Source organism: Taudactylus pleione, unplaced genomic scaffold, assembly GCF_031769625.1.
Source record: "Taudactylus pleione unplaced genomic scaffold, aTauple2 ptg000494l, whole genome shotgun sequence".
Classification (NCBI taxonomy): domain Eukaryota; kingdom Metazoa; phylum Chordata; class Amphibia; order Anura; family Myobatrachidae; genus Taudactylus; species Taudactylus pleione.
In genome coordinates, this window is record NW_028284896.1 from 1787156 (window position 1) to 1859244 (window position 72089).

The window sequence follows — 72089 nt, forward strand, 5'->3', positions numbered from 1 at the left end:
GTGTGGGCTGTAGCCGCACCTGCATCCTTAAAGCAGCAGCGACAAGTGTGCGTCTGTCTGTTAAAGGGTGGTGACACCCTCAAAGTGTGCTCCACAAACAATAAAAAAATTCTTTTTTTTTCTGTCTTTGTGAAATGTGTGGGCTGTAGCCACACCTGCATCCTTAAAGCAGCAGCGACAAGCATGTGTCTGTCTGTTAAAGGGTGGTGACACCCTCAAAGTGTGCTCCACAAACAATAAAAAAATTCTTTTTTTTCTGTCTTTGTGAAATGTGTGGGCTGTAGCCGCACCTGCATCCTTAAAGCAGCAGCGACAAGCGTGCGTCTGTCTGTTAAAGGGTGGTGACACCCTCAAAGTGTGCTCCACAAACAATAAAAAAATTCTTTTTTTTTCTGTCTTTGTGAAATGTGTGGGCTGTAGCCGCACCTGCATCCTTAAAGCAGCAGCGACAAGCGTGCGTCTGTCTGTTAAAGGGTGATGTAACCCTCAAAGTGCGCTCCACAAACAATAAAAAAATTCTTCTTTTTTTTTCTCTTTGTGAAATGTGTGGGCTGTAGCCGCACCTGCATCCTTAAAGCAGCAGCGACAAGCGTGCGTCTGTCTGTTAAAGGGTGGTGTAACCCTCAAAGTGCGCTCCACAAACAATAAAAAAATTCTTCTTTTTTTTTCTCTTTGTGAAATGTGTGGGCTGTAGCCGCACCTGCATCCTTAAAGCAGCAGCGACAAGCGTGCATCTGTTAAAGGGTGGTGTAACCCTCAAAGTGCGCTCCACAAACAATAAAAAAAAATATTTTTTTCTGTCTTTGTGAAATGTGTAGGCTGTAGCCGCACTTGCATCCTCAAAGCAGCAGCGACAAGCGTGCGTCTGTCTGTTAAAGGGTGGTGTAACCCTCAAAGTGCTCCAAAAAATAAAAAACTATTTTTTTTATGTGTTTGTGACTTGAGTGCGATGTAGACGCATGTGCATCAACACAGTAGCAGCGCCAAGCGTGCGCCTGTGTCATAAGTCAAGGGCCGGTTTGGACATCTGGTCCGGACTGAAGGACGTGCCAACAATTTCTGACAAGTCTACTGTCACTGCATATGATACTGTCCTCAAAGCAGCAGCGACAAGCGTGCGTCTGTCTGTTAAAGGGTGGTGTAACCCTCAAAGTGCGCTCCACAAACAATAAAAAAAAATTTTTTTTCTGTCTTTGTGAAATGTGTGGGCTGTAGCCGCACCTGCATCCTTAAAGCAGCAGCGACAAGTGTGCGTCTGTCTGTTAAAGGGTGGTGACACCCTCAAAGTGTGCTCCACAAACAATAAAAAAATTCTTTTTTTTTCTGTCTTTGTGAAATGTGTGGGCTGTAGCCGCACCTGCATCCTTAAAGCAGCAGCGACAAGCGTGCGTCTGTCTGTTAAAGGGTGATGTAACCCTCAAAGTGCGCTCCACAAACAATAAAAATTTTTTTTTTTTTTTTCCTCTTTGTGAAATGTGTGGGCTGTAGCCGCACCTGCATCCTTAAAGCAGCAGCGACAAGCGTGCGTCTGTCTGTTAAAGGGTGGTGTAACCCTCAAAGTGCGCTCCACAAACAATAAAAAAATTCTTCTTTTTTTTTCTGTCTTTGTGAAATGTGTGGGCTGTAGCCACACCTGCATCCTTAAAGCAGCAGCGACAAGCATGCGTCTGTCTGTTAAAGGGTGGTGACACCCTCAAAGTGTGCTCCACAAACAATAAAAAAATTCTTTTTTTTTCTGTCTTTGTGAAATGTGTGGGCTGTAGCTGCACCTGCATCCTTAAAGCAGCAGCGACAAGCGTGCATCTGTTAAAGGGTGGTGTAACCCTCAAAGTGCGCTCCACAAACAATAAAAAAATATATTTTTTTCTGTCTTTGTGAATTGTGTGGACTGTAGCCGCACTTGCATCCTCAAAGCAGCAGCGACAAGCGTGCGTCTGTCTGTTAAAGGGTGGTGTAACCCTCAAAGTGCTCCAAAAAATAAAAAACTATTTTTTTTATGTGTTTGTGACTTGTGTGCGATGTAGACGCATGTGCATCAACACAGTAGCAGCGCCAAGCGTGCGCCTGTGTCATAAGTCAAGGGCCGGTTTGGACATCTGGTCCGGACTGAAGGACGTGCCAACAATTTCTGACAAGTCTACTGTCACTGCATATGATACTGTCCTCAAAGCAGCAGCGACAAGCGTGCGTCTGTCTGTTAAAGGGTGATGTAACCCTCAAAGTGCGCTCCACAAACAATAAAAAAAATATTTTTTTTTCTCTTTGTGAAATGTGTGGGCTGTAGCCGCACCTGCATCCTTAAAGTGGTAGCGACAAGCGTGCGTCTGTCTGTTAAAGGGTGGTGTAACCCTCAAAGTGCGCTCCACAAACAATAAAAAAATTCTTTTTTTTTCTGTCTTTGTGAAATGTGTGGGCTGTAGCCGCACCTGCATCCTTAAAGCAGCAGCGACAAGCGTGCTTCTGTCTGTTAAAGGGTGGTGACACCCTCAAAGTGTGCTCCACAAGCAATAAAAAGAAAATTTTTTTTCTGTCTTTGTGAAATGTGTGGGCTGTAGCTGCACCTGCATCCTTAAAGCAGCAGCAACAAGCGTGCGTCTGTCTGTTAAAGGTTGGTGTAACCCTCAAAGTGCGCTCCACAAACAATAAAAAAATTCTTCTTTTTTTTCCTGTCTTTGTGAATTGTGTGGGCTGTAGCCGCACCTGCATCCTCAAAGCAGCAGCGACAAGCGTGCGTCTGTCTGTTAAAGGATTACATCGGTGACAGCATCCAAGTAGGCATGTCAGACAGTCCGTACATGTACTGGCAGGAAAAAGAGGCAATTTGGAGGCCCCTGTACAAACTGGCTCTATTTTACCTGAGTTGCCCCCCCTCCAGTGTGCACTCCGAAAGCATGTTTAGTGCAGCCGGGAACCTTGTCAGCAAAAGGCGTAGGAGGTTGCTTCCACAAAATGTGGAGAAGATGATGTTCATAAAAATGAATTATCAACTTTTCCAGGGAGACCAGCCTCCAGACCGTACAGAGGGACCTGTGGTGGTGGATTCCAGCGGGGACGAATTAATACTCTGTGAGGATGAGGATGTACACAACACTGAAGAGGGTGAGGAATCGGTGAATGAGGAGGATGAGGACGACATCTTGCCTCCGTAGAGCCAGTTTGTGCAGGGCCAGATTAATTGCCAGCTTGTTTTGTGGGGGCCCAAACGAACCAATCATTTCAGCCACAGTCGTGTGGCAGACCCTGGCACTGAAATGATTGGTTTGTTAAAGTGTGCATGTCCTGTTTATACAACATAAGGGTGGGTGGCTGGGCCCAAGGACAATTCCATCTTGCACCTCTTTTTTTTCTTTGCATTATGTACAGTTTGGGGCCTAGTTTTTCAATGCCATCCTGTCTGCCACTGCAGTTTCACGCCTAGATGGGTCACGTGTTTGTGCCGCCCACTTGTGTCGCTTAGCATAGTCATCCAGCTACCTCGGTGCAACCTTTTGGACATAAAAACACTATTGTGAGGTGTGAGGTATTCAGAATAGACTGGAAATGAGTGGAAATTAAGGTTATTGAGGTTAATAATAGCATAGGAGCAGAAAAACCTACAAATTCTGTGATTTTAGCTGTTTTTATGCTTTTTTAAAAAAAAATACAGATCGAAAACACAAAACCCAGAACCCAAAACACCGAAGGGTGGTTTTGGCAAAACCAATCCAGAGCCAAAACACGAAGAAAGTTCCAGATCCAAAACCAAAACACGAAAAGTGGCCGGTGCACACCCTTAGTTTTCACAAAGTTTGCTGCTTCAGTGTTTTTAGACCATTTTGTCAGATGTTACTATGGTATACTGAAGTAAAATTACAGCATTTCATAAGTGTCAAAGGCTTTTATCGACAATTACTTTAAGTTTATGCAGAGAGTTAATATTTGCAGTGTTGACCCTTCTTTTTCAAGACCTCTGCAATTCGCCCTGGCATGCTGTCAGTCAACGTCTAGGCCACATACTGACTGATGGCCGCCCATTCTTGCCTAATCAATGCTTGGAGTTTGTCAGAATTTGTGGGTTTTTGTTTGTCCACCCGCCTCTTGAGGATTGACCACAAATTCTCAATGGGATTAAGGTCTGGGGAGTTTCCTGGCCATGGACTCAAAATTTTGATGTTTTGTTCCCCGAGCCACTTAGTTATCACTTTTGCCTTATGGCAAGGTGCTCCATCATGCTGGAAAAGGCATTGTTCCTCACCAATCTGTTCTTGGATGGTTGGGAGAAGTTGCTCTTGGAGGATATTTTGGTACCATTCTTTATTCATGGCAAAATTGTGAGTGAGCCCACTCCCTTCAGTGGCAAACGCAGGACTGTGAAAGGGGGGTTTCCAATTTCCGAATACAGAACCAATTAAAAAAATCCACAATTTTTATATATATATATATATATATATATATATATATACACATATACCAATAGCCCGGCACTCCCACGATCTTTCTAATGTCCAACGGTGCCGATTTGATATAAAACCAGATGAAAACAAGCAGCAGCACTCGTTGTTTCTAAAATATATATATATATATATATATATATATATATACAGTCAGGTGCATAAATATTGGGACATTGACAGAATTTTCATATTTTGGCCCTTATTCACCACCACAATGGCTTTGAAATGAAACAAACAAGATGTGCTTTAACTGCAGACTTTCAGATTTAATTTGAGGGTAATTACATCCAAATCAGGTGAACGGTGTAAGAATTACAACAGTTTCAGATGCCCCAAACAATCTGAAAGGGTTTTCATCAGAGAAAATAACTTTACCCCAGTCCTCAGCAGTCCAATCCCTGTACCTTTTGCAGAATATCAGTCTGTCCCTGATGTTTTTCCTGGAGAGAAGTGGCTTCTTTGCTGCCTTTCTTGACACCAGGCCATCCTCCAAAAGACTTTGGGGCCCATTTATCAAAGTGCATTTGAGGTAAATTCCCCGAAAACACCTGTTTTCGGGGGTTTACCTCAAATACTAAGTATCCCTCGAATGTATGAAGTATCCCCCTCCATTGCCGCCGGCAGCCGCCTCCCCCATAGGTTTCTATGGGGGATGCGATGCTGCCAAATGTATCAATATCGGGAATGCGAAGCTTTCCCGATATTGACCCCAGCAACTAACGCTATCTTCAGCCGCTGTGTCCTATGGGCACTTACCGCATTTCAGCCGGCGGAGGGATCTTCCAGATCCCTCCGCCGGCAATGGGCGCCGCTCATGTGCAGTCCTCGGGACTGCGCAGTAGCCCGGAATGCGCTCCGGCCACATCGCAGGGACGGGCTCTTTTCGGAGCCCGTCTCCCTGCATGTGCCGGGTCATACATTCGGCCGGTATGATCGCATTTTGCAATGCGATCATGGGCGGTACTGCATGCCCTGATCGCATTGCAAAATGCGATCCTTAGTAAATGGGCCCCTTTGCCTCACTGTGCGTGAAGATGCACTCACACCTGCCTGCTGCCATTCCTAAGCAAGCTCTGCAATGGTGGTGCCCCGATCCCGTAGCTGAATCAACTTTAGGAGACGTCCTGGCACTTGCTGGACGTTCTTGGGCGCCCTGAAGCCTTCTTCACAACTATTCTCTCCTTGAAGTTCTTGATGATCCGATAAATGGTTGATTTAGGTGCAATCTTACTAGCAGCAATATCCTTTGCCTGTGAAGCCCTCTTTGTTCTAAGCAATGATGACTGCACATGTTTCCTTGCAGGTAACCATGGTTAATAGAGGAAGAACAATGATTTCAAACTCCACCCTCCTTTTTAAGCTTCCAGTCTGTTATTCTAACTCAGGGATGGGGAACCTCAGGCCCGGGGGCCCTATAAGGCCTGCAGAATCATTTGGTCTGGCCCTCAGAGCTTTTTTCTGTTAGCCTCATCTGGCTGGCAGGGTGCCTGAAATGGCACCCTGCAGCCAGAATCTATGCAGCAGTGTCGCCTGGAGAGTGCTTAGGACGCTTCAGGTGGACACATCACTGCCCTTAAAGCTCTTTGGAGCATCCTCAGGATGCTCCGTGCATTGCTGTAATCACCTGCGATTGTGGCCCTGCCTCTGGTGACGTCACATGTAGGGGGCGTGGCCTGCATCGGGCCCGCGCATAATGTTATATATATCAAAATGGCCCTCGGCAGAAAAAAGATTCCCCACCCTTTCTAACTCAATCAATATGACAGAGTGATCTCCAGCTTTGTCCTCGTCAACACTCATCTGTGTTAACGAGAGAATCACTGACATGTCAGCTGGTCCATTTGTGGCGGGGCTGAAATGCAGTGGAAATGCTGTTTTTGGGATTGTGGGCCTGATTCAGACCCGTTCGCTAGGCTGCTTTCGCACGTAGCCTGCCGATGTTTGCAATGCGCGCATGCCTATAAGATGCAGTGCACGTGCGCAAACTAGTCCAAGCGATCGGGAGGCGTTCCCTCGCAGCGCATAGCCACCTCGCTAGAATGATTGACAGGTGCCATTTGTGGGTGGTAACAGGGGATGGTCAATGGAAATGGGGGGGTGGTTGTGCGAACGCAGGCGTGCCTGAGCTTCCTAACGCCGTTTCAGAGGTGTGCATAATTAAGACGCAGCGTCATAATACACGTCACATGGCTGTATTAAACACTGAAGTACTCGCGGTGCATGCGGTAGGATATGGTCAGCCACAAGTGCTGCGTATGGATCGATGTTACCGATTGTTGCATACACTTCCTGAAGATGACGTGAATCGCTAAGGCAGGGGTCAGGGAACTTTTTTACCTTTTACCCCAAAATATATTTAGATACGCCTATGTTACCCCCTTGATTTGAAAGGAAGGAAATTATATAGTAGTGCCCCCATGTATTGCCCCTATATAATGCCCCTGTAGTGCCCCCATGTATTGCCCCTGTAGTAGTGCCCCCATATAATGCCCCTGTAGTAGTGCCCCCATATAATACCCCTGTAGTGCCGCTTGTACAAAAAAATCCACTTACCTTAATCCCCGCTCCTGCATCCGCCGCCGTCCTGTCCGCCCGGCTGCTCCTCGGAACTATGGGAGAAACGTCATGACGTCTCTCCCATAGTGCACATGGAGAGAGGCGGAAGCTGGAGTTCAGAAGAGAACTCCAGCCTCCGGCTAACGCGGCGCTGCAGGGAAGGAGCGGGCATCCAGCTTGGAGCCTCCCTGCGGCACAGCCGGGCATGCATATGAATCATTCTATATTATACAATGATTCATATGCATGTCCCACTGTCCGTCCATTACCCCCAAGAATTTCATTTTTACCCCATGTGGGGTAATTTACCCCTGTTCCCCGACCACTGCGCTAAGGGAAGGTGGAGGACTTAAGACAGGATGGTGGGTGTCTAAATACACTGCGAGATCACACTCCAAGACATAGTGGGCGTGGTAATGCCTTGTCGTGCGATTGTTGAATTTGCATACTTTGGCGTGTGAACATATCTAGTGAGCGGTTCTGAATCGGGCCCTAAGTTCATTGTCATGGCAAAGAAGGACTTTGCAATTAATTGCAATTCATCTGATCTCTCTTCATGACATTCTGGAGTATATGCAAACTGCCATCATAAAAACTTAAGCAGCAGAATCTGTGAATACCAAAACTTATGTCATTCTCAAAACTTTTGGCCATGGCTGTAAAATTATTTTTTTTAGCATTTCATCTCCCTGGAACTAGAAACAGTTACAAATGAGTGTTACGTCCATAAGCACAAATTAATAAATATGACATTATGAATTCCTGAGTACGACTCTAGCCATGACATTCTCAGAATAGCAGCATTAGTACATTATACGCGTAGAGAGTGATTAATGAGGAGAACGTGCAGAATAACTGAGGGCAATTGGCAACGTTATTCTGCGAAAATGCCACATCCAAGATGTCCTCCTAGTCGGGACAGTCATGTGACCTAGCCGCGAGCCTCCTTCTTCTTTGCTGGCCGCCGACGTCATTACTCCGCCCACAAACTGCGCATCCGTCTGAGTGACTTGGTTGTGATGGAAACGGCGTTGTGGCCCTGACCTCCAACCCTTTGGCTGTCCGGAGAGAAACGATGTGAGGAGCGGGATCACGTGACAGGGGGTCGGCCTGTCAGACTGCGCGAGTGACGTCACTTCACATTAGGGTGAGCAGGACGGGGAGGGGGATATGTACACAGATATATGGTATGTAGTTAGATTACCATTGAACCCCGCTGCCCTAATTCACGTGAGACATTGAGGATCTATAGTCTTCTGTCTGTCCTCTGTCATATGGTATCTGTATAGGAGAGTATACACCTTCCATGGCAGTGACTTTCCATAGGATGCCATATTACAGTTCATGGCAAAGTTTATCTTCCTGTATTATGCCCGAGACTCCCACCTTTACATTACATAACACCAGCTCCTATATGGCGTCTGGGGTTAGATGGTGATACCCTATCCATTACATGACACCAGCTCCTATATGATGTATGGGGTTAGATGGTTATACCCTATCCATTACATGGCACCAGCTCCTATATGATGTATGGGGTTAGATGGTGATACCCTATCCATTACATGGCACCACCTCCTATATGATGATTAGGGATTAGATGGTGATACCCTATCCATTACATAGCACCACCTCCTAGATGATGTATGGGGTTAGATGGTGATACCCTATCCATTACATGACACCAGCTCCTATATGATGTATGGGGTTAGATGGTGATATCCCATCCATTACATGGCACCGCCTCCTATATAATGTCTGGGGTTAGATGGTGATATCCCATCCATTACATAGCACCAGCTCCTATATGATGTATGGGGTTAGATAGTGATACCCTATCCATTACATAGCACCAGCTCCTATATGATGTATAGGGTTGGATGGTGATACCCCATCCATTACATGACACCAGCTCCTATATGATGCATGGGGTTAGATGGTGATACCCTATCCATTACATGACACCAGCTCCTATATGATGTATGGGGTTAGATGGTTATACCCTATCCATTACATGGCACCAGCTCCTATATGATATCTGGGGTTAGATGGTGGTACCCTATCCATTACATAGCACCACCTCCTAGATGATGTATGGGGTTAGATGGTGATACCCTATCCATTACATGGCACCACCTCCTATATGATGATTAGGGATTAGATGGTGATACCCTATCCATTACATAGCACCACCTCCTAGATGATGTATGGGGTTAGATGGTGATACCCTATCCATTACATGACACCAGCTCCTATATGATGTATGGGGTTAGATGGTGATATCCCATCCATTACATGGCACCGCCTCCTATATAATGTCTGGGGTTAGATGGTGATATCCCATCCATTACATAGCACCAGCTCCTATATGATGTATGGGGTTAGATGGTGATATCCCATCCATTACATGGCACCGCCTCCTATATAATGTCTGGGGTTTAGATGATGATATCCCATCCATTACATAGCACCAGCTCCTATATGATGTATGGGGTTAGATGGTGGTACCCTATCCATTACATGGCACCACCTCCTATATGATGTATGGGGTTAGATGGTGATACCCTATCCATTACATGACACCAGCTCCTATATGATGTATGGGGTTAGATGGTGATATCCCATCCATTACATGGCACCGCCTCCTATATAATGTCTGGGGTTAGATGGTGATAATACCCTATCCATTACATGACACCAGCTCCTATATGATGTATGGGGTTAGATGGTGATACCCTATTCATTACATGACACCAGCTCCTAGATGATGTATGGGGTTAGATGGTGATACCCTATCCATTACATGGCACCAGCTCCTATATGATGTATGGGGTTAGATGGTGATACCCTATCCATTACATAGCACCAGCTCCTATATGATGTATGGGGTTAGATGGTGGTACCCTATCCATTACATAGCACCAGCTCCTATATGATGTATGGGGTTAGATGGTGGTACCCTATCCATTACATGGCACCACCTCCTATATGATGTATGGGGTTAGATGGTGATACCCTATCCATTACATGACACCAGCTCCTATATGATGTATGGGGTTAGATGGTGATACCCTATCCATTACATGACACCAGCTCCTAGATGATGTATGGGGTTAGATGGTGATACCCTATCCATTACATGGCACCAGCTCCTATATGATGTATGGGGTTAGATGGTGATACCCTATCCATTACATAGCACCACCTCCTATATGATGCCTGGGGTTAGATGGTGATAATACCCTATCCATTACGTGACACCAGCTCCTATATGATGTATGGGGTTAGATGGTGATACCCTATCCATTACATGACACCAGCTCCTATATGATGTATGGGGTTAGATGGTGATACCCTATCCATTACATGGCACCAGCTCCTATATGATGTATGGGGTTAGATGGTGATACCCTATCCATTACATGACACCAGCTCCTATATGATGTATGGGGTTAGATGGTGATACCCTATCCATTACATGACACCAGCTCCTATATGATGTATAGGGTTAGATGGTTATAACCTATCCATTACATGGCACCAGCTCCTATATGATGTATAGGGTTAGATGGTGATATCCCATCCATTACATGACACCAGCTCCTATATGATGTATGGGGTTAGATGGTGATACCCTATCCATTACATAGCACCACCTCCTAGATGATGTATGGGGTTAGATGGTGATACACTATCCATTACATAGCACCAGCTCCTATATGATGTGTAGGGTTTTTAGATGGTGATACCCTATCCATTACATGACACCAGCTCCTATATGATGTATGGGGTTAGATGGTGATATCCTATCCATTACATGGTACCACCTCCTAGATGATGTATGGGGTTAGATGGTGATACACTATCCATTACATAGCACCAGCTCCTATATGATGTATGGGGTTTTTAGATGGTGATACCCTATCCATTACATGACACCAGCTCCTATATGATGTATGGGGTTAGATGGTGATACCCTATCCATTACATGACACCAGCTCCTATATGATGTATGGGGTTAGATGGTGATACCCTATCCATTACATGACACCAGCTCCTATATGATGTATGGGGTTAGATGGTGATACCCTATCCATTACATAGCACCAGCTCCTATATGATGTATAGGGTTGGATGGTGATACCCCATCCATTACATGACACCAGCTCCTATATGATGCATGGGGTTAGATGGTGATACCCTAGCCATTACATGACACCAGCTCCTATATGATATCTGGGGTTAGATGGTGATACCCTATCCATTACATGACACCAGCTCCTATATGATATCTGGGGTTAGATGGTGATACCCTATCCATTACATGACACCAGCTCCTATATGATATCTGGGGTTAGATGGTGATACCCTATCCATTACATGGCACCAGCTCCTATATGATATCTGCAGTGCCAGATTAATGTCCACATGGGCCTGGAGCTGAAATTTATGAAGGGCCTAATGCGTGTCGCTGCAGGGGGTGTGACAGTCGCTGCAGTGGTGTAACTAGTGAATGACCTGTGTGGTGTGGGTGTGGTCTGCACAGGGGGTGTTGCCTGTGTCATGGGTGTGGCTATAGTGGCGCAATTACAAGAAAAAGTTGCTTTCTGTCGGAAATGGTATGAACTCTGGGCCTGATTCAGAGCCGCTCGTAAGCGGCCGCTCGTTCGCTCTGAGCGGTGTTCGCACAACTGCGCATGCATATGGGTCGTAATGCGCATGCGCAATCGAGTCATTGGGGTCGGAAATCATGCGCTTGCAAAACAGCGAGGGGCTGCTAATTTGATTGACAGAATGTACCGTTTGTGGGTGGTAACAGGGGAAGGTGCTTGAAAACGGGGGAGTGGAGATCCGAACGCAGGCGTGCCTAATGGTCAAAAGGGCGTTTAATGGGAGAGCATAATTAGTAAAGGAGTGTCATCGACCACGTCACTTGGTTGTCTTTTAGCCTGAACTGCTCGCAGTGAAAGCGGTAGGAAAATCCTACCGCAAGAATTGCGAGCAGTTCAGATGCCTTTCGATGTACCCGATTAATCAAATAAATACCGGAGATGACGTGTGATGCGAACGGCCAGGGGGCGTCTTTACAAAATAGCGAGCGCATTTTCCGTTCGCTCGCTCAGACATAGAGGCGTCATCAAACCGCTAAGAGCGAGAGCTCAATTTAAATAGCCGGCCCCTTTTTTGGAACGGCCGGCCGCAAATAGCGTCCGGCTCTGAATCAGGGCCTCTATTCTCTGTCTTTCATTAAGTGTTAAGGTGCGTAAACACAGGTCGATTTTTTGGATGACTGAACTAAAACAATTTCGTTACCGTTCAGTCGTCCAAAAAAATCGACCAGTTTCATCCCCAAAACGATAAACGGCAACTACCAATGCGCACTCCCGTTTGTAGTTGGTAGTTGCCGTTCATCGCCCGAACCTCCTGTCCAAGCTGACAATATTGTCAGGTTGAACATATACAGGGATGAGGGAGGGAGCCCGGCACTGAACAAAATCGTTCTTGATTTCGTTCAGTGTTTGTGCTCAGTGTCGATAACGAAAATTCATTTTTTTTGGGTTCTACCGCATTCCCTATATGTACAAAGCTCGATGGGTAATGCCATCTTTAGGTAGCATTACCCAATAGAAGCCTATGGGCTTCTTATCGGTATGGTCGCCCTTGGGAAGGATCCAATCGGATACACACACATACAGCATGACCGTGCAGTACAGCTGGGACTCGGAGGAGCAGCATGTGACGGAGAACTGCACAGCACAGTGCAAACTGGACAGACAGCAGAAGGGATGGGATGGTGAGCACAATGCAGGGGGGTAATCTTAGGGGTCCTTCATAAACCAACTTTCTGGGGCCCTATATACCTTAATTCGGTGGGATGTAGTTATAATCCTGACGTGCAGCATCCCAGCTGAAGATGTCCCGGGACACCGGAATGCCACTACCTGGATACAAGACCGGCGCCGGAATACCGACAGGAGGTGACATCCCGACGCCGGAATCCCATCAGCCAATGAATGTGAGTATAGCGGGGCTGGTTAGCACTTAGCTGTGGGGGGGGAGGGGAAAGGTTAGGTTTAAGTCTCACAGGGAGGGTTACGGTTTGGCACCACTGGGGGTAGGTTAGGGTTATGCACCACTGGGGGAAGAGTTCGCGGGGGGGAGGGTTAGGGTACTTACTGGTACCTGTCGGGATTTTGAAGATCGGGATGCCGATGTCGGTCTTCTGACCGGCGGCATCCCGTCCGGTGGTATATCCTGTGTATGTAGTATATATATATATATATATATATATACACACATATTTACATACATACACATATATATTATATCCACACATACATATTTACATACATATATGTTATAAACACATAATATATAGATAGAGAGATAGATATGAGATAGATAGATATAGATAGACACACATAGACATTACACCCTCCTCTGGTTATATATACTTTCATGAGTTTTCTGACTACTAGTGTCTGGCTGCAGTGTCCCAGCTCATTTGCCAAGGAGGGGTCAATGGGCAGGGCTTTATAAGACAGGAGCAGGCACAACTTGGGCATCCCGGAGTATGCAGCATAAGGAGGCGGGGCTTAACGCAATTCGTGGGCGGAGCTTAGTGCACCTCAGAATAGACTGCCAGCCAGCCTGGGGGCAGAGTTTCAGACTATCCAGGGGCGGAGCTACGAGCAGGCTCGATGGTATGCGGGACTTCAGGGGTGGAATGGGAGATGATGATTCTGACAGCAGAATGGACGGGGAGTCGGAACGCTGTGGTGGTGACAGGAAAAACTTTTTTTTTATACTGCAGTAGGTCCTGTGGGCCTATTTTCATGGGGTGGCCTGGAGCTGTAGCTCCACCCGCCCCATTGTTAATCCGGCTCTGGATATCTGGGTTAGATGGTGATACCCTATCCTTTACATAGCACCACCTCCTATATAATGTATGGGGTTAGATGGTGATACCCTATCCATTACATGGCACCACCTCCTATATGATGTATGGGATTAGATGGTGATACCCTATCCATTACATGGCACCAGCTCCTATATGATGCCTGGGGTTAGATGGTGATACCCTATCCATTACATGGCACCAGCTCCTATATGATATCTGGGGTTAGATGGTGATACCCTATCCATTACATGGCACCGCCTCCTATATGATGTATAACAATACAGTGGCGTGAAAAAGTTTTTGCCCCTTTCCTGATTTCATCTAATTGTTGCATGTATGTCACACTTAATTGTATCAGATCTTCAAACAAAGTTGAATATAAGAGAAAGAGATTCTTAGTAATCACCAAATGCAGTTTTTAAATGATCATTTCATTTATTAGGAAAAAGTTATCCAACTCCATCTGGCCCTGTGTGAAATAGTAATTGTCCCCTTTGTTACTCACTCAACCAATGAACCAAACTGAACTGATAATTAGGCTCATTTAGACTAGACACAATCAGGTTTGATTACTGCAGGCTCTATTGAATCTAAACATCACTAAAATAGAACCTTTCCAATAATGTGAAGTTGGTGACAAGGTCTCAACAAGCAGCACAGTTTGCCACGATCACAATATATTCCATAGAGATGAGAAAGAAATATATTGAAATATATCCATCTGGAAATAGTGAGAAAGCCATTTCTAGAGCTGGGTACAACGCTTATGACAATGCGACCCAGCAATGTGGTGAGCAATGTAATGATACATCGCGCGCCACACTGCACCATCCGCAGTGCAACGGGGCAATGTATTGTTACATGTAACTATATTACGTCGTTCATTGAATCATCCCATTGGACAATTCAGTGAACGACGGGTCAGGCGCACACACCATATGATGTGTACGATATATCGTTCAACTTCCGATCCTTGTCGGAGTGATATATCGTATGCTGTGTACCCAGCTGAAGGCTCTGGAACTTCAGCAAACCACATTGACAGATAGTGTCTCCAAATGAGAAAACTTGAGTCTCCCCAGGAGTAACCGAACCACCAAAGTTACTCCAACGGAATGGGTATGTAATGCCGACTGTCAGGATGCCTCCTGTCAGAATACAGACAGCGGTATCCTAACCCCGCTATGCTTCCTAAACCTCCCTCCCCCCCCGGCTAACGCTAAGGGCGCCCCAGACTTACCTCGTTCGGCTTGGCGTTCCAGGGTCGGGATTAAGATAGGCGTCGGTATTTGGATGCCTATCTTAGCTCCCTTATCAGGATTTGGTTGTGGCTATTGAGACCGGCGGCATCGCAGCTGCCGGTCTCATAACTACATCCCCCTCCAAACGGCTCATCAGCAACTCATCCAGGAAGTCACAAAAGAACCCAGACGCATATCTAAGTAACGTCAGTTAATGTCAGTGTTCATGGTTTCCCCATAATCAATAGACCATGAATTCTGGTTGCAGCTGTTGCTGCTAAAAGTGCCGCAACTAGTTATTACGTTAAAGGAGGGGGAAGCAATTCATTTTTCACATGGGTGATATAGGTGTTAGATAACTTTTTTCCTTCAATAAATTAAACAATTATTTAAAAGGTATTTTTCAGTTACAAAGGGTGTCTTTAGCTGGATACACACACAACGATTTTTTGAACGATTATCGTTAAACGATTTCGTTTGAAAGAATCGTTCACTTTCTGAGTCAAATGATGAACGATAATCGTTCATGCACGTTCACGTTTGTTGTTTGTAGTTCAGTCAGACTTGTCAACTCAACGATTTTCATTAAGGGAATATGCAAAAATCGTTTGTAGTTCAAAAAAATCTTTCATTACACTTTAAAAAATTTGACAGATAATCTGACAGAAAATCGTTCATAAAATCGTTGTGTGTGTGTGCAGCTTTAGTCGATGTGTAAGCGATGCGATGGTCGTCCCGATTTCCCGCGAGCCCCCTGGCAAACGATATAGTGCATACACACTGTGCAATCTTCCAAACGATATATCATGCATCTTTCGGTCGTTAGATATCTTCAGATTGAGCAGCATGTACGACAGGTCTGAAGGTGTAGCGGACGGCCCGCGGGTGTGTGCTTAGTGCGTACACACTGGACGATTTGAATGATTTGTAGACAAATCGTTTATAAAATCGTCTAATGTATACCCGGCTTTCTTTTCAAATTTGTTTGAAGATCTGAAGCAGTTAAGTGTGATAAATATGCAACAATAGAAGAAATCAGGACGGGAACAAAAAAGTTTTCACGCCTCTGTATAGATTAAATGACTGGGGTTAGCTGAAAGTCACCCATGAATTTAATTAAATCTGCGCCCCAGATGATACTAGGGGTAGAGTTATCAAAGCCTCCAGAGAGATAAAGTGGAGAGAGATAAAGTACCAACCAATCAGCTCCTTACTGTCACTTTACAGGCTGTGTTTGAAGAATGACAGTCAGGAGCTGATTGGTTGGCACTTTATCTCCTTTTTACCACTCCATACTTTGATAAATTTCCCCCTAGAGCTTGTAAGGGAAAGACCTGCACATATAAGTGAGGATTGAGTTTGCGTTACTTGAACGTTTTGAGATCATCTTATAACATATGAAAGACCCTTTAAAACATATTAGTATAGTCAGATATCCTGGGGGTCCCTCTGCCTTACCGTAGGTCTGACTAAATGTCTCCTTTACTTAGATATCTGGACCAATTGTTGGGTCCTTTCAGTGTTGTACAGAAGGTTATTGAATGGACTTTGCACCTTAACAGGAGTGAAATGCATCCACTGCTCAGCCTATGGCTATAACAGCTCATACGTAAAAAGAGTTGTAGGCTATTATAGGTTATACAGCAAAAACACCGTTATAGTCTACCAGGTGTGTCCTACCCCTCAGCACCCAATATGATACCAGTGAAAGCCCACCTTATGCCACACTATTATAGAATGTCCTACTATTGTATAGGTACCTACTGGTTCCTGGCACTTACCACGTTTCAATAATGCTGGACTGTCACTCAGGATAGGGTCACGCCTACAGAGACCCCCCTTCTCTAAGCAGGAACATGGGTGTTACTGAATATCTCAGAGTACTGGTGCTGTACGGGGATTTATATGGAGCTATAAGGCTTCCATAGCTTCATTCTTAGGGCATAACATCAAAACAGGGGGATCTTTTTGGTTTAGTACAACTTGAATTTTATACTTTGCCCAGGAATGAAATATATATTTATAATTATTTATTTATTTATTTTTATAATTATATATATATATTTTTTTACGTCCGTTCCTGTGACAATCGCTAACACCATACTACTATTAATCATTTCAGGCCCATTCTTATACCCACCTCCCGGAAAGACATAATACATTGCACCTGACTCAATCACATTGTCCCTGATTTTATCACATTTTTAGAATGAAGGAAAGAACCCTTCCAAAGATGTGATAAAGGTAATTTGTCTTGACAAATGCTATTCTTGGGAAATGTCAAATAATTCCATATGGGAACACTGTCACAAGGACTTTGGAAGTTCTTTTAAATGATGTTGCATATTTTCCCAGAATGACATGGTTTGAAATGCTAATACCATTGGGGATTCTTTTTTTCAACTCTTAATTTATTTTGCTGGTGATTGGAGCTGAGATATTAAATTCAGAAAGCTTTGTAGTTCAGATAGTGGTACTTTATAATTCCAGGGAGTAAATTTACTAAAGTGAGAGTTTTTAGAAGAGAGCTTTAAAAGTAATGTTGTCCATAGCAACCTATCAGATTCTAGCTATTATCTTCTAAAATGTGCTAGTTGAATGTTAAGTAGAATCTGATTGGTTGCTATTGGCAACATCACTTTTAAAACTCACTTCTAAAAACTCTCAATTTAGTAAATTTACCCCCAGCACTCTATAGCAGATTCCTGTGGCTGGTATCAGCAGTGTGCCCCTACACTTGTGTCTGATATCAGCAGCATACCCCCACACTTGTGGCTGGTATTAGCAGCGTGCCCCTACACTTGTGGCTGGTATCAGCAGTGTGCCCCCACACTTGTGGCTGGTATCAGCAGTGTGACCCCACACTTGTGGCTGGTATCAGCAGTGTGCCCATACACTTGCGACTGTTATCAGCGGTGTGCCCCTACACTTGTGGCTGGTATTAGCAGTGTGCCCCTACACTTGTGGCTGGTATCAGCAGTGTGCCCATACACTTGTGGCTGTTATCAGCAGTGTGCCCTACACTTGTGACTCTTATCAGCGGTGTGCCTCTACACTTGTGGCTGGTATCAGCAGTGTGCTCCTAAACTTGTGACTATTATCAGCGGTGTGCCCCTACACTTGTGGCTGGTAGGTATCAGCAGTGTGCCCATACACATTTGACTTATCAGTGGTGTGCCCCTACACTTGTGGCTGGTATCAGCAGTGTGCCCCTATACTTGTGACTGTTATCAGCAGTGTGCCCCTACACTTGTGGCTGGTATCAGCAGTGTGCCCCTATACTTGTAACTGTTATCAGCAGGGTGCCCATACATTTGTGGCTGGTATCAGCAGTGTGCCCCTACACGTGTGGCTGGTATCAGCAGTGTGCCCCTACACGTGTGGCTGGTATCAGCAGTGTGCCCCTACACGTGTGGCTGGTATCAGCAGTGTGCCCCTACACTTGTGGCTGGTATCAGCAGTGTGCCCCTATACTTGTGACTGTTATCAGCAGTGTGCCCCTACAATTGTGACTGTTATCAGCATTGTGTCCCTACACTTTTGGCTGGTATCAGCAGTGTGCCCCTACACTTGTGGCTGGTATCAGCAGTGTACCCCTACACTTGTGACTGGTATCAGCAGTGTGCCCCTACACTTATGGCTGGTATCAGCAGTGTGCCCCTACACTTGTGGCTGGTATCAGCAGTGTGCCCATACACTTGTGGCTGTTATCAGCAGTGTGCCCTACACTTGTGACTCTTATCAGCGGTGTGCCTCTACACTTGTGACTGGTATCAGCAGTGTGCCCCTTCATATGTTAATTGCATACCGTCATAGGGTATTTATTATTCCATCCTCAGAATATACTTTAAGATAATAATGTAATAATTTATTTACTAGACACATAAGGAAACTCTCAGTATATGGTAGTCTGGGCTCTGCTCCCCCTTCATTCCCTATTTGCTACAGTAGAGGCTGCAGTTAGTTTTATTTTTACATTGTTGCAACAGTGTTTCTGCAGAGCAGTAACCCTTAGTGCTGCAGAGACGCTAATTGTTTTAAAGGCTAATTCCACCCAAAAGGTAATATAGAATTCCAGAAAATTCATTATTAATCCAGTATATGTGATCCACCTGATCTGGTGGTTCTGCTGATGTCTGATAACTTGCTGCAATTATACAGAAATCCTATTTCAGCAGGAGCTATTAATGAACGGCCGACTGCAGCAGACATCAGGGGATTCTCTTCGCTTTGATTGAGGTGTCATACAGGAAGTAATCTTTACTGAAAGTAAACTAAAGTTAAGGAGGTTAGGGTTAGGCTACGGAAGGGTAGGGTTAGGTAATGGGGGAGGGATAGGTTTAGGCTATTGGAGAGGAGGTTAGGGTTAGGCTATGGGAGGAGAGGATTAGGTAATGGGTGAGGGATAGGTTTAGGCTATGGGAGAGGCGGTTAGAGTTAGGCTACGGGAGGGGAGGGTTAGGTAATAGGGGGAGGGTTAGGTTTAGGCTATGGGAGAGTATGTTAGGGTTAGGCTATGGGAGGAGAGGGTTAGGTAATGGGGGATGGATAGGTTTAGGCTATGGGAGAGGTGGTTAGAGTTAGGCTGCGGGAGGGGAGGGTTAGGTAATAGGGGAAGGGTTAGGTTTAGGCTATGGGAGAGTATGTTAGGGTTAGGCTATGGGAGGAGAGGGTTAGGTAATGGGAGATGGATAGGTTTAGGCTATGGGAGAGGAGGATAGGGTTAGGCTACGGGAGGGGGATGGGTTAGGTAATAGGGGGGAGTGTTAGGTTTAGGCTATGGGAGAGGAGGTTAGGGTTAGGCTACGGGAGGATACGGTAAGGTAATAGGGGAGGGATAGTTTTAGGCTATGGCAGAGGAGGGTTAGGTAATGGGAGAGTGTTATATTTAGGCTATGGAAGAGGAGATTACAGTTAGGCTACTGGAGGGGAGGGTTAGGTAATAAGGGGAGTGTTAGGTTTAGGCTATGGGAAAGGAGGTTAGGGTTAGGCTATGGGAGGGTAGGGTTAGGTTTAGGCTATGGGAGAGGAGGTTAGAGTTAGGCTACGGGAGGGGGATGGGTTATGTAATAGGGGGGAGTGTTAGGTTTAGGCTATGGGAGAGGAGGTTAGGGTTAGGCTACGGGAGAGTAGGGTAAGGTAATGGGGGAGGGATAGGTTTAGGCTATGGGAGAGGAAGTTAGGGTTAGGCTACGGGAGGAGAGGGTTAGGTAATGGGGGGGTGTTAGGTTTAGGCTATGGGAGAGGAGGTGGTTAGGGTTAGGCTACGGGAGAGTAGGGTTAGGTAATGGGGGGGGTGTTAGGTTTAGGCTATGGGAGAGGAGGTGGTTAGGGTTAGGCTACGGGAGAGTAGGGTTAAGTTTAGGATATGGAAGAGGAGGTTAGGGTTAGGCACTAAGGGGAGGGTTAGGATTGGTCATACTGCTGGAAGCACTGCAAGATCCGCTGGAAGTAATCAGGACATCACTGCCGGACCCGTAAGACTCAGCTGCAGCTGCCAGGCTCGCTGGACGAGGACAGTCACAACTAAACCACCAGGGAAGTTTTGTCAACATTCTAATCATGTCGACATTTCTTCAGTGTAGACATGATGACTGTTGATGTGGTCAGTATCGACATGCTGTTTGTTGACATTACATGTGGATATGATGAATGTCGAGAAAATATACCCCACCTGTTTTAGCACCAAATCCCATATTAGTAGGATTCTGGATTAATGTTTGATTTAGGGAATGTTATAGAAAACCAGTTTCAGTTTGGGTACAGGTACATAGTGTTCACTCTAGGTGGCGCCAGACCCAGAGAAAGGGCACAAAGGGGGCGTGGCCAAGGAAAAGGGGGCGTGTCTCTCGTCACCCTTACGGACATGCCGGGCTGCCCCCAAGCGCTGTTGTCAGTGTGAATGGATGCTGGGCGCATATGCCCGGCATCCATTCACCGGCGGTGACCGCTACACCACAGTTTTCCCCATTTAAATGCCAACAACGTCACATCAAATTGCCCCGATTGCACCATTAAATCGCAAATTATTGTTCACAGCGCCATAGGGCTGCATACAGAAATCCGCAATCTCGCATCTACTGTAAGTGCAGCATATGCGCAGTGACTTGTACGCCTCTCATGGCATTGATTACAATCAATAGCAATGAGACTGAATCATTGCTGTACGCTATGCCGACGTTTTCGCGGTTGAGCGATTGTCGGCCATCTGCGCGTGTGTCAAGTTACATCACTGTTATCGCTCGCAGCGACTATTTTTTCACAGTGTGATCAGCAGTCAGGGAGCGTTAGGTAGAAGTAAGAGTGAGTGGCAGCAAGAAACGCAGACATGTCTCGTCCGTTCCTGGGGCGTCTCACCCTGAGACTGCGATCCCGTACACAAGGAATACGGCTCCGACGTCTCAATTCCCGTGGACATTCTGCAGGACCATAGACTCACTCAGGACAGTAGCAATAGAACGATCTGCGTCTGTGTACGCAGATGCTGTGACATTTTACGCAGATTTTAGGATTTGCGCGTCCGCAGGTGGGCGTCTCATGTCCCCGAAGCAGCAGCGTTGGAAACATTAGTTCTGACACAGGCTTAATGCCCGTTTTGCCTTTGGAGGATATGAACTGATATCTGAGTGATTGTCTCCTTCTCATCTTGTCTGTTTGTGTCTTCAGTTCCACTTTCCTGTACATCGCCAGTGTCTTCTCCACGGTGATGAATTGTAATTCTAAAGCTATATATTCCACACCATGCAATGTCTGATGCTACTCAGATCTGCTGCTTGGCTGAACCATGAAATACTGCAATTATCCTGGTCAGCTAACCTCAGAGAAGGCTGCCCTCTTCAATGGCCGCAGTATTTGCTTCTGGCAGAGGTTCACAAAGTTTTGCAGGATAAATTGATGTTTAAAGCTGCACCTGGGTGTAATAAACGATGTGTGTGTGTGCAGTTACATCTGCAAAAACAAAATGTATTAATGTTAGCTGTGGGCTACTGGGTAAAACAGTGATAATGATCTAAGGACTAGGTTAGGTGTACATTTGATGAGCATTGGGGAGTTTGACAGCTGAGAGATCTTGTACAGAAAATCGAGTGTAAAGCACACTGGGGTAGGTGAACTAAGCCATGAAAAGTGATAAAGCAGAGAGTGAAAAAGTACTTTTTCACTCTCCACGTTATCACTTTCTACTTCAGGGTCCATAGGGTATCCACAGGATACCTTGGGGTATAGGTGATGGCGGCAGAGATCCAGGCACCACAGAGTTACATTTTCAGCCTCGCAGGATGCACTGGGGTCCCTCTCCTATACCCCGCCCCGGAGCCTCAGGCCACTCAGTTTTCGTAGGTGCCTGGCCGGACCAGTCACACCGTACAGAGGGGGGTCTTTTTAAGGCCCCTGAATATTTCTTCGCAGCTGTGGCTGCACAACTAGAGTGCTCCAGCATAGGACAGTCAGTATTGACGTCCATGCTGTCACTCCTACACCCCGCCGGTACCAGAACGCCGGTACCGATCCGGGGATGCTGGTAGGTAGCTGGGGTCACAGCTAGCGGTGATCCCCGGCTACCTGGACTGTGGCCGGATGCACGGGGAACAAGGTAAGCGGCGGGGTCCCGCGGTGGGCACCCGCCGGTAACACAGTCCTGTTTGGTCCCCAGGCAGGGGGCTAACTGGGGACCGGCTGCGCGTGGGGCCAGGTACTGATCCTGCCACCAGGGACAGCGGGCCGCAGCATGTGCGGTACAGCGCGGCGTCCCAGGGGTTGATAGCACGCCAGGGGAGAACGCCTTCCCTGTCTCACAGCCGGCGTCTCCCCCACTGCACAGTGCCATTCCACAGCGGTCTGAGCGGGCTGTGTCAGCGCTCCTCCCCCGGGCCCTGCCTTCTCTCTGCTCCTCGGTGGCCATTTTCTCACTACATGTGCTGGGGATGGCAAACGCTGCTGGAAGCTGATACAGATGCCATTGCGGTCCGGGTCCCCCGCATACCTCTCCTTCAATTAAGGTCAGTGTATGCAGCACTGTTTCCTACCAGGCTCTGGTCTGTGTAGTTGATCGCAGTGCCTGTAATGCAGGATGTTATCTGTGCATTGTATGTGACTTAAATGCTAGCGCTGTTTGCCTGTACTTTCACTTCTGACTGTCAGCCTTTTCCTATCCCTGTTCTTCTGCTACAGCCCTTGCGGTGCGGTGTCGCAGGGTGTTTATTACCTCACAGTAAACGTGGTTTTTCTGTGTGGGAGGTCACATACGCTCCGTTCACACTCCTCATGGCGGAAAGTGAACGAGGATATCCTCTTCCAGCTATAATGTACTGATATCATGTGCAGTTAGCGGAGGGATATGTAGACGCTGAGGGTTTATGGAGGGCATGTTGTATTATATATCACGCCCCATTTCTGCACAAAAAAGGGGACCGCCCTCGGCTGGCTAAAATCCTTACAGCCTTTGTGGGCAACGCCCCCTGCGTTTCCCCAAGGGGTTATCACAGCCTGTGGTGGTCTCATCACATGCAGGGGTCCCTGGACAGTTGATGGTACCCCAGTGTATCCTGTTTTTCGCCCCCCCAGCAGAGCAGGTGGATAGTGGCAAATTCTCAGAGACTTTGCCACGTTCATAATGAGACGGTCTTACATATAGCCTACTCCTTTCCAGAATCTCCTCGGCAGCAGTAGCGGCTTGCCGCTCCCTGTGATTGCGCTCTTGGAAAGCGGACGCAGATTCCATTTGGAATGCTTTGCCTTTTACGGGACAAGTCCTGTTTGGCCCTCATCTGGACGCAATTGTGGCCCTGCAGGCAGCAGCTACGTCTGCGTGTCTGCCATCGGCTACAGTCCCATCAGGGTCTGGGACTTTCTTTTCGGCCCTGTGAGGCCAGGGTAAGTCTAAAATACAGCTTTCCAAGACAGTCAGTAGCCAGGAAATCTGCTCAGCCATAAGAACAGGCTTGGAGTACAAGACGTCCTACTCCCAAGTTGGACTATAAGCCTTCAGCCTCACGGGACGGGCCTCCTCTCGGGAGCCCCCAGAGTTGGAGGCCGGCTTCTCCAGTTCACCCAGTGCTGGTGTCTGACCACCACGGACACTGGGGTAAGAGAAGTATTTTCTTGAAGGTATGTCCTTTCCTCCCGGTAAAAGCCTCCCAGAAGGTTTTTCGTTACAGGTCTTCTGTCAATTCAGGACAAGGCCCTGTAATTTTTGAGGGTGTTACACTCTATGCTCCAGGCAGGAGTTATAGTACCTATTCCGTTGCCCCAAAGGGGAACGTGGTATTACTCCATCCTCTTTCTGGTACAGACACCCAAGGGTCTTACCAGGACATTCTCAACCTCGAATCCTTCAACAAATTCTTAAGGGTTCCTCGGTTCGGGAGAGGGACCCTGCATTCCATCATTCAATGGAGCCTGGGAATTTTGTGGTGTCGTTGGATATATTCAGGGTGACTACCTGAATATCCCTCTTTTCTTAGCACACCAGTGTTTTCCTCAGTTTTGCAGTGGTCGATAAGCATTTCCAGTTTCTGGCATTGCCCCTTGGTCTGGCCTCCGCGCCTCACGGTTTACCAGGGTCATGGTAGTTATGGCAGCCCACCTGCAGATGCAGGGGGTCCGCTTGTTACCCTATCCGAGTGACCTCCTGTTGTTACCACGGTCTCCAGAGATACTTCAGTGCCATATGCAACGGACAATATCTGTGTTGCTACGTTAGGGCTGACTGATAAACTGGAAATGGTCCTCTCTGATTCTTCACAGAGGATGCTCCATATCCCAACATCTGAGGATCTTTGTGATTGAGGAAAAGATCTCTGCATTACAGGCAAAGGTACGCAGTTGCCTGCATAGTCGCCGAGTGTCTATTCACTTGGCAATGTGGTTCCTGGGTTCCAGGATGTCGCTGTTCGACATGGTGGAGAGTACCCAGCTTCACTCTAAAGAACTTGATCCTCTCCGGATGGGATGGGTTGCCCCATAGGATAAAGTCAATAGGCTTTCCCCGGAGGTTTGTCTCTCTCTGGCCTGGTGGCTGCAGAAAGCTCACCTAAAAACAAGGGGCACCCCCTTTGGGATTGCGGACAGGGTCCTTCTGACGACGGACGCCAGTATCCGTGGCTGGGAAGCATGACGGGTCCACACTTGTTCCAGGGCAGGTGGACACCAGTAGTTTTTGCGCTTCCCATAAACATCTGAGAACTCTGAGCAGTATTCAGGGTTCTCCAGCATGCAGGACAGGTCCTCCACGGAAATACCGTGCAGGTACAGTCTGACAACGCCATCATGATGGCTTATGTAAACCACCTAGGAGGTTCCCGAAGTCAGGCGACACTAACAGTGGTGTCCCGAATTCTGGCTTGGGTGGAAGGCTATATCCCTGCCATTATCGGCAGTGTTCATTCAGGAATCCTCAGATGGAAAGCAGGCTTTCTCAGCCGTCAAGACGTGCATTCAGGGAAATGTCCTCTTTATCAGGAGGTGTTCAATCTTCTGGTGAACAAGTGGAGCCTTTCAGAGATGAGACTCTTCTGATAGACGTAGGTAGGTCCAGTGGGCCTTCCAAGTTGTGTACCTCGTCCCTCCGTTATCCCTTCTTCCTCCAGTAATAGCAAGAAGGAGGCACGCTCCTGCTGATAGCTCCAGCGTAGGCCAGATGGCACTATTACTCAGATCTTCGGAGCCTCTCAGTTAACACTCCGAAGCTGTTGCCTCTACGCCCGGACCTGTTGTCTCAGGATCCTGGCTGATACCCAGACCTGGGTTGTCTGTGGTGGAGACTGCCCTCTTAAGGTCTAGGAGTTTTTTCCAGCTCTATAGTTAGCAGGGGCTGTGTCCATGCTAAGAGCTCGGAAGTCTTTATCTGCAAGAATTTACCATTAGGTATGGTATACTTTCTTTCAGGTGTCGCCCTAGAGGCTAGGCTCCTCGGGTATTCCGGATATCCAGAGGTTGGCTTTCCTACAGGTGGCCTTAGATAACGGTCTTCGCCTTGCTTACCTCAAGGTGCAGGTTTCTGCCCTGTTAGTATGGTTTCAGTGTAGGATTGCTACTCTTCCTGATGTCCGCACCTTTGTGCAGGGTGTACGTTATATTCAGCATCCCTTTGTTCCACCTGTGGCTCCTTTGGATTTGGCTGTGGTCCTTAGGGCTCTCTGAGGACCGCCATTTGATCCACTGGGCTCAGTGGATTTCAAATGGCTTACGGCTAGGACTGTATTCCTTCTGGCTTTTAATTTGGCCAGTAGGATCTCAGAATGGGAGGCTCTGTCATGTAGACCTCCCTTTTTCTCATCTTTCCTAGGAACAGGGCAGTGCTTGCCTTTACTTCCCCAGTCCTGTCTGCTGGTGAGGCCTATTTGGCTGTGGTACGGGCGCTAAGAATTTAAGTTGACCGTACCAGTCCATTTAGGAAATCAGACTCTCGGTTTTGTCCTTTCTGGTTTCCATAAAAAGGGTTGGCCTGCCACTACGCTAACTTTGGCAGGATGGATTCACAGGTCTTCCTGTTCCATCCTCTATTAAAGCTCTTCCACTAGGTCTGTGGGTCCTTCGTGGACAGCTCGACGTGGCGCTTCAGCGGTGATTGGCAGCCACGTGGTCATCTGTCCATATTTTTGGTAAGGTATTATGCTTTTGATACCTTCGCCTCTCAGGATGCTTCCTTTCGGCGGCAGATTCTCCTTACAGCACAGGAGCGTCCCCACCCTTAAAGGATACTGCTTTGGGACATCCCCAAGGTATCCTGTGGATACCCTATGGACCCTGAAGTAGAAAATATGAGATATGGTAAGAACTTACCCTTGTTATCTCTATTTCTACGAAGTCCATAGGGTTCCACAGGACTCCCGCCCTGTCGCACCTGTACTGTAGATGGGCTTTGATCTGGTCACCGGTTTCTCCGTCTCCTTCTGGTGAGAATGTGATTCTTGTGTGTTCCAGACTGTCTTCTCTCTCTTTTTTGCTCCTGCTCCGGCCTATGGCTTGTTACGAAACTGAGTGGCCTGAGGCTCGGGGGCGGGGTATAGGAGAGGGACCCCAGTGCGTCCTGGGAGGCTGAAAATGTAACTCTGTGGTGCCTGGATGTCTGCCGCCATCGCCTATACCCCAAGGTATCCTGTGAAACCCTATGGACTTCGTAGAAATAGAGATAACAAGGGTAAGTTCTTACCATATCTCATATTTTTCAAGACTTTGGGCCTGATTCAGAGCCGGACGCTCTGACCAGAGCGCTCGCTCTGAATCAGGGCCCTCCTCCATTAAAATGGAGCGTCCTCCTGGACGCTCGTATAGCTGTGGGTGACCACCCACAGCATATACGAGCGTCAAAAAAGATGGTCGCGATGGTCTTGACCATCGCGACCATCGGACTTGCGACGGAAACCCTGCGGTAGAGTCTCCCTGCCACAAGCCCTGGAGTGATTTTGGCTCTATCAGAGCCAAAATCACTCCCACTGACATCACTAGTGATGTCAGTGGGGCCGGCTTCAGACGGTAGGCGTTCCCATGGGAACGCCTCCGTCTGGCAGGCACGCCCCCGGCACGCCCACCAAAGTGGGCGTGCTTTCAGTCACCATCGACAGCACGCCCCCTTTGGTGCGAGACCCGGAGCGACAGCTTGGCTGTCGCAGTCCGGGTCTCGCGCATGCGCACGACGGAGCTCCCTCCGTCGTGCGCATGCGCAGTGGGGAACATCAACCCACTTGCGAGCGTACTGCCGCTTGCGAGTGGGTCTGAATGACCCCCTTAGTACATTTCCCCCACTGAGCCTAAAATGTAATTTATTATCTACAAAAGCTACAAATATAACATTAAGAAACGTATAGGTTCATAGTGTTCACTCTAGGGTTTTATTCAGAGACAGCCATACGGTCTACGACCGCACGGCTGCCTCGATGTTTGTCTAGTGCGCATGCGCACGAGGGAGCCGGCTCCTTTGTGCGCATGCGTGAGACCTGCTACGACCGACAGCGCCGGTCGTAGCGGGTCTCTTTCCAAAGGGGGTGAGCTGTCGATGTTGATTGACAGCTCGCCCCGTTTGGAAGGCGGGCCGGGGGGTGGCAGCCCAAACGGAGGCGTTCCCATGGGAACGCCTGCCGTTTGGGGGAGGCCCCACTGACATCACTAGTGATGTCAGTGGAGAGCTTCCGGCTCTGACAGAGCCAGAAGCTCTCCGGGGCTTACGACAAGTGAGACCCTACCCTATTATCTCGTCGTAAGCCCCGATGGTCGCGATGGTCAATGACCATCGCGACCATCACCCTAGCGGTCGTTAGAGCTGTGGGTGTTAACCCACAGCCTAACGACCGAAACAGAGGCGGCCGGTCAGGATGCAAGCGGCCGCCCAGTTTCTGCTTGCATCCTCCGACCGCCACTGAATGAGGGCCTAGGTCCGGGCACTCCAGCACATGCGCCTCCGAAAAGGGGGCGTGACCATGAGAAAAGGGGGCGTGGCCATGTGAAAAGGGGATGTGTCTTTAAGACACCCCCCCTTTTCACCACTCTTACGAACATACCAGGCTGCCCCCAAGTTCTTCCTGCTCCATAAATAGATGCCAGGATGCATGCGCCCAGCATCTATACACCGGCGGTGATTGCTACACCAGTTTTCCCCAACCGCGGGACACTGCAGCACTTGGGGTGGGGATGGCACCCACAGGCTGTTTTAGCGGGGCACTGCCAAAAGGGGCAGTGTGCATTCTGCCCGCTAAAACAGCATAGTGGGAACACAAAGTTCACTATAAAAATATTTCTAACTGTGATCTCGACCATTTAGTCCTCATGTACCTGTACCAGGGGGCAGAAGAAACCATTGCCGCCGTCACTGCCATCGATGACGGAAAGTCATTGGCTCTCCGCCATCGATGGCAAAAACATCAACTATCATGGCAAACCATCAGTGTTTACTAACCATTGATGGCTGAAGGCCATCCATACCCCACCATTGATTTTCCCAACCTCCATGTGCCCGAATTATCACTTCACATTACCCCCTCTTGTCTTAGAGCCGGATTCAGAAATGGACGTAGCGCCGATGTTTACACTGTTGAGCGATGTTTTGCTACTGCGCATGCACGAAAACAAGTGTCCCTATTCCGTTCGCAGTTGCGTAGATGGCATCGGCAACACTTGAGAAGGGGTTTGCGTTCTCTGGGCATATCACGGTGGATAATGAGAAATTACCCATTCTGAGTAAGTGACGGGCGTGTTATGGGAGTGTAACGGGCGTGTTATGGGAGTGTTATGGGCGTGTCTGGGAGTGTTATGGGCGTGTCTGGAAGTGTTATGGGCCTGTCTGGAAGTGTTATGGGCATGTCTGGAAGCGTTATGGGCGTGCCTGGAAGTGTATTGGGCATGTTATGGGGGTGTTATGGGAGTGTTATGGGGTGTCTGGAAGTGTAATGGGCGTGTTATTGGAGTGTAATGGGTGCGTTACGGGCTGCTGCGTTCCCAATTACAAATACAAATGCCTCAGAGGCCATGTTTAGTTGGATATGAGGAGAATATCTTAGAGTAAACCCTAGGCTCCTGCAATTGTCGTTGGTGCGACCAATGTTGTGTCGACGTTGGAGTTGCTACAATCTCCGTTGCAATTGCACAGACCATGCAGCCAGAAAGTGGGCGTCTCGGCTCTTGTACACTGCATCGTACGCCGGGCATAAAAGGAAGGCTCAGATTTGCATGTTCTCGCAACCGCTATTTGGAAAGCAGCCCCTGGGTATATACGGTACCTTGCCTATTATGTGTCATTCACTGTATTATGCTTCTTGAATGTTAGTCCTGTACCTGTGTACTATACTCTGCTTCCCTACTGTACGGCACTGCAATCATTTGTGGTGCCTTATAAATGAACAATAACAATAGTAATGGGTACCAGCCAAACCTGATCCTGATACTATAACTATAGTTGCAAAGTGCGGATAACTTTTGTCTGTTATGTCTCCCTTCATGTACAGTCTGGTTGTTTGGAAAGTGTTTGTGCAGGAAGGATGTATGACAGCAATTAGCCTGCTTTCCATTTGGCAAGATAACATTTTCTCAGCAGAAACTGTGTTATCACCTTATTGACAACCCGGCAGACAACTGTGAAAATGATCCTGGGAATGTTAGTTTGTGGTGATGTATTTCATACTGTCATACTTTGTGCTGTAATTAGACTTCACTAGATACCTTGTGTCACTCCTTAAAAGGACTTGTTTGATGTGAAGACATAAGGACTCGTAAGCATGCCTTATGCATCTTTTATACGGAGACCAACAAAGCAGCCTCTGCGTCAGTGTTCTTTTATACCGATGCTTACAGGCCAATGCAGAGATAGTACTGCACCAGTTTGCTTACCGCATCTGGCATGATTCCGATCTGCTCCCGCACGGAACGCCAGTGCATGTACAGTATACACATACCATCACACATTTTGCACGTATCACGCTTTATGACCGGTACAAGGGTGGCAAGGGACATTGGGCCTGATTCAGAGATCTATTGAAACCCGATGGCGAGGGGACTGCGCATGCTTATGATCCGTACAGCTCACGTGCAGAATGAGTCCTGCGAGGTCGCATGCAGTGCCCTCATGATTGACATGATGCAGCTGTCTGGGGGCAGGGACGGGGCGGCACTGCCTGTGTTTTCTAGGAGTGCCGGGGCCAGTGACTGCTGTGTACAGTGCTGGCTTTAAATGACAGGTCACTAGCTGACACTGTCATAGGGATTAATGGGGAAGCATTGATTGGCTGAAAGTGGACACAGCCATAGTTACCACTCTAAAACGCAGTTTGGATGCATTTCAGCAGGCGTTTTTGCGTCGTAACTGGGGGGTAGCTAGCTTGGCGTGGGCATGTTTCGCCACAATTGTACTGATTTTGGCGGCCATGTTCAGATGGACATTCTGCGTCTCCGTGGTACTGGTGCAATGAGTTATGGTACAACCGATGTGTGGCCGATGGTGTGCCTTAATGCACACCGGCGGATTAGCAAGCAACGCAGCCGGTGGGCGTTTCTGTACGAATCTTACAGGCTGCGGCATTAGCATAAAGATGCAGTCACACTGCAGCATAAGGCGCAGTCGTGGGTGCATTAGCGTCCACCTCCCATCAGGCCCACTATGCGTAGGAAAAATATGGTAGCCAACCAAGGCTTATCATAAACTAGAAAATTTACCACATTAAAGGCCTGATTGAGACGTGGACGCAGTTGCGTATCGCCGCACGTGCGCAGTGGCAAAACAAATCACTACACTGCATCCGACATCAACATTGAGTCCGCCTCTGAGTAAGGCCCTAAATGAGGGATCTTTTTTTTTTTTTTTTTTTTTATTTAATACAATTTGGGGAAAATTTGGACTGTAGATCGACCCATATGTAGAACGTTACTTCTTATATTACTGTCTCAGTTATTGTCTAGTGATCACCAGAGAATAACTGCTAAGCAGGCTCATCGAATGAAAGAAGAGCCTCCCCTCTCTCAGGACAGGGTGCCCCCATGTGGTTGGGGGCCAGTATGTGGGAGATAGGGCACTATTTATTTCCATAGCGCTGGGTGATCTTGTCTGGTGATTACAGGTGACCACCAGACAATAGCTGCTATGGGGGCCACATATTTTTAAAGAGGGGACTCCCCACTTTCATATGTAAGTGACCCTACATTTGCAGGTGTAATTATGGGCATGCAGAGCACGTAGTGCCCTCCTACCTATATACAGAGAACGTTTATTTTCCATAGCGCAGGGTATCATTGTCTGGTGATCACAAATGACCAGCAGACAAAAGCTACTGTTTCAAATATGGGTGCCCACAAAGTTATAGCTGTCATTATGGGGTGGTGAGAGGGCACATACACGGAAAACATAAGTTTCCTGTAGTGTGGGGTAACATTGGCTGCTAATGACAGGTGATCACCAGACAAGAAGTACTAAGGGGACCTATCATTTGAAAGGGGACATGGTCTCACGCCCTTGAGACCATGCCCCCTCGTGTGCCATTTTGGGGGGTGACCGCGTTCACACCCCCGTCTTGGTCACGCTCGGGACTTGACCAGCACTCCGGGAGCTGCTGGGATGCCACCAGCCTTTCCGGAGACAGGGGTGGTGTGGATGATGCCCGCATGCCAGGTGACACCATCCAATGGGGTGACACAAAAATGTCACAGCAACTCTATTTTGGTCTGATATTCCTCCATCCCTGGACTCCATGATTTTTCTATAGTGCAGTTGATTTTTTTCCATGGTGAGCACACAGTTTGAAAGAGGGGACCCCCCTCTTTCAAACGAGGATGAAAGGCATCTCCATTGGGTCAGAAAAATTGATGGCTGCCGACCGTCGATTTCTGATGGCCATCCCTACATTGCAGCACCAGTTTAACAGTGTTCTCGCTAGATTGTGGGCAGGGCGCTGGGGGTGCCAGCAGGGGACTACCTGTGAGTGCCAAAGCGGGGTGTAGCCGGCTGGGGAGGGGGTGTGTCCTTTTGACTCGCCTCCAATTTGTCACATTTGGGGGCGTGCCCAGCACCCATGGTGATTAGATGTCTTGCGCATGTGCACGGCGTCTATTCACCCGGCGGTGATCGGTTACGCACCACTGTGGTCCGCGGGTGGGGAAGGCTCTGAGCAGGCGTATTTTGCCCTTTTAAATCAGGCAGGACGTGACGGCCCGCTAAAACAGCCTGGCGGGAACAATAGGACATGTGATTTATGTCACAGGATACTTTGTCCATGCACACAACACATTTAAGACTGTCCGATACAGTCAGTTCTTGTGCTAGGAGGTTGGGGGGGGGGGTGGGTTAGGCTCCCGACCCAAGTCCTTTTACTCTGCATCAAACAAATAGCTGTGACCGGGAGAGACAGCAGGAACAGGTGAATGGCTGCATCAAAGCTGCTCTTTTCTTGTAACATGCTGTAATAAAACCTCTTTAATTCCCTCCCCCCCTGTGAAAATCCTGCTCTTACCTCTGCACACTATGAACAAGTAACTACCGTACTGTAGCCGGACATAACTGCTCACAGCTTGAGCACTCAATTAAGGACATGAAAATCAATATTCTCTTGTTTGAATAGTGTCTATTTTACACTTTATGCTAGATAGCGAACAGCAAGCTGGAAAGTGCGATACCTTGGCTGCGCCCGGCTCTGAAGGGGATTTCAAATGTATTGAATGGGAGAGACGGAGCGGTATGAAATGGGCACGATCCTGCCTTTAAATATTAAAGAAAAACAGCCGCTGTTAGCTGCCTGGATATCTCATAACTAATCTCCTGTAATCTGTGGCTATGGCGCTGACCTGTTCACCTGCAGCGGGGACGCACAGCCTTTTCTTGGTCTGAGGTTCATATTGGGGTCATTTAATTAGATGAATGGGGTTGCAATAAACTGTAAACTTTCTTTAGAATGGAAACCACATAGGAGCCTCTCCTCATACTTCTCACATTGGGGCATGTTGTTTATTAAAAAAAAAAATTTGCACAGAAACAATCGCCAACTATGTGAACATCTGCGTTGGGTCTGATTCCAAATCATGATTTTTCAATAGAAATGATCCAAAAATCCCAATGTTGCGGCAGCTATATACCTACCTGGTCCTCAGTGCCGCCCTCTCCACTGCGCATGTGGCGGTTTCTCATTTCTTTCTTAGCTATGCATGTGCAAAACTTATCCAGCCCCTAACAGCGCATGCATCAAAAATATCGATTTTAAGGAAGTTTTTACTGACTATCTTATGCAAAGATCGATGCTGGACCCCTGAACAGTCTTCCCTATAGTCTATAAAATGAGATCAGAATGTTTTGTCATTATGTAATGACTGCTGCCTCTCCTCCCCCCTGATTACCCCCTCCCACATCCGAGACCTTTCACTCGCTGCTCCGCACCCCTGGCTCTCACTCCCCCACCCTATAATAATCTCTACCAGCCTCCAAGGCTTCAGCCGTGTTCTTTTTATGAAGCCTAACAGCCCTCTTTTACAATCTTAACACACGCCCTCTGTCCTCTCTTCTTATCTCTTCCCCACCCAGTTTACCCCCCACTTCCACTACATTGTTATCTCTCAGGCAGGGCCCTCCGTCCACTTAGTCCTCACCCGGCACTATCATTGCCTCCAGTGCACTCCCACTCTCAGTAAGTGACTATGGCCCAGGACCATAACTTGGGGCGCGAGTGGAGCCTCCGCTGTCCCATGGTCCCTGTATCTGGCCAGCAGGGCCACCATGAAGCTTTGTTACGGTGCAACTCTGACCCTCTCTGTCTGCCCTAGCCAAGGCACTGCTGAGTGCTGCTGTTATTAACTCTATAAGGGCCTGATCCAGCACAGATCGCTATTCTGCTTATACGCACGCAACTGCGTTGCTAACATCAGCGGTGATATGTAAATGTGTGTATTTGCATGGCGGACGCAGCTTGACATAAGGACGGCCACTTCCCCTTACACACATCCGTATACTTTCCCAACATAGCGAAACAATTGGTAACATCGGACCCATACGCGCAGTTAAGGCAGGTCAGACCTCACTCAGGAATTGCTTACTTCAGTGCATGCTATGAGGCCTCAGGAGGCGTCTGGTTATCGCAGTGGATAATTTATGCACGTCCATGCAACGGCGTTGAAACGCACCGGCACGCCTGCATTCGCCGGACCACACCAGTCACCACCCACAAACAGCACTTCCTGTCACCACCCACTAACGGCACTTCCTGTCACCACCCACTAACAGCACTTCCTGTCACCACCCACTAACAGCACTTCCTGTCACCACCCACAAACAGCACTTCCTGTCACCACCCACTAACGGCACTTCCTGTCACCACCCACTAACGGCACTTCCTTTCAATCACTGTTGTTTATTTGCCTAGCCTCTGCGTATGCAGTTCTGACCAAAGCGTCTGGCACGTGCACTGCGATGCATGCGCAGTGCGAATGAATCAACCAATTGCGTGTGTATTAGCAACTGTGTTCCTTGCTGAATCAGGCCCTAATTTGCATAGAAATCTTACTGCTTGATCCCACTTGTATTGTATGTTTTGAATGTATTGTATTACACTGCATCCAGAAAGTATTCACATCGCTAGTCTTTTTCCACATTTTGTTATGTTACAGCCTTATTCCAAAATGGAATAAATTAATTTTTGTCCTCAAAATTCTACACACAATGGGGGTCATTCAGACCCGGTCGTTAGCGCCGATGCGCTCGGACCGGGTCGATGGCCCCCCACAGAGCATGCGCACGACGGCGCAGTCGTGCACATGCGTGAGGCCTGCTACGACCGACAGCGCCGGTCGTAGCGGGTCTCGATCCAAAGGGGGCGAGCTGTCGATGTTGATTGACAGCTCACCCCGTTTGGAAGGCGGGCCGGGGGGGGTGGAAGCCCAAACGGGGGCGTTCCCATGGGAACGCCTACGGTTTGGGGGCGGCCCCACTGACATCACTAGTGATGTCAGTGGAGAGCTTCTGGCTCAAACAGAGCCGAAAGCTATCCGGGGCTTATGACAAGTGAGACCCTACCCTAGGGTCTCGTCGTAAGCCCCGATGGTCTTGACCATCGCGACCATCACCTTAGGCAGTCGTAAGGCTGTGGGTGTTAACCCACAGCCTTACCACCGCAAAGGAGGACGTCTTGAAAATTCAAGACGTCCTCCCCTCATTCAGACCGACTGCACGCTCTGTGCGACCGGCTCTGAATGAGGTCCAATACCCCATAATTTTTTTGAGAATTTAATAAAAAATAAATAAATAAGAAATCACATGTACATAAGTATTCACGGCCTTTGCTAAATACTTTGTTGATGCACCTTTGGCAGCAATTACAGCCTCAAGTCCTTTGTATATGATTCCACAAGCTTTTCACACCTATCTTTGTGCAGTTTCACCCATTCCTCTTTGCAGCACCTCTCAAGCTCCATCAGGTTGGATGGGAAGCGTCGGTGCACAGCCATTTTCAGATCTCTCCAGAGATGTTCAATCGGATTCAAGTCTGGGCTCTGACTGGGCCACTCAAGGACCTTCACAGTGTTGTCCTGAAGCCACTCCTTTGGTATCTTGGCTGTGTGCTTAGGGTCGTTGTCCTGCTGAAAGATGAACCGTGGCCCAGTCTAAAATCCAGAGCGCTCTGGAGCAGGTTTTCATCCAGGATGTGTCTGTACATTGCTGCATTCATCTTTCCCTCTATCCTGACTAGTCTCCCAGTTCCTGCCGCTGAAAAACATCCCCACAGCATGATGCTGCCACCACCATGCTTCAGTGTAGGGATGGTATTGGCCTGGTGATGAGTGATACCTGGCTTCCTCCAAACATAACGCCTGGCATTCACGTCAACGAGTTCAATCTTTGTCTCATCATGGTCTGAGAGTCCTTCAGGTGCATTTTGGTAAACTCCAGGTGGACTGCCATGTGCTTTTTACTAAGGAGTGGCTTCCATCTGGCCTTTCTACCATACAGGCCTAATTGGTGGATTGCTGCAGAGATGGTTGTCCTTCTGGAAGGTTCTCCTCTCTCCACAGAGGAATGCTGTAGCTCTGACAGAGTGACTATCGGGTTCTTGGTCACCTCCCTGACTAGGACCCTTCTACCCCGATCGCTCAGTTTAGACGGCCGGCCAACTCTAGGAAGAGTCCTGGTGGTTACAAACTTCTTCCCTTTACGGATGATGGAGGCCACTGTGCTCATTGGGAATTTCAAAGCAGCAGATATTTTTCTGTACCCTTCCCCAGAGTTGTGCCTCAAGACAATCCTGTCTCAGAAGTCTACAGACAATTCCTTGGACTTCATGCTTGGTTTGTGCTCTGACATGCACTGTCAAGTGTGGGACCTTATATATACAGGTGTATGCCATTAAAAATCATGTCCAATCAACTGAATTTACCACAGGTGGACTCCAATTAAGCTGTAGGAACATCTCAAGGATGATCAGTGGAAACAGGATGCACCTAAGCTCAATTTTGAGCTGCATGGCAGCCCTGGAAGGAAACTCATCATCCCATCAGCCACCGATTACAAATCTTTTTATTGCATAATTGGCCATAATTTTATGGTGAGTTATATATTTACACACACTGTACAGGTGTGTCCATCCAAATACACTGGGTGTCTATACCCCATACAGTGCGGGACGCCCGCCGTGACGGAGACACTCTTGAGTAGAGAAACATACTGTACCTTTCATATAATCTAGCATCTTATAAGCATTGCAGAAGCAGCAACACACCACTGACAGGGGCACATGTACAAAGTCTTGGGGAGTAATAAAGTAGAGTGGGATAAAGTACCAACCAATCAGCATCTATCATTTTTCAAACACAGCCTGTAACATGGCAGAGAGGAGCTGATTGGCTGGTACTTTATCTCTCTCCAAGGCTTAGGACATCTCCTGTACTAGAGACCCTGGGCTGTGACTTTAATTTCACAGATATTGGTTGTACATACGTACAAAGGGCCGCGCAAGTGCACTGCTGATAGTAGATTCCCGATTATCGGGAATCTGCACGTGAGTAGGACCAATTCTGCGAGTGTGCAGAATGGGTCCTGCGTAGTCGCACGCAGATCCTTGAATTCCTCTGCCTGATTGAGGGGCAGTGCCGGGGCAGGGGCGGCCCAGCATTCCCGGAAACGGTGTATCCGCCCGGTTTTCCAGTAGTGGCCAGCCCAGGATATGCGTTAACGCAGTGTCCTGGGATCGCATGCCGCCAACCTGAGTAAGCTGAGGCCGAGGCTTACTCAGCTGGCCAGAGGCTCGGTGCCATCCACCATCGCGACCATCGACCACCTCCCAGTTGTATTGTTATTGCAAATAAAACGCACATTTTAAATGATAAAGAGGCTCTGGGCCTGATTCAGCGCTCGCGAGCGGGTCGATGTTGCCCAAGTGCGCATGCGCGAGACCCGAATAACGACGGCCAAGCCATCGTTAAGGGTCTCATACCAAAGGGGGCGTGCTGTCGATGGTGATTGACAGCATGCCCCCTTTGGTGGGCATGCCGGGGGCGTGGCTGCCCAGACGGAGACGTTCCCATGGGAACGCCTACCGTCTGGGTCCGGCCCCACTGACATCACTAGTGATGTCAGTGGGAGTGCTTTTGGCTCTGATAGAGCCAAAAGCACTCCTGGGCTTGCGGCAGCGAGACCCAACCGCAGGGTCTCGTCGCAAGCCCGATGGTCTTGACCATTGCGACCATCATTTTGGCCGCTCGCTATAGCTGTGGGTGGTCACCCACAGCTATGTGAGCGGCCAGGAGGCCGCTCCAAAAAGGAGCAGGGACGGCTCTGGTTCAGAGCGAGCGCTCTGTCAGAGCGTCCGGCTCTGAATCAGGGCCCCTGTGCGGTCGAGTCGCACAGAAACTGGCGTTGAGAGAGACTATTTGGCACGACTGGCACACAGTAAAAAGGACACATCTGTATATCCATTTACATACTGACCATGTCTGTGTATTCCATTCATGTTACTGAGTAGCAGCACCAGCGTTCCCTGCTAAAGCCTCATCTCATGTAACGTACGTGTACATGAATAATTTGTTTCTTTATAATGTTACTCTCCAGTGGTTACAGATATTACTTACAGTATTAAACTGCATATTACTTGCAAAATGAAATGGAATTTAAATGCAAAATGACAAGTAAAGTAAAATAAGTAAAATTTAAAGTAAAATTAGAATTCCTTAGTAGCACTAAATTTACAAATATATATTCTTACATTCTGGACATACGTGCCTACACTCAGGGAATGACCGGGAGGCTCCTGAAAATAGGGTGTATCCACCCGCATACCCCATGACCCCCCGCACCCCTACACACACACCCCTGCAGCAGGAAGGGGAGGCCATGACGCGATTCGCACTGAATCACGTCATCGTGGCCCCCGCTTCCTGCTACGCCATGCCGGTAATCTCAACATTGTGTAGCGGCGACGTGGCCATAATGATGCAATTGCGCAGTCATGCTCCCTGCTCCGCCCCCAATACCGCGTCACACACCCCACTGTGCTGACCTGGCTGCCCCCTCCCAGTGGGGACAGTCAGGGTGTCGGCAGATATGGTCCTGGGATATTTTGCTCAGTAAGGGTGGTCAGTGGTGCAGTACTTGGGTGGTCAGTGGTGCAGTACTTGGGTGGTCAGTGGTGCAGTACTTGGGTGGTCAGCGGTGCAGTACTAGGGTGGTCAGTGGTGCAGTACTAGGGTGGTCAGTGGTGCAGTACAAGGGTGCTTAGTGGTGCAGTACTAGGGTGCTTAGTGGTGCAGTACTAGGGTGGTCAGTGGTGCAGTACTAGGGTGCTTAGTGGTGCAGTACTTGGGTGGTCAGTGGTGCAGTACTTGGGTGGTCAGTGGTGCAGTACTAGGGTGGTCAGTGGTGCAGTACAAGGGTGCTTAGTGGTGCAGTACTAGGGTGCTTAGTGGTGCAGTACTAGGGTGGTCAGTGGTGCAGTACTAGGGTGCTTAGTGGTGCAGTACTTGGGTGGTCAGTGGTGCAGTACTAGGGTGCTTAGTGGTGCAGTACTTGGGTGGTCAGTGGTGCAGTACTTGGGTGGTCAGTGGTGCAGTACTAGGGTGGTCAGTGGTGCAGTACTAGGGTGCTTAGTGGTGCAGTACTAGGGTGGTCAGTGGTGCAGTACTAGGGTGCTTAGTGGTGCAGTACTTGGGTGGTCAGTGGTGCAGTACTAGGGTGCTTAGTGGTGCAGTACTTGGGTGGTCAGTGGTGCAGTACTTGGGTGGTCAGTGGTGCAGTACTTGGGTGGTCAGTGGTGCAGTACTAGGGTGGTCAGTGGTGCAGTACTAGGGTGGTCAGTGGTGCAGTACAAGGGTGGTCAGTGGTGCAGTACTAGGGTGCTTAGTGATGCAGTACTAGGGTGGTCAGTGGTGCAGTACTAGGGTGCTTAGTGGTGCAGTACTTGGGTGGTCAGTGGTGCAGTACTTGGGTGGTCAGTGGTGCAGTATTTGGGTGGTCAGTGGTGCAGTACTAGGGTGGTCAGTGGTGCAGTACTAGGGTGGTCAGTGGTGCAGTACTTGGGTGGTCAGTGGTGCAGTACTTGGGTGGTCAGTGGTGCAGTACTAGGGTGCTCAGTGGTGCAGTACTTGGGTGCTCAGTGGTGCAGTACTTGGGGTGCTCAGTGGTGCAGTATTTGGGTGCTCAAATAAGTGTCTCCACGCAGCTTGTCCTGGTTAAAACCAACAAATTGGTGCTTTAAGATTGTCAGTATACAGCGACACAAAATAAGAAACAACCTAGGCCGCATCCAGGGCACTACCTCGCTTCTTCAGCCCTAACTATCAAGGGCAGCCAGTCTGCACACAGCTTCACACAAAGTCTCAGTCCTACCTGCTTCTTGCTGGTATGGCCTCCTGGCCCACTGGCTTCCTAGCCTGGCCTGGCTGCCACAGCATACTTACCGACATTCTGGCAGCCCCCTCTGGATCGGTGCGGCAGGGAGTGTGGGGGCGTCTAATGTGGGCGACGCGGGGGCGTCCCAGCGCGATCGCCTCATCGCAGACCCGTCCCTGCTTTATAATGCAGATATTACAGCCATTATAAAGCAGGTGACGGGGCTACGATGACACGAATCAGCGCCGGGGGGGGCGGCGCCCATTCAGGGAGGCTTGCTCTTGCTGGGGGCCAGGAGTGGCACCCGATTTTCGGCAGTCTCGGGAGAGTAGGCAAGAATGCTGTATCATCTGGACAGCAGATAGAAGTGGTCACACCCATTTTTAATCCTGTGTGAGCTGATCCCACCATCACTGCACAAACTAAGTGGCTCAACAACGCCACCTAGCTTCATTCTACCATATTCTGTGTGTGTGTGTGTGTATGTATGTGTATATATATTATATATATATATATATATATGCGCCATGGTGCACGCTATATTAACAATAATACACATTCAAAATCAGCTGCACTCTCTGGACTTAGGACTTGATTCCAAAATATGCGCAATGCCGATATTTAGGCAAATCGAGCGTGTGCACAAGTGACGCACTGCAGCTAATGTATTGCATTTACGCTCACATAGATGATTCCCTCGCATGGTGAGTGACAGGTAGTCAGCGTTTGGGGGAGGTAACAAGGGGGTGTTATACAAACGCAGGTGTGTCGCGACTGTTTACACCTCGTTTCATGGGCGTGCATAGATTAGACATTGTGATCTCCTTCACAATGAGAGCTCTGCGTATCAGGAAAGCTGCAGTGTATGAGGCTGGTCAGACTTACATGTTACATGACTGCCCATCTGCATCTATGTTCCCCATGTGTATATGCTGTTGCACGTCGTCGGACAGATATGAGAGGGCAGCAGTGGGAGTCCCTATACTCGGCTGTGCTTTGGAAGGTATTAGCATATTTTAGCAACTGCGATCCGTGAGAGATCGCAGTAGCGATAGCATCGGAATGAGGCCCTTAGTTTAGATTAAAAAAAATACTCAAAACATAGGTGCCTTTTCCAACGTTTGGATTTATTTAACCCGTCTTCAGGGAACGTGTTCCCTTAAGAAGGGTTGAATAAACCCAAAACGTTGGAGAAGGCACCTATGTTTTGAGGGCCTGTTTCAGCAGGCATTTCCTGTCACCCACTGTGCTCAGGGTCTGCGTAGCCTCTGCAAACGCAATTCCCATCGCAACTGCTAGTTCCCGCACGCACACTATGATGCATACGCATGCGCAATGTGAATTAATCGAGCGATTGCGTGCGTCTTTGCTACTGCGATCTTTGCTGAATCAGGCCCTGAGTATCTTTTTTTAGCCAAACTAAGGGAGTGATACCATATAGCAGCCGATCCGATGGATTGGAACGATATCACTGCTATATTGTTCCGTGTGTGGCTATGATATCGGCCAGTGCGCGATCCCGCTTGATCGAACTTCGCTCCTCCAGATCTTACTTGCTGTGCAAGAGATCTGATGATGCGACGTACAATCCCATGCAGCACTATGCGGGGGGGGAGAGGGGGTACCGGCATATCGGCCGGTCAGGCAGCGGATCGTTCCATGCGTGGGTACCGCCCGATATGTTGGCCATCGAATCGGCCATCGCGTCGCAAGGTGCATATCGCACCTTGTATGGGGGCCTTAACTGTCATGTTACAGGCTGTGTTTGAAAAATGACAGTTAGGAGCTGTTTGGCTGACAGTTAATCACTTTCCAGAGTTTAGTACATCTCCCCCCAGATAAATAGATGTGCTACTAAGGAATCCTGACTTTATTTTGTCATTTTGCATTTAGATTCAGTCTGTGGATATAGCTGTTTAGCAAGACTGCGAAAACATCGGTACAATCGAGTACCATCGGACCCATACGCACAGTGAAGGCAGAACAGACTTCACTTAGGAATTGCTCACATCAACGCACACTATGAGGCCTCAGGCTGCGTATGGTATCGCAGTGGCTAATTTATGCACGCCCCTGCAACGGCATTGAAACGCACTGGCACGCCTGCGTTCGCCCACCCACCGCCCTCGTCGCCACCCACAAACGGTCACTTACTGCCAATCACTCTGCGATGGGTCTGCATAGTCACTGCGATCACAGTGGCCGCTTCGCGCACGTGCACTGCGATGTATGCGCATGCACAGAACGCAACAAGCGGCCGATTGCATGCGTATAAGCAACTGCGATCCTTTCTGAATCAGGCCCAGAGAGTGTTTAGCCGCAGTAAGCACGGGCTGGTAACACCTATTACAGACAAGAATGCTTTGTTTATAGTCCTCACAAGTGACAACATCCTGCGCCTCAGGGTTACCGGATCAGTGATAACATTGCCATCACTTATTCTGCACATAAATGCCTCATACACACGCTCAGTTTTGGAAATACACCCCATTTTACAACCACATAAACAGCATGAGGTATTCGGGTAGTTTTAACCTCTTAAATGAAGTAAAATTTACAAATTATAATTGTTTTTCCAATCTACGGTATAAGAAAACCAGATTTATTGCTTAAGCAGAAGGAACAAAATGGCTGCCTCTATCGCGTCCTGGCAATGGGTACACAGAATAGGCAGACTGCGGCACTTGTTTATGTGGTCAGGCTGCTTGTCCTCACATATTTAGGTAATCTACATGGGATGCAGTCAAAAAGCCGACGGTCGAAATGCCGACCGCCGGTTTACCGACTGTCTAATCCCGGCATGGTATTAATGACAGGCATCAAAATCCTGATGCCTGTCATTAGAGCTATGGCGGGAGCCCGACGCCCGGCATACCGAATGAAGCGGACAGCCGCGGGGGTTAGGTTTTAGGGCTCCCAAGGTGAGGTTAGGGTTAGGCCCCCCTCCCCCCCGCCCCCCCCGGGACACTTAGGTTTAGGCTGTGGGGAAGGGGATGGTTAGGTTTAGGCGCTTAGAGGGGGGTTAGGGTTAGGCACTTGTGGGGGAGGTTGGGGTTAGGTACCCATAAAGGCGGGTTAGAGTAGGGTTAGCAATACTTACCCAAATTAACGACAGGGATCTTCACCCCTGCCAGGCGGCCGGCGGTATTAAATACGTATTCCCGATGCCTCTTTTCACGCCTGTGAATGGATTATTATGGTGATCCCCTATTCCTGTCGAGCACACCTGAAATCCCCCCCTTTTCTGGCACATTTTGTACCCAAATTCCAGAACATTCATGGAGCAGAGATGAAATAATAATTTTGTTTCTTAGGGCCCCCTCCAGCGCAGTCATTCCAGAGATGTCACTTTCCACAGAGGACACAGCAGAATCCCACTGGGATGAGAAATCGGATGGACATTGTGACACCACCCCAGGTGATACATTATGTCATGTATAAATTGTATTCATATGGCTACACTGGGCCACTAAGCCACTTATGACCACATTGCATGTGTATAGTGTATAGTAGTCTGAGGGGCTTTGGCCTATTGCTCCCCAAGAAGCGCACTTACTGTACCAGCACTTTCTGTGTGGGGAACACCTTCGCCTTCCTATGTTATAGAAAGACGAGACCTTTTGAGATGTTCAACCAAATAAAATTGCCACCAGCCTGCTAATCATCGGTGGTTTCCATGCTAAAATAAGTGCCATTAACCAGTATTAATCTTCTCAGTACAGGGATGGTTTAAGAGAGGAAGGGGCCCGTGTGTAGTCTACTCCGTGTCGTCCCCCTCCTCTCTGTGGTGCAGTGGTGCAGCAGACTGTGACATTGTGCCAGAGTATACTGCACAGGTCTCCGGTAACATGGCACCCAAAGCCATAGTCCTGGAGACACCTACGTTATGCATGCACAAATCTCCCGGAAATTGGCTGGCGCGCCATTTTCCCGTTGATTCGCGCTGCCACTGCGGTGCCGACACTGGACTCCCTGGACTCAGGGACCCATATGCACAGTACACCCTGCACCCATTTTAGATATGCCAATGTCTCCTATAAACATTCCACAGCTAAATGCAGGATAAGCAAACATAATGGGCTTATGGAAATGTTGTTTTGCCTAGCCTCAATGATGGCAAATGTTGTAGGTGAGCTTGTAGGTTGCAGCACCCACAAAACGGCTGCTTATACTGCGTAGACGACTATGGAGCTAATTCAGCAATGCAGTGCCGAGCGCAGATTCCCGCATGCGCAGAACTGGCCCTGTGTGATTGTACGCAGCCCCTGTTATGCCTCTGCCTGATTGACAGGCAGAGGCATTTAAGGGGCAGTGTGGGTGCAGGGACAGTCGGCGTGTCAGCTCCGTTTTCTGGGAGGGGCAAGGCCAGGCGATGCATCCACGGACGCAGTTTCCTGGCCTCACAAGCCTGCCAGCCTGTGTAAGCTAAGGCTTGCTCAGCTGGCCGGCGCCGTCTAGGTCGCGATGGTTATCCCAGCCTTCCACTTCGGTCACAGGGCTGGATCGCAAATGCAGCAGGGCGTGTCATACAGTGGGTGTCATACAGGGGGTGTAAGACACCTGCTGCATTTGCATATTAGCAAGGACGAAATTGCAAAGCTGCCTGCATGCATACATCAAATATCTATAGCCTGCGTGCATATATCATATATCTATAGCCTGCGTGCATACATCATATATCTATAGCCTGCGTGCATACATCATATATCTATAGCCTGCGTGCATATATCATATATCTATAGCCTGCGTGCATACATCATATCTATAGCCTGCATGCATATATCATATATCTATAGCCTGCGTGCATACATCATATATCTATAGCTGCGTGCATACATCATATATCTATAGCCTGCGTGCATACATCAAATATCTATAGCCTGCGTGCATACATCATATATCTATAGCCTGCGTGCATACATCATATATCTATAGCCTGCGTGCATACATCATATATCTATAGCCTGCGTGCATACATCATATATCATAGCTTGCGTGCATATATCATATATCTATAGCCTGCGTGCATATATCATATATCTATAGCCTGCGTGCATACATCATATATCTATAGCCTGCGTGCATACATCATATATCTATAGCCTGCATGCAGCTTTCCAATTCTGTCCTGTGCTAAACCACCCCCTATTCCTTCATGGAGGTCCACTACTCAAATACGGTAGACAATTTAGGGGAAAGGCAACATTGCTAGATGTGCCGCTACTTTGGGTGCAGAGTAAAATAACGTATACATTCCCTTTTAATTAACGCTAATGAATTCAGTTTCTCTCGCTGCCGTCGCACATTTTGATGAGCATAATTGCAATCTGTTCATATTATCTACTGCTAAATTCTTCTTGGCTGCAGAACTCAGTGGAGAGAGCTTGTTAATTCCAAAGTGACATTTCAACAAAGAAATAGTTTTAAATAATTGATGTCTTTGTTTGTAAATTTCATCACTGGCACGGATGTCACGAGAGACGTTGTATTTTTTGTTTTTCCAATTATTATCAAAAGTAGCAGATCAAATGCAGCAAAGCAAGAGACATAGTAAGAATCAGAGCACCAGTGGAAAATCTGCTTCTTCTAGAATTGCTTATGTTCATCTGATGATCAATGCTGCAGTAATTGGGTAAAATAAGAGTGACACGTGCAACTTGAACCAATATACGGTGCCACATAAACCGGCTGGATCATCACTTTAATACAAACAATATTGATGTATGACCGTTATAAGATTTTAAATGTCCCTTGATTTTAAGATCCTCCATGAACTCCTGCGATGCTGATGCAACGTTCCAAAGCTGGGATTCTAATATGGGGCAGCCACTGCTTCGGAGCACCCTATTATACACTGTAAGGGGGTATTACAGACCTAGCATTTGACATGTGACAGTAAGATGGGGATGGCAGCCACTACATCACATTTTTAGATATTTTTTGGGCAGGTCATTCTAAATGTTTTATTTTAAAAAAAAATTTATTTTACATATTTGTCTGCGTCCGACCTAGACTGCAAGAGCCACGGGGTACGGTTTCTGCTTTGGTCGTAGTTGCTGTTCTGTATTATTTGCCTTTTAAGCTGTAAGGCTCTGTGTACAATAATGCCATGTAAACAAACCAATATATGAAAAGTCATTATCCAGCTGGAACGTGGCAAAGTGAAATGGTGGGTGGCGGAGTTAACTTTAATTTTAGTATGTACTTAGAACTTCTGCAGAAAGTAAAAACATGCTTGTTATGAAGTCGGTGGCAAACACTGCTGCCAGGGACTTAGCCAGGACTTTGTGGGCCCCATAGCAAGATTTTGAAGTGACTCCTGTCCCAATGCTTCTAGAGAGACACTTTTCTGCAGCACTTGTTAATGTTATGCCCCATAGTAGTGCCCTAGTTAATGTTATGCCCCATAATAGTGCCTAGTTCATTTACTGAACCATAGTAGTGCCCTAGTTAATGTTATGCCTCATAATAGTGCCCTAGTTTATTTTATGAACCATAGTAGTGCCCTAGTTAATGTTATGCCCCATAATAGTGCCCTAGTTTATTTTATGAACCATAGTAGTGCCCTAGTTAATGTTATGCCCCATAGCAATGCCCTTGTTTATTTTATGAACCATAGTGCCCTAGTTAATGTCATGCCCCATAATAGTGCCCTAGTTCATTTACTGAACCATAGTAGTACCTAGATAATGTTATGCCCCATAGCAGTGAGCTAGTTTATTTTATGAACCATAGTGCCCTAGTTAATGTCATGCCCCATAATAGTGCCCTAGTTCATTTACTGAACCATAGTAGTACCTAGATAATGTTATGCCCCATAGCAGTGAGCTAGTTTATTTTATGAACCATAGTGCCCTAGTTAATGTTATGCCCCATAATAGTGCCCTAGTTAATGTTATGCCCCATAATAGTGCCCTAGTTAATGTTATGCCCCATAATAGTGCCCTAGTTAATGTTATGCCCCATAATAGTGCCCTAGTTTATTTTATGAACCATAGTAGTGCCCTCGTTTATTTTATGAACCATAGTAGTGCCCTCGTTTATTTTATGAACTATAGTAGTGCCCTAGTTAATGTTATGCCCGTTAGTTAGCTAGGCAATGTTATGCACCATGGCAGTGCTCTAGTTCACTTTATGAACCATAGTGCCCTAGATAATGTTATGCCCCATAATAGTGCCCTAGTTTATTTTATGAACCATAGTAGTGCCCTAGTTAATGTTATGCCCCATAGCAATGCCCTAGTTTATTTTATGAACCATAGTGCCCTAGTTAATGTTATGCCCCATAATAGTGCCCTAGTTTATTTTATGAACTATAGTAGTGCCCTAGTTAATGTTATGCCCCATAATAGTGCCCTAGTTTATTTTCTGAACCATAGCAGTGCCCTAGTTAATATTTTGCCCCATAGCAGTGCCCAGTTTATTTTATGAGCCATAGTAGTGCCCAGGTTGACATTATGTCACGTTGTAGGGTTGCCAGTACACATTAGACCATACAGTACCCCCAATTCACATGATGCCACACAGCGCCCCCTGTTTATATTATGCCACATTACAGTGCCCCCTGTTCATATTATGCCACACTATAGTGCATCCAGTTCATATTATGCCACATTACACTACCCTCAGTTCATTATATGCCACATTGTAGTGCCCCGGTTAATGTTATGCCACACTATAGTGCCTCCACTTCATATTGTGCAACATGACTGCCCCAGTTCAAACTATGTAACATTATAGTGCTCTCCATTTCATTGTACCACTGTACCATTATACCACATTAGAATGAGCAGGTTATATTATGCCACATTACAGTGCCCTCCAATTCAGATTATGCCATATTACAGAGTCCCCTTACCATTATAACATCCACTACCCACACCTCTCACTGAAAATGTAATGTATCCCCATTTAGACTGGGCAACAGGTCGGACCCAATTGATTAAGATGCTAATATGGCAACTACAGTATATAACTTGGGTCCAGGCCCCACTAAGCTTCTGGGCCCCTTAGCAATGGCACCACCTGCACCCACTATAGCTAAGCCTATGGTAACTATACTGGATTGAGGACGCTGTATTTTCGCCGGGGTGAGATCGTTTTATCTCTAAGGAGGTATGGTCACACGGGACACACTTAGGCTACGCCCCCTTCCCCAGACTCAGGTCGGCTCTCTACGGCCCTGATGGTACAATGATATGGAAAATAAGGAGTATTTGATTGTTTAACATATAGCGTAAATGTGTGTAATTTTGGCTTAGTAAGGCAGGCATATGTAGAATATAGGATGTAGTCAGCATCCCGCCATGCGGGATGCCGACGGGCGAAATACCGGCACCGAAATCCAGACAGCGTCGGAATCCCGGCACCAGAATCCCGACCGCCGACATCCCAAACGTAAGTATTGGGCATTAGGGGCAGGGTTAGGGTGCGGGGTTAGGCATTAGGGGGAGGGTTAGGGTTAGGCACTAGGGGGGGAGGTTAGGTTTAGGCACCAGGGACGGAGTGTCAGGTTTAGGCACTAGGGGGGAGATTAGGGTTAGGCATCGGGGAGGGAGAGTTAGGGGTAAGGGTTAGTCTTACCTTAGTTCCTTATGGATGTCGGGATGCCACTGTCGGTATTCTGACCAGTGGCATCCCGACCGCCAGGATCTCATACCCAAACCTGTAGAATATATGGTTAAAATGTATATATTGTAAACTGTGATGAATATAGTGCACACAGAGGTCCAAAGACAAGCAGAAAAGGCCACTGTGAGAAAGTGTGCAAATGGTTATAACTGCAGAGATAGAAAATGTGGCGTGGGGTAAGATGGAAATGTTCTCTGAGGTTCCCCGTGCCTCATTTCCTATCTATGGGGCTGTCGTGTATGAACAGCTCTGATATATGTGGCTTAGATGTTACCAGGAGAAAATGATGTCTGCATCTCTTCCTTGTGGTCATTTCGTTACACGTATGTCATTGCTGTCCATGGTGACGGTGTACACGGCACAGCATCGGGACCCATAGACCCTTTGCCGGCAATATAAATGCGTTGCATTCTGGTGCAATGCGACTTAACCAACGAGTGATTAATTGATGAACATACGGTATATACTTTGTATTTTGGAATGTGTTTCTAAAACTGATCTTTACTCATACCGCAGAATCATTGGCGAACAATTCAGACACCCACTTGGCATCCGAGGACTCCCCGCCAACCCCATGCCCTGATTGTGGGCGGACGTTTCAAACGCTTCGCGCACGAAAACTGCACCAACGCAATCATGTCGTTGATCTCTCCTACACCTGTAAGGACTGTGACCTTGCCCGTGCCGGGGCTACGGAGGGAAGCGAAAAGCCCTACACCTGCTCTGACTGCGGGCGCCGCTTCTGCTGGCTCTTGGCCTTACACAGTCACCATGAGCAGCATACCGGCCAGCGAAGCTACCAATGCTCGCAGTGTGACAAGCAATTGGCCAGCCTGCCCGCCTTCCGCAGACACCAGCAGGCCCATCACAAGGATAGGGTTTGTGTCTGGTGCGGCAAAGCTTTCAACTGCTCCACCAAACTGTCCCGCCACATGCGCATTCACACTGGCGAGAGACCGTACCAGTGCCCAGAGTGCCCACAAGCCTTCACACAGCTAGAAACCCTTCGTGTCCACCAGTGGGTGCATGAGGATCCCAAACCATATCAGTGCCAAGATTGCGGAAGAGGGTTTCGGGCTCAGCGCACCTTTGATAAGCACAGGAACTTGCACATTTCACGGACGCCTCAGGTTTGTCCTATGTGTGGCAAAACATTCTTTTTCTCTTCCCGCTATAAACGTCATCTACGCATCCACACAGGTGAGAGACCCTTCCAGTGCCAGCAGTGTGGCAAGAGATTTAACCAGCGGTCCAATTACCAGCGCCATAGGGCGATCCATGCCGGCAGTCGACCTTTCCCCTGCAGCCTTTGTGAAAAAAGTTTCAGCCAGGCCTCCAACTACCGGCGGCATCTGCAGACCCACCGGAAGGAGCGGGACAGGTGGGAGGAAAAGGGAGACTACAAGTGCATTGAGTGTGGAGTTGGTTTTACCAAGGAAGGCGGTCTTCATGCGCACTATATACAACATGCCAGGGGGGAGCTATGACCTACATCCCAAAGTGGTCCAAAGAAAGTCCGTCCATACGTTTCGCAGAAAACCAAATCTGGTTTTGAGACCTGTTTGGGTCATGTCTGAGATGCCTTCAGCTTAGGTACACTGTGTAAGGATAAGGTCATTCCAGACTACCTGTCCCCTTAACCTTGTCCTACCTTCTGAGATCACACAATGCTGCCGCCACCTCATCTGAACTCAAGCAGGGATAGGCTTGAAACATGTCTTGTTAGCTACCCAATTAATAGCACTTTCTCTTCCCTCTCTGAATTCCATTGTATAAAGTGTTCTGTGGGCCTGATTCAGCAAGGATCGCTTTTGCAATCGTGTACGCAGTTGGCCAATTATTACGTACAGAGCATACGCAAATGCTTCACTGCGATCACGCAGAGCAATCGCAGAGTGATTGACAGGAAGTGAGCGTTAGGGGGTGGTGACAGGGGGGTGGGTTGTTGGCGGAGAAACGCAGGCGTGCCAGTGCGTTTGAACATCGTTACAGAGGCGTGCATAAATTAGGCTCAGGGCTTGAGTGCTTACTGCGTACAGGAAAGTTCGCAATTTATAAGTGAGGTCTGACCTGCTGTAAATGTGCGAGTGCCTCCGATGTACTTCGATGTTACCGATGTTTTGGCTGGATTGCACGGTATTACGGATTTGCGAGAGGGGAAGTGGGCGTCTGCATGTTGTCCGTGCGAGCGCTTTGCTACTGCACATATTAGCATGCTTTCGCAGCAGGTCTGCATACGCGATTACAGCTGCATCGCATTAGCGATCCTTGCTGAATAAGGGCGTGTCCATAGAGACCTCATTGATAAGGCAAATGTGATTCCTGTCACTAGGGGGAGCTGTTGTGCCTCATTTCCAAGTGTGTCAAATGTAGGCGGGATCCAGTGGTTATTTAAATAAACAGCTGATATCAAGCCTGGCCCTCAAAGGAATAGGATTTCTTAAAGTGGCACTGTCATACATGCCCCACACTCTTTATAAAGGGGTAGCACATTTTGGATTAAGGTAAATTTGCACTGCTATGCCATGTTATCATTTGATGTATGTATTTCTAAGTTACAGACAGTATTATACAAAATAAAGTTAATAAAGTGCACTGTTGTGTTCTTTTAAGATAGCATAACCTTGAAATGTTTACCTTTTACCATGAAGGCAAAATACATAGCTGATTCAGAGCCGCTCGCTAGATGCGATCGCTCGCGCGAGGTGTATACAAATTGCATAGACAGTGCTATCACACAGAGCGTGATCACATAGTGTATGCAGACACCCACCAGCCTGTTTTAAGACGCTCACTTGTGCACGTCATGTCCAGGAAGTGTATGCAACTATCGGTACATCAGGTAACATCGGATGCTATCGCAGCGCTTGAGGTTGACCATACCCTGCTGCAAGCACTGCGAGCACTTCAGTGTAAAAACCAGCCAGCTGACGTGTACTATGATGCTGTCTTAAAATTATGCACACCTCTAACACGCCGCTGAGATGCTCAGGCACGCCTGCGTTTGCACCTCCACTCCCCCGTTATTAATGGCCAGCCCCTGTTACCACCTACAAACGGCTTCTTCTGTCACTCTGCTGGGCTGTCTATGCGCAGCGAGCGAATGCATTGAAAACTTTCGCTAAGGTAAGCGCACGCGCACAATGCATACACACTGCATACCATCGGCAGCAGCGAGCGTTTGCATCTTAGCGAGCGGGTCTGAATGAGCTCCTTAGTTCAATCTTAACCTGCATATCGACTGCACATAGTAAAAGATCACTTTCCAGCCCCATTTGAAAGCTGAAATAACCTCCAATGACTTAAGGCAGCGTTATAATGGAATTTGATAGAGGGCAAAAGGTTACAACGCAAAGCACGCCATGTCAGTTATATTTGGTAGGACATCATTGGCCTGTGCATGAATCTACCAATCTGCAGCCTGACTTACTAGCCGATCTCGCACACTCTGTCGGGCACGCTGCCTCTTACAGAGCCACGCCAGCCGCAGAGACAAAGCCTGTCTGGCAGAGCAGTCACATCTAAGACATTATTTCCTAAGTAGCTGAGAGTGTTCCCGACAACCACAGGCTCTGTCATCCAACTGATATCTTATACATTTATTTTTAAATGTGTTCTTTTGAAGCATATTTATATGATAGCTGCTTAGTGATAATAAAATGTCACCCACAGTTTAATATTGGAAAAGCAGCTGCCTTTTATCACTACTGGCGTCTTTCTCAGGCCTTAATGGCTGCCACTTTTCCCTGCATAGCAACCAATAAGTACTTGTTATTACCACTAACTACACATTACTGTTGTCTGCAGTATACATAGCATGAGTGACGAGACCCAGAAACACAGGCCTGTGCCTGACTCTGGTGCAAGTTTTAAAGGTGCGACCGATGGTGGTATCTGAGGAGGCACCAATCAGTAATACAGCGTGTATGGACGCTGGCAGCGGGCATCTCAGTCTTTACACATTGGGACGCACAGATGTACACCAGGGAGGGGCTATGTATAAAGGACCTGATTCAGAGCCGCTCGTTAGCAAGCGGCTGCTCGTTGCTGACGATGTTCGCTAATCTGTGTATTGTTGGCTGTGCGTAAACTACTAGTGATCGGGAAACGCTCGCTCGCCCCGAAAAGACAGCCCAGTGTTTTGATTGACAGGAGAGGCCGTTTGTAGGTGGTAACGGGCAGGACAGTAAAAACGGGGGAGTGGATGTGCGGACGCAGGCGTGCCTGAGTGTTTCAACGCCATTTCAGAGGCGTCATAGTACATGTCACATGCCTGTTTATTACACTGAAGTCCTGGCAGTGCTTGCGGCATGGTAGAGGCAACCACAAGCACTGCGCTCGCATGCGATGGTACTCGATGTACCAATGTTTTATGACACTTCCAGGAGATGACGTGCGCAAGTGGGCGTCTCAACACACGCTAATGGGCATATACATACACAAAGTGATCGCTCGCCAATACATAGTGGGCGTGCTTATGCCTTGGCGAGCGAGATCCATCCATGCCATCACTTAGCCGAATTTACATACACTGGGAACGAGTGGCCGCAACTTGCGAGTGGATCTGAATGAGCTCCAAAGTCAGAGACAGACGACTGCCCATAGACACAGCTACAGTACGTGCGCTTCTGCACCCACATCTGATAAAGCCCCAGTGGGTGCACATGGGGGGAATAGGCGATTTGATCCTGCATTGTGGTAACAAGGAGTGCGTTATTTAAAAAACAAAGGTTTTACGAATAGTGTCAAGAATTGGGCGGATGTCGGACATTCAAGGGACACAAAAAGACCCCATTGTGCTTTATACTAATCAACGTTCTCTAATGCACTGTGCTTTCTACATACTGTATAGTGGCCGTGATTCAGAGCCGGACGCTCTGACAGAGCGCTCGCTCTGAATCGGGGTCTTTTTTTTGTTTTATGGAGCGGCTTCCTGGCCGCTCGCATTGCTGTGGGTTGCCACCCACAGCTAATGCGAGCGGCCATGATGATGGTCGCGAAGGTCTAGACCATCGCGACCATCGGGCTTGCGACGAGACCCTTGTGGTAGGGTCTCGTGGCCCAAGCCCCAGAGAGCTTTCGGCTCAAAAGCTCTCTGATGTTAGTGGGGCCGCCCCCAGACGGTAGGCTTTCTCATGGGAACGCCTCCGTCTGGGCAGCCACCCCCCCCGGCCCGCCCACCAAAGGGGGCGTGCTGTCACCCAACATCGACAGCATGCCCCCTTTGGTGCGAGACCTGGAGCGACGGTTTGCCCGTCGCTATCCGTGTCTCGCGCATGCGCGCGACGTAGCCAGCTCTGTCGTGCGCATGCGCTCTGGGCCACCATCGACCCGGCTGTGAGTGCTCAGCGCTTGCGACCGGGTCTGAATCAGGCCCTGTGACTGTAGATGTGATATCTCCCAATAGCTTCCATAACCCACACATTTCTTTATTATTTATTACCAGTTATTTATATAGAGCACACAGATATATTAGTCATTCACACCGGTCCCTGCCCCAGTGGAGCTTACAATCTATGGGCCTGATTCAGACCCGCTCGCTAGATGCGGACACTCGCTCCCAGCATATGCGAATTCAGCTAAGTGGCGGCAAGGCAGCTGATTGCACGGCAAGGCATAAGCACGCCCACTATGTCTTGGCGAGCGATCACTTTGTGTTTATAGATGCCCACCAGCCTGTCTTTAGCCGCCCACTAGCGAACGTCATCTCCAGGAAGTATATACAACCATCGGTGCATCGGGTTCCATCGGAATTGACCGCAGCGCTTGTGGTTGTCTGTACCTTACCGCATGCACTGCGATCACTTCAGTGTATTGTTCAACCAGTTGACGTGTACTATGACGCTGCCTGTTAATTATGCACGCCTCTGAAACGGAGTTCAGATGCTCAGGCACGCCTGCGTTCGCACCTCTACTCCCCCGTTTCCAGTGACCCTGCCCCTGTTACCTCCCACAAACAGCTTGACCTGTCACTCATTCTGCTGGGCTGTCTCTGCTGGGCGAGTGATTGCTTCCCGATCGCTCGGACTAGTTCGCACACTGCGGCGCATACGCAATGCGCACTTTGCAAAACATCGCTCGCTGCGAGCGATCGCTTGCTAGCGAACGGGTCTGAATCAGGCCCTATATCCCTTACCACATGTACAGCTAGGGGTATATTTACTAAAGTGCGGGGTTTTAGAAGTTGAGACGTTGCCCATAGCAACCAATCAGGTTCTAGCTACTATCTTGTAGAAGGTGCTAGATAAATGATAAGTAGAATCTGATTGGTTGCTATTGGTAACAACTCAACCTCTAAAATCCCTCACTTTAGTAGATATACCCTCCACTGACTAAGGTAAGAAGCAAACTAACCCTCCAGTATGTTTTTGGATTGTGGGAGAAAACTGGAGGACCGGGAGGAAATCCACGCAAACACTGGGAGAACGTACAAAGTCCTCTGCCGGGGACAGTACCGTGATCAGGAGAAAGAAGTGAGAGATCTGACAGTTTTATTTCTTTACATTATCTGTGTACAATGCATACAATAATACATATACAGTATACATACAGCTTAAACTCTCAGATCTTCAATCGAAAGTGGGGGTTCTATCTGCAAGTGCCAAGCAGTGTGTGCCAGTGTGTCCACCAGCTAGTGACCACCTTCAGGCCAGGAGAAACATTGGCACACACTGCTTGTGGGTAAACCCTCCCTTTTAATTGAAAACCAGATGTATTTTTAAGGGTCATGGGGTTTTTTTGTGTACAAGAAGAATATTTATTGTGGTATATTTCTTACCGTTATCATGGTAATAATTTGTTCTCATCATCCAAGCCTATGCTAGACATTGTCTGGTTCCTCTGCAGGTTATGAGTAATCTGACAACTCAAACTTTCCAATAGTCTATACAAACTATTGTACAGTAGCTTGAGAATGATCAAACTTTAAGAATGACACAAGACACCTGGAAGGTATTAAAGGGATCATGGTGAAGAGAGGATAAACCATGGAACTGTTATAAATGGTCATCAAACACCATAATGTCAACATGACACTCCTAAGCCTAATTGCAGCCCAACCTTAACTCTAAAGCTAGTTACACACGTTACGATCTGCACAACCAACGATATCGCTGAACGATATTGGGTGTACACACTGTTAGATATCTATGATGGTTATCTTTCAGTGAAGTCATCCTGCCACAGCTCTTAACATGCAAATCGTGATGAAATCGTCCAAGTTGGACTGCATGTACGGATGACCATAGATACCGTTATCGTCCATGCGGGAACGCGCATCGTTGGTCATTCGCTGCATAAAAATGAATGATATGAACGATTTATCGTTATTGTTCATAGATATCGTACCGTGTGTACGCACATTAACTTCATAATTCATTCAGTCATAATGTCGGTATGGTGTCCAAGTAAAATCTCATAGAAGGTAGAAACTAATAAAGGAACAGCATGAAGGATTTTTAACTAGTCCTAGACAAAGGTAACAGAATATTCCAATATGTTTTTCATTAAAGTACTACTTTGGCACCAGGTAGTAGTATAAAGATAAAATGTCCATTTAATTTAAAAGTAATTCTTTATGTGTGCAAATTATTCAGTACTTTCATAGTGTCACCAGCGGCAGGCCTGGAGAACTTGATCCAAAAATTAGGAGTCAGACATTTTGTTAACAATTGACAAGTCACACAATTTTTATTTTTCATATTTCTTTTATTCATCAGAGCAATCATGAATATATCATCATATATCATAAAACAAATAATAAATAGAACAAAGACCCATTAAGGGTATGGCTATATAAATAATACAATGTTTTAACCAAAAAACATTTCTATTTCCATACAAAGGCAAAAGCAAATATAAATGGCACATAATAGCCAGAGCAGCCTAAACATAGCAGGCACACCCCCCTAGACGGAAAAAAAAACCATTTATCGATAAAATAGGAGAAAGGAGTGATCAAAAAAACACAGATCCCATCACAGCCTGTAACAGTCAAATAAATGGGTGGATCATCCAGTAAAATCCAGGTTTCATACCAAGAAGTAATACGGAAACACAAATGTATTTCGCGTTTTAGGGCCAACGTAAAGGAGTCTATAAAACCCTCTCACAGCTGGAAAGTGTCATTTAGCCCCGCCCAATATGTAAAAGTGTGCCAATTACGGTAATTTCTCACAAAGGGGGCGGGGCTTAATGGCACAAACCATCAGGCCCCGCCCCCGTGGCAACTCACTTGCTTCTCCTCCCCAGCATCTCCCGGGGAGGAGAAATTAAGGGTAGGCAACTATGGGTAAAAGGATAAAATTCCTCATGATTTTATTGTTACTGCACTTCATTGCCCGCAAATGGTCGCAGATGCGGCTGCAGCAGAAGACGCTAAATCGCTCGCAGGAGCTATAAGTGCAACTTATTTGGGCAGTGGCGTAAGTTCATCCCAGACGCCCGGAGGCAAGTTATAATTTGGTGCCCACCGTCACAATCGCTGACACTGTAATGTAGCAATTCGCGGACAGGCTATGGATAGACGAAGGCGGCAGCTGATGGTCTGACATGGAGCTCTCCACTAGTGTATGGTGGCTTCTCAGGTGCCGGGAAGGGGTGTCATGTATTGGGCGGCCATGAGGGTACACTCCGGGTACATAGTTACAGCCCTAAGTGGGGTGAATATATTGTGGATAATGAAGGAGGTGCCCCTTCAGAGCTGGAGCCCAGTGGCAGGCGCCTCCGTTGTCTCCCATAGTTATGCCCCTGTATTTGGGTGCTTAATAAAAAAAAAATGACTTTGTCTATGTTGCAGTTTTCTTCCTCTGTCACCAATGACTCTATTACTAACTTCCACAGTGTAGCGACGTCTACATTTCCTGTGAGAGACGCAGCTGACGACCTGAGCCCATCTGACGTGTACATTTACTATGCCGCGCTTTTCATAGACGCTGTGTTTCAGCGCTTTCTCCCTCTGTACTTAAAGGAGCATTAATATTAGATCCAAACCCAGGCATGTTCTATATTTAATAGTATTACCCCTTTAAATCCAGCATCCAAAACCGCCAACGGCGCTGCTGCTTTGAAAAGCGCCGCATAGTCCCGGTAGTGCTCAGTATCACTATATTTGGGAACATTGACACTATCCTGCTTTGTACAACAAACTGTGAAGTTCCTAGAGGTACCCCTTGGGAAAGTATTCTTATAGGGAAAGAGGGGGTGAATATATTGAATATTGCGTTTTTATTGTTGATAAGTCAAGGGGGTCTTTCGTCTTTGTCTACCTTCCTTGTTGCCGTGATGCCTTCATTTGAATTCAGATGGGTGAGTGCTTTACAACACCGTGCCTGCAGTTATCTTGGTCTAGTGCTTCTGTATTTGGGGAAGAAAATTACAGTTTTATTTGGCTTTTCATTTCTGCTCTCTAAAGAAATGGAACCTTGTGTTTTGCATGGCAGGTTCCTATGAAAGCCTGAGCTTGTTTTGCTTAAAGAAATATGTGATTGGAGAAAAAATATATATTTTTCCCATTATTTACCAGGAAACACTTCTGAAGCTCCAGCCATCTGTGATTTACTTTGTATTTCTTGTGTTCTTCAAATTATATTCATAGTAAATAAAAAGTATTACGCGGAAAGGTGTGCAAATTGTAAGGGTGGCATAAATTGTATACATATTATATATAAACACATCATAAATAAAAGGAGATAATGCTACCAGCTGTAAGTGGAGGTAAAAATATGTGAATAATCGGAAGGAGCCTGAAATTAAATTATATGCCATTAACAGTTGTAAACATAAAAAGGCATGATAAAAAAAATCAATTTGGAAACTAATAAAAATACAAAAGGATAATAAACCTGTGTTGGTATTTAAATAAGAACCCAATGATAGTAAAAGTATTTCCACTGGTCCCTTAGGATCAGTAGGATGTTAATGGATGTGATGTCATAGATCCTACTTGTCTACCCTCCTGATTTGGTCGGGAGCCTCCCGAAAATCGGGTGCTGCTCCCGACCTCCCTGAGAGGCAGGCAATCCCCCCGGCTGCCGCCCACCCCACTTATCCCCCCTGATATTACCCTTGAAACCCCTGCAGCGGGGGGAGGGGGGCAGAGACACGATTCACGCTGAATTGCATCATTTTAGCCCCGCCCCCTGCTTCGCGATGCCTGTAATATCAGCATTGTGTAGCGGGGGTGGACCAAAATGATGCTATCGCGTAGCCCCTCCCTGCCCACAAATACTCGTTGTCTGACCAGCCCCGCCTCCTTGTGCTGGCCACTCCCCCCTGTCGTGCCAATCTGGGTGCTCCCTCCCGGAAGGGGCAGCCAGAAAGTCGGCAAGCCTGCAATAGATACAGTGTCAGAATGGGGCATTAAGGGCTCACCAGGGAAATGCAATGGCAGGGGATACTGAAGGGAAATGACCAATCATTCAGTAGGTATGGTCATTAACTGTTTGTATGTGTGTGTGTGTGTGTGTGTGTGTGTGGGGAGGGGGGGGGGTTTGGGGGTGGCTAGTGTAGGAAGGGAGCAGAAAGGACCCACTGGGGAATAAATGTTAGAGGCCCACTAAATAATATCATACTTGCCTACCCACCTGAAACACATGGGAGTCACCTGGAAATCGGATGCCGCTCCCGGTCGCCCAGAAAAATGATCAAATCTCCCGGAGGCTGGAGCTACCTGGCCGCACACTTTCTCGGTGAAGTGGGCGGCACAGGCAGCATTGCGACATTGTGGCTCTGCCCCCGCTTCACAATGCCAGTAATTGATGCAGTGTATAGAGTGGGCGTGGCTATGATGATGCGATGGTGTCATCACATCCCCCCCAGATCCGCCCACCTTCACCGTGCCGCCACGCCCCTCGCAGTGCCAGCCGGAATCTTCCCTCCCACAGGGGGCAGCTGAAAGCTCGGCAAGTTTGAATCATATGTGTCCCACCAATCGGCAGCACACAGCTAAAGAGGAAGTGGTCATTTTGTGGAGGAGGCAAGATCAGCCCATGCGGTGCGAAACTACTGTCTAACTGTTGCAGTTTGTGTTTACAGATGGCGGTGGTAGAGTGTATGTACAAACCAACGGTTGTCCTGAGACAATGAACAGCCCAGTACAGTGGTTTTATTAGTGGCAATGTGAATGTGCAGCATGGTTGGATAGGCTGTAATCGCATGGTCGCTAAGATGCTAAGTGGAAGATGCCCTTCTCTCACTGTGAAGGTCTAATACAGTGACAAGATGGCACCATGCATGCGCAGAACTACAGATGGCAGCCATCTTGTTTGTCAAATAGGCCAGCACCACTGTTCCCCACAATATACCAGCATCATCCCCTATACATTCTATACCAGTTTTACCATTTTATACTAGCACCAGCCTGTGCCCAAACAGTGCACTACAATCAGTGCACCCACACATCACCCAGTTCCACCAAATACTTGTCATTGTTTTCAAAAGTTAGTCAGTACATTACTAGTAAAATGGTCTAAATTATATACTGGCAATGATATTAAAAAGTTTACTTTAAATACTCCCAGCACCACAAATGTATTTAGCACACTGTAGTGCATCCAGTTCACATTATGCCACGTAGTTCCCAGCATTCAGATTATGCCACATAGTGCCCACATTCACATTATGCCACATAGTGCCCACATTCACATTATGCCACATAGTGCCCGCATTCACATTATGCCACATAGTGCCCAGCATTCACATTATGCCACATAGTGCCCGCATTCACATTATGCCACATAGTGCCCGCATTCACATTATGCCACATAGTGCCCGCATTCACATTATGCCACATAGTGCCCTTAGCTCACATGATGTCACAGTTTCCCAGGTCAATTGAAGCCACAGTGCCCCCTGTTGTCACAGTGTAGTGCTCCAAGTCTACATGATTCCACTCTCTCTGAGAATTGCCCAGGCCCTTCACTGGTCTAGTCCAACCATGAATAGATGTGATGTCAATTTGTCATGTCAATGTGTTATTCATTGGATTCATGTTAATGGATGGATGTCTCTGTGTCATTCATTGGATTTCATGTCAAAGGATGGATGTCAATGTGTCATTCACCAGATGTCATGTCAATGGATGGATCTCTGTGTCATTCATTGGATGTCATGTCAATGGATGGATGTCAATGTGTCATTCATTGGATGTCATGTCAATGGACGGAGGCCAATGTGTCATGTCAATGGATGGATTTCAATGTGTCATTCATTAGATGTCATGTCAATGAATGGATCTCTCTGTGTCATTCATTGGATGTCATGTCAATGGATGGATGTCATTGTGTCTGAATGGATGAATCTCTCTGTCATTCATTGGATGTCATGTCAATTGATGGATGTCATTGTGTCATTCATTGGATGTCATGTGAATGGATGGATCTTTCTGTCATTCATTGGATGTCATGTCAATGGATGGATCTTTCTGTGTCATTCATTGGATGCCATGTCAATGGATGGATGTCATTGTGTCTGAATGGATGGATCTCTCTGTCATTCATTGGATATCATGTTAATTGATGGATGTCATTGTGTCATTCATTGGATGTCATGTGAATGGATGGATCTTTCTGTCATTCATTGGTTGTCATGTCAATGGATGGATGTAATCGTGTCATTCATTGGATGCCATGTCAGTGAATGGGTTCTCTGTGTCATTCATTGGATGTCATGTCGATGGATGTCATTGTGTCATTCATTGGATGTCATGTCAATGGATGGATGTCTCTGTGTCATTCATTGGATGTCATGTCAATGGATGGATGTCATTGTGTCATTCATTGGTTGTCATGTCAATGGATGGATCTCTCTGTCATTCAATGGATGTCATATCATTGGATGGATGTCATTGTGTCATTCATTGGATGTCATGTCAATGAATGGATCTCTCTGTGTCATTCATTGGATGTCATGTCAACTGATGGATGTCATTGTGTCATTCATTGGATGTCATGTGAATGGATGGATCTTTCTGTCAATCATTGGATGTCATGTCAATGGATGGATCTTTCTGTGTCATTCATTGGATGCCATGTCAATGGATGGATGTCTCTGTGTCATTCATTGGATGTCATGTCAATGGATGGATGTCATTGTGTCATTCATTGGTTGTCATGTCAATGGATGGATCTCTCTGTGTCATTCAATGGATGTCATATCATTGGATGGATGTCATTGTGTCATTCATTGGATGTCATGTCAATGAATGGATCTCTCTGTGTCATTCATTGGATGTCATGTGAATGGATGGATCTTTCTGTCATTCATTGGATGTCATGTCAATGGATGGATCTTTCTGTGTCATTCATTGGATGCCACGTCAATGGATAGATGTCATTGTGTCATTCATTGGTTGTCATGTCAATGGATGGATCTCTCTGTGTCATTCAATGGATGTCATATCATTGGATGGATGTCATTGTGTCATTCATTGGATGTCATGTCAGTGGATGGATGTCATTGTGTAATTCATTAGATGTCATGTCAATGAATGGATCTCTCTGTCATTCATTGGATGTCATGTCAATTGATGGATGTCATTGTGTCATTCATTGGATGTCATGTCAATGGATGGATCTTTCTGTGTCATTCATTGGATGCCATGTCAATGGATGGATCTCTCTGTGTCATTCATTGGATGTCATGTCAATGGATGGATGTCAGTGTGTCATTCATTGGTTGTCATGTCAATTGATGGATCTCTCTGTGTCATTCATTGGATGTCACGTCAATGGATGGATGTAATAGTGTCATTCATTGGATGCCATGTCAGTGAATGGATTTCTCTGTGTCATTCATTGGTTGTCATGTCAATGGATGGATCTCTCTGTGTCATTCATTGGATGTCACGTCAATGGATGGATGTAATCGTGTCATTCATTGGATGCCATGTCAGTGAATGGATTTCTCTGTGTTATTCATTGGATGTCATGTCAATGGATGGATGTCATTGTGTCATTCATTGGTTGTCATGTCAATGGATGGATCTCTCTGTGTCATTCATTGGATGTCATGGCAATGGATGGATGTCATTGTGTCATTCATTGGATGTCATGTCAATGGATGGATGTCATTGTGTAATTCATTGGATGTCATGTCAATGGATGGATATCATTGTGTCATTCATTGGATGTCATGTCAATGGGTGAATGTCATTGTGTAATTCATTGGATGTCATGTCAATGGATTGATGTCAATGTGTCATTCATTGGACGACATGTCAATGAATGGATGTCATTGTGCCATTCATTGGATGTCATGTCAATGTGTCATTCATTGGCTGTCATGTCAATGGATCAATGTCATTGTGTCATTCATTGGATTTCATGTCAATGTGTCATTCATTGGTTGTCATGTCAATGGATGGATGTCATTGTGTCATTCATTGGATGCCATGTCAATGAATGTCATGCCAATGTGCTTTTGATGGTATAAATGATAAAACTCGGTACTTGTGATGTTTGCTCGACATGGAACATACTATTTCTGTCTCAGTCTTGGGGAATTGCCATTTTCATGGGTCTCACAGCATCTTTTATTAGTTTGGTTCCTCTCTCACAGCGACTGTAGCAAAAAGTGAAGGGATGGTTGGGAGGAAGTCTGTAATGTGACAGAGGTCTGGGCAGGTTTACTAAGGCCAAATCCGTGAGGGGTGCAGGCTGCAGTAACCTAGCAGATGCATTGTATAGTAGCACAACATGCAGTGACAACAGATTTTCTAAATGCACCATGCATAGCACAGACCTGTGAAAAAAAACAAATGTAGCATGAATGCCATGCTTTATAACATATAGGGCCTGATTCTGCTTGAACACCAATCAGCTGTATGCTCTCAAATTGGTGAGGTCACAACACAGAGCTGTTGCCTTCAAATGCTGCCTACCTGCGCTGGCTGCATGGTGGTGGTGTGTCGTGTGTGGTCAGTGTGTGTTTTACTGACCTGAGTAATCATCATTACAGACAACTTTAAAATAATGGAGTTTGAAGTAGGGGAAAATCATGTTTGATAGTAGATACGCATAGGAAAAACTGATTATAATTGGCCATTTTACGTTTTGATTGTTTCTGAAAGATTTTGACAACCAAGACATACCAATGTGCTTGAAAAAACAACCCATATGATATAATTTCCATGACAGACAAAAAGTCTGGTTTAACAATTAGGAGCTGTGGGGTAAGTGGACCAAGAAGTGGCATGGAGAGATAACAGCCCAGTGTTCCCATTATCTTTTTGTGCACAATGACATCATAAATGGGCTGTGCTTTTCCAAAGATGCAGCAGGGGTGCTGAGAGAGGGAAGGGAGCGTGTGCTAATTACCCAGGGCTTATAGGAAGGGCCCAGTAGGGGCACAGACCAGATGCTGAGGGGACAAATGGCCCCCTTTGCAGCACGTGGTGCCGCTTCCCAATGCCTCCAGAGAGGTAAGTAATATTATGGGTACAGGGTGTGCGGTGCGAGGCCCGTGTTCCCGCAAACCCTGCACCCGCGGCTGTCTCAACGGCCCTGGCAAATACAATAACACAATAAACTTACACGAGTCCTCCATTTCACAGTTTGATTACTTTAAGGGTCAGTTTAAAATGGCTTCCAAGTTCAAAAAATGAATCTTACTAATAGCTAAAAATGTTACCAGATGTTAAACTCCTTTTTGATATGCATCTTCTGTCAAACGTACATCAAGGCGAATGGCAGACCTTCATATGAAGATAATAAACATAAGGGACAATTATATACAATCTCCACTGATTCTAGGTATTTACATGTAGAAATCTTTCCAAAAGACTTATAATATAACTTTCTATATAGATTGAGGAGTCCGCAAACCCTCCACCTCAGGAATGTGTAGAAGATACACTGGAATTCCTCAAGAGTAAAGTAAATAAATCCTTTATCTGTTTGACACCGCTGCCCTCGCTCTGCTTAACACCGCAGCCTGTCAATTAGACTGTGGCATCTGGGCACCGCGAGCAAGCTGGCAGAAGGAGATCTACATGTGCGCAGTATGGATCCTGCACTTGTACGGATCTTCTAACATGGCCACCTCTGAGTTGCTGATCTAGCATCATTTAAAGGACTTTTAAGAAAGCGCTTTCAACACCCTTGTGAGTGGTGACCATAAAGAGACATTTCTCTGTGAGCAGTCTCTGTAAAGCTGGGTACACATTAGCCGTTATGTTGACGATATGTCGTCCGATCCGGCAGATTCGGCCGCCACATCATCGACATAGGCCAGTGTGTACTCACTACTAACGACCAAGCACGCTCAATCTGACAATCCGGCTGACGATCACGTGTAGCGGGATGCGGTTGGTGCTGACGTACCAGGTGGTCAGGCACCGGATCGTGTAATGTGTACCGTCCGCCCGATATGTCGGCCCATTGGCAGTGCGGCCAGCCGTCGTGTCGCTGGGTAGACACATTGTTAAGTGTTTACCCAGCTTAAGTGTAATTTCATTGTAACAACTCATTTAGTAGGGCCACAGATGTGAGACAGCCCTACCGGTTTGGTGCATATTGCACATCTAGGATTGGAGTGTATATGTAAAATGTCCAATAAACCATTGCCCTTAGGCGGCACTCACCGATTCCACCTGTAGCTGTGCTTTTAGGGGCTTCGTCTTTTCTCAGCAGCCCAACATTGGAGATGATGTACACCGGGACTACAGGTCAAACAATGATCACTATGGATTCTCCTTTCATACAAGAAAGAAATGAGCACGTCAAGGGTGACTATGATCTTCACCGGATGGCACGTAGCCTCAGCCACCCAGTAATCACCTATGTAGTGCTTGCACAGAGGTGTACACTGGATCTCGCACCATTGTGTGAGAATCCCCTAACCGGTGCCCACGAGGGTAGACAAACAAACACGGAGCTCTTGTCTCTTTGCTAGGTTGATCTACAGCCTATCTACTCTAATGGACAGACTAATATTTTATTACGGTAGTGCTACTAAACTAGGCTGTACCCCAGACAACAAAACTATCTGCTATCTCAAACTGAAATCACAGTCAAAATAAAACAAATCACATTTAAATCTATGGAGCATACAGTAATTTAGCAAGCAACATGTCAATGTAGAGCACACCCAGAACAATCAATCCCTTCCTATTTCTGGCCGTCCCTAAACCCTAAATTGGCAGTAATGGGATCCTCATGAAGGTAGATATCACCTGGGGTATCTGGGGTATCCTTTTTTAAGGGGAAAAGGTTATAGAAGTGTAGGGAACTGGACCACTCCTCCATGTTTAACCCAAACCTGGACCTAAACAGAGTATCAATAAAAAAGCTGTATAGTGGAGCCCGGCAGCCCTCACTCAACCCAAACCTTAACCTAAGCAGTGAGTCAATGGAAAGAATTGTATATTGGGTGACCTGGTCCTGAAGCAAATGATTACACTTTTATCAATAAACACAGGCCTACAGCTTGCCAAACAATACAAATTAAATGGCCTGGGCTCTCACTATAGGACCTACTGCCCTTCCTACTGCCCACAGCCCAAAAGCCTGGTCACTGCCCACGGACCTATTGCCCATCTACTTGTCCCATAGGTCTAAGCCTGATTGTGCCCACGGGCCTAGAGCCCGATCCCTGGTGGTCTAGGTAGGATTAGAGAAAGGTGGTGGTGGCCCAGGGCCGCCTACCCGTATTGTTGGGAGAGTCTGTAGTAGTGTGATACCCTCTAAAGACCCTCATATTTGTGGACATTTATATGTTGCCCTGAGCTGGAGAATGTTCTGGAACTGAAGTGAGGAGGTGCACTAGGACCCAGGAAATCTGGCAGAGTGTGCTTCACTAGTGAGCTTAGACTAAAAACTGGAACAAAAAGGGGAGAAGGAAGGACCCTGAAACTGGCTGAGAAATCACATGTCTGGTGTGTGAGGGGACTGAGAAGTAGGCTGTGAGGAGTGCAGCACCTGGGATTGTTTGCAGGGCTGTAACTAGAAGCCAAGCCGTGGAGTGAGGAAGCTGCACTGCCAGGTCAGAGGACGCAGTGGGCAGCAAGTAGCTGGCAATATGAAGTAAGAGACTCCCAGTGAGACAAAGAAAGAAGGAGCAGGTGCAGTGTTCACAGGCACAGTGATATCCTAAAGTGTACTGTGGCTCCCATTGGGGTAGATGTATGAAGCCCAGAAGCGGTATCAGCGCACGTTATGCGGTATCAGCACACGTTAGCGGTATCAGCGCATGTTATATTAATAAGGCACCTTCCTGTAGGGGGGAAAGCAATTTAAAAGTGGGAATGATCTGGTCTAGCCAACAGGTTGGTGTCAGGTAATGCACACTCTTTGTGTGCATGACCTGGCACCAGATGCATTACCATACATCTACCCCATTATCTATTATGAAAGACTCAGTAAGGCACAGTGAGTAACAACCCTTACAGCACTGTAAACTGAACTTTATCCAAGCTTTCTTTTCCTTCCCTTTGCTACCAAGGGATATTTACCTTAAGAAAGCAAAGCAACCAGCTACCAGTCTATAGTAACCAGTGGTGTGCATTGTATGTGACTTGGGATTAATGCTGTTTAATGAACTGGTCAGAATAACAGCCTGCATAGTACACAGTTAACCTAACTGAAACACTTTACCCTTTAGAACTCAATCCAAGAACAGAACTGTGTGATATATATTGTTAGCAGACAACCAAAAAGAACAGGGTGTTACTCCCTTTGCATACAGTTATCAAGGACAGAACAGTTATATATATATATATATATATATATATATTCTACCATCCGGAAGTCATTGAAAGCAACGTGACCATTAGTCTGGATACAATTAAGATATCAGCTCAGTGCCACCACCTTGTGGATAATAGTAATATTACGTTGACATTCCCAGTCTCAAAAGGCTCTATTTACTACAATCCGCGTATTGAATGCGGATTGTAGTGTGATATTACCGAGTGAATTCGCATTGGGAATTCAGGCAATATCACAGGGATTTACTATAAATCCCTTGCAGGGACAGAGCTTGCGATAAAGCTCTGTCCCTGCGGATCCTATCCGCACTCTAGTCGCTGTATTTTTGGAAAAAATACCGCGACTAAGAGCCCGCACATGTGCCGACCCACCGTCGCTGCTACCCCCCACCGACGCTAAGCCCCGCCCCCCGCGATCGTGGACCCCCGCGACCCCCCCCCTCCCTTCATTACACTTACCTGCATCCTCATAGCCTCCGGTGATCCTCTCCGGGCTTCCCGATCAGGTGATCTCCCATAGTGCACTGGGACCCGATCACCTGATGACCGGGCAGCAGGGCACTATGGGAGACCAGCTGACCGGAGAGGAGCCATCACCGGAGGCCCGATCACCGGTCCCTGGATTCAGGTAACTAAAAAAAAAATGTTTCTTTTTTTTTTCTTTTTTTTACAGCAATCAGCTTGCGGTCTGTTTAGACCACATAGCTGATTACTGGGACCGGCTCCCGCCTCTGCTCTCCCCGTTAGAGCAGAGTGGGAGCCCGGTAACCGGGGGAGACCCTGGATAACGCCACCTCCAGGTGTCGTTAATATCACAGGGCTTTCCCCGATATTTTTTTACAATTTATTTTTAGTAACTCTGGTCGGATCACATTTCCCATTACAATTATGGGAAATGCGATCTGCTTTACTAAAAATAAGTGATACTAGGGGTTGGAGTAGAATTTTACTAATTCTACTCCAATTGCCCTGTAATAACTACAGGTGATACTAAAATAATGTGAAAAGGGTGTGAAAACACCCCTTTTCACTTTATTTTAGTAAAAATAATGTTAATAAATAGAGCCCAAAGGGTGGAGAGAACTCTTTTGCTTTCTGCTGGTAGCCATTAAGACTTTGGTGCAATATATGTTATTGAGGGAGACTACATTAAGGGAAAACTATCTGTTGCAGAACTTCCTGTTATTTCCTAATGGTAGTGCCAGATTGTTAGATTATTTGTGAGATATTAGAGTGTTTATCATCATTGTATTGTTCTTTGTAAAATTGCTATAACTTATTCTGAAAGGTTAAACTTATACTGTGTGTGAAACTGAGTTTACTGTTAACCAAGTCATATTGTTAAACTGTTTATTTATATTGAATTAACATTACAGTGATCTACCATTCAGGCAAAATAAAACATTTTGTCACTGTCCACACGTGTAGTGACTTGTCAGGGGTTTTTGGGAGGTTCCGATCTCTTTGCCTAACCACTACAGAATCCAAGAGCAGCAGCAGGTCAAAGACTATTTGAAAGGCCGGGATTGACGACTTCTGCAGGGAAACAGGTACGACTCACCTACCAACACCCCACCACTAGTGACTTATTACAGTAGGTAGCTTCTTTATGCTCTTTTCCTTCCCACCACTACAGATCTCTCTGCTCCTCAACTGTGCCTCCGACTGCCGCCGACCTCAATACTCAGCCGCTGCCTCTCTGTCTTCTCCCGTTGACGGCAGCATCTTCATGCATCGCTAGAGCTCCTAATTTCTTCCAGCCGATCGTCTCTACTTGCTCTCCGCCAATGAACTGACTCGCCCTGCTCTGCAGCGTCTAATATAAGACACCACGAGGGGGTAGAGGCATGACGTGGCGAGCCAATCGCGGCTCTGATTGGCTGCCAGCTCGGATGCAAGCTCGCCCATACCGCACTGGAAAAGATGGTGTCCCCGACCGGCCCGACGAACACCGGGTACCGGCAAAGGACCCCCATGGGTACCTGCAAAGGACCCCCGCCTCTTCCTCCCCAGCCGGACCCCTCTCACATATACACCATGCTTTTACACAATGCCACAAGGCCCTGCTATGCATTTTAATGATTGTATCATGATAACTATGGGAAATTTGTGCTGAAGAACTGACTGGGAGGATTTGATGAAATAAATGTGCTGTTAATGTGTTACTCCTGCTCCTGCTGTGACCTCTCCAGCAGCAGACTCGGTTCATTTTGCTGGCCAGTGACTCACAGCCATACACATCATTATTAATAGTGCTCGACTACCTGTACCAGCTTTTTGTTTAATAAAAAAAAAAAAATACCTCACCGTAGCTTCTAGCTTTTTAATAAGCAAACTTCCAGGAACTCAGTGTCAGGAGGGCTATAGCTGAGTCTCCTATCTGGTCTATAATTAATGATGGCTGAACTTTGCACGCCTTTCTGCCTTGACCTGCTACAGCTGCAAAGGATTCTGGGAGATGATGTGCCAACCCAGGATTAGATTATGCTGCTGCATTGCCTAAAAGCAGTGTATGGAACAAAACACCACGCAGTCTACAAAGCAAGAGGTAGGAAAGAAATGTGTATTATTGAGTATTGCTGACTTGAAGTATGAATGCTACTCGGATTTGTTCTTCGACTCCAAAACATCAATAATTCCAATATTTGCAGCCTTGCAGCGCTGGAGAAAAAAAGATAAAAAATTCATGTTGTTGTAGATCAGGTTTACTTGGGAAAATATGTAAACAGGTGATGCTACACTGGTTCTAGGCTGTGTATCCGGGGCTGGGTATAGTAATAAAAGGACTTTTTGTGATGCCATCCTCATTTTGTGGTGCCATGCTGGATTTATATAAGCGCATCACACAGCTATTTTTTTTATACAGACTTCTCCATGTAAAGGTTGCACTGAAACTGACCGAGCTAATTCATGCTGCACAGTCAATTAGCACCACAAGGAGGCGAAGGAGACTGGCTGCCTGCAATGATACTGTATTGGTACCCTGCAGGGATATAGACATTATTTTGGTTCATGTGTTTGCTGTAAGTAAATTGTGAATGGTGTGTATCTATATCCACAAAGAACAAGGGTAGCTCTAACTATTCTTCATTTGAGGTAATCAGTGGCGTCCCTCCCCTGGATGTCACCAGGTGCGGGGAGGAGAGTAGTGTGTGGGGGTGTGGGCTCAGGGTAGGGGGAGTGGCCATGCAGCCCGTACCTCCGCTTTAGTCACTCTGGGGGTGCCGGAGATAAGGATTCCCCCTTGGGACCAGTCTATTTGCAGTGCCGGCTCCCTCACTGTGTCAGGAGCCGAGTGCTGCGTGTAATACTACAGTGCAGCCCTCGGCTCCTGTCACTGAGTAGGAGTCGGCACTTTGGTCTGCAGACTGCACCCCCCTTGTGTCGCCGCTGGAGGTAACTGAAATGGGAACTATTATGTACTTGCTGTTGGAATATGTGTGTATACGAGTCAGTGAACAGCCTGGTATGTAACCAGTGGGGTGGTTTATTCAGCAGTAATGTGATTAGTACAGCTGTACTCACAGGTATCCATATACAGACTCTCAGCATGGAGCAGAGAACACAGGTCACACTAGCTGGTGACTGAGGACGTCATTCAGAGTCGGTCGAAGCGGTCGCACGGTCGTACGGGTGTTGAATTCGTCAATAAACCTTTTAATATATTCCTTCCTATAAATCTCTAAGATTCACCTGCCTAGAACCTCTAAGACAAAACCCTGCCTAAAACCTCTAAACAGAACGCTAATTGCGTACGCAGTTTAACCGCAAATAAAGACAGGAGTGGAATCTGTGTTTCCAACGCACAAGTATTATTCAGGTAAAAGTACAGTCAGTTACACGCAATCTATACATACACAAGTTAGGCGTAAAAGGAAATAATACAGACCCAAGTACGGTTATACATACGCTGCGCCTCTGGACCCAGAGATAGACTTCTGACTAGATATCCTCAGTTCACCCAAAATTCAGCATGAACTGGCAAACCAGTGTTCGGACACATGTATTTATTCCCCCCCAGACTGAAACAGGACAAAGGGGAACTTCCTGCTGATCTCATTGGTTCCCAGAGGAGAAGCATATGTAACGACACATTTAACAGGTTGTTTCAAATAGACTTTCCCTGCCTCTAACAGCCGGAGTCTTTCTGGTAACGTCTCCTGTAACATTCCATCAACTAAACATTTTGTTGCTTGTAAGTTCTGTGATCCGTAACTTGAGTTTGCATGATGCGATCTCTCCACCGATAACACCGGGATTCTGTAAAAAGCGTACGCATCAGAACGAAACCAAACACACCTTGCTTATCATGTATAATACCTTAGATATCAAAAACCTCTATTTCTTA

General features: G+C 47.1%; 1 protein-coding gene across 3 annotated transcripts; it reads left to right on the top strand.

Moving 5' to 3' along the window:
• The first annotated feature begins 7985 nt into the window (after nucleotides 1–7985).
• Nucleotides 7986–51602, top strand: LOC148502538 (uncharacterized). Of its 3 annotated transcripts, XM_088449730.1 has the most exons (4): nucleotides 32891–32965; nucleotides 33191–33280; nucleotides 43722–43825; nucleotides 49555–51602. In XM_088449730.1, exons 2-4 carry the CDS (start codon nucleotides 33264–33266, stop codon nucleotides 50523–50525), a joined length of 1092 nt encoding a protein of 363 aa, XP_088305856.1. In that variant the 5' UTR covers nucleotides 32891–32965; nucleotides 33191–33263; the 3' UTR covers nucleotides 50526–51602. The 3 variants fall into 3 exon arrangements, with proteins under 3 accessions (XP_088305857.1, XP_088305856.1, XP_088305858.1); XM_088449731.1 differs by lacking the exons at nucleotides 32891–32965; nucleotides 33191–33280 and adding an exon at nucleotides 7986–8136; XM_088449732.1 differs by lacking the exon at nucleotides 33191–33280 and having other exon boundaries at nucleotides 32911–32965.
• Nucleotides 51603–72089: the final 20487 nt, after the last annotated feature.

Excerpts from the sequence above, each read along its gene's own strand:
- LOC148502538 (XM_088449730.1), top strand. Across the intron at positions 43,826-49,554 it reads ACATTGTGACACCACCCCAG|AATCATTGGCGAACAATTCA; the intron begins GTGATACATTAT and ends CTCATACCGCAG.